The sequence below is a fragment of the Mauremys mutica genome, chromosome 11 (genome assembly GCF_020497125.1).
Source record: "Mauremys mutica isolate MM-2020 ecotype Southern chromosome 11, ASM2049712v1, whole genome shotgun sequence".
NCBI lineage: Eukaryota > Metazoa > Chordata > Testudines > Geoemydidae > Mauremys > Mauremys mutica.
The window spans coordinates 15,602,178-15,664,242 of record NC_059082.1 but is presented as its reverse complement, the minus strand read 5'-3'; the positions used below and the strand labels follow the sequence as shown (position 1 = coordinate 15,664,242).

At 44.3% G+C, this 62,065-nt stretch overlaps 2 protein-coding genes across 2 annotated transcripts; both read left to right on the top strand.

The window, feature by feature from the left end:
* Window positions 1-5,812: 5,812 nt before the first annotated feature.
* BCL2A1 (BCL2 related protein A1) lies at window positions 5,813-8,715 on the top strand. The gene is made up of 2 exons (XM_044980704.1): window positions 5,813-6,257; window positions 7,840-8,715. Exons 1-2 carry the CDS (start codon window positions 5,838-5,840, stop codon window positions 7,945-7,947), a joined length of 528 nt encoding a protein of 175 aa, XP_044836639.1. The 5' UTR covers window positions 5,813-5,837; the 3' UTR covers window positions 7,948-8,715.
* Window positions 8,716-20,267: 11,552 nt separating this feature from the next.
* Window positions 20,268-47,039, top strand: MTHFS (methenyltetrahydrofolate synthetase). Its single transcript, XM_044980094.1, has 3 exons — window positions 20,268-20,444; window positions 24,215-24,476; window positions 46,574-47,039. Exons 1-3 carry the CDS (start codon window positions 20,283-20,285, stop codon window positions 46,795-46,797), a joined length of 648 nt encoding a protein of 215 aa, XP_044836029.1. The 5' UTR covers window positions 20,268-20,282; the 3' UTR covers window positions 46,798-47,039.
* Window positions 47,040-62,065: the final 15,026 nt, after the last annotated feature.

Genomic DNA, 62,065 nt, shown 5'->3' with positions numbered 1-62,065 from the left:
TCAGATTCTTTCTTGGCCTGCCTTATACAGGATTTTATACTGGATTTGCCAGAGTTTACGCTCCTTTCTATTCTCCTCATTAGGATTTGGCTTCTAAGTTTTGAAGGGTGTCTTTTTGGACAAGTCAGAGGTAGAGGAAGGCATGGTTGTTGGCCCCTACCATTCAGAGACCCTGCTCTTCTCTCCTGCCTCCCAAGCACCCTGTTGACATGGGAGCACCGATATCTGGCACAGCAGCCAGCAGAGCTGTAAACAGGGGAGTTTCAGAGGGAGTTCTCTTGGAGGAGCAGGTTTTTGTATTTTGTGTATTGTAATTTGTAGTTTGTATGTGTGGAGGCTGCTAGGGGCAGTGTGCTGGGAGAGAAGCTGAGCCCGGTTTACGGGGCGGGGCTTGTCTGCTTAGGGGTCCTATAAAAGTAGCCAGCCAGTCAGGCAGCAGCATAGACAGCTGCAGCGGCACAGCAGCCAGCAAACAGAGCTGTAAACAGAGGAGTTTCAGAGGGAGCTTACAGGGGGAGGTTGCAGGGGACACTCAGGCCTGCTCTACACTATGCGTTTAAACTGAATTTAGCAGCATTATACCGATTTAACCCTGCACCTGTCCACACAATGAGGCCCTTTATAGCGATATAAAGAGCTCTTTAAACCGGTTTCTGTACTCCTCCCCGACGAGAGGAGTAGCACTGAAATCGGTATTGCCATGTTGGATTAGGGTTAGTGTGGCCGCAAATCGACAATATTGGCCTCCGGGAGCTATCCCACAGTGCACCATTGTGACCGCTCTGGAAAGCCATCTGAACTCGGATGCACTGGCCAGGTAGACAGGAAAAGCCCCGCAAACTTTTGAATTTCATTTCCTGTTTGCCCAGCGTGCAGCTCTGATCAGCACGGGTGGCGATGCAGTCCCAAATCCAAAAAGAGCTCCAGCATGGACCGTACGGGAGATACTGGAGCTGATCACTGTATGGGAAGAGAAATCTGTTGTATCAGAGCTCCATTATAGAAGACGAAATGACAAAGCATTTGAAAAAATCTCCAGGCTATGATAGACAGAGGCCACAGCAGGGACTCAGCACAGTGCTGCGTGAGAAGCGTAACAGAAAGCCAAAGAATCAAATGGATGCTCATGGAGGGAGGGAGGGAGGGGGGACTGAGGACTCCAGCTATCCCACAGTCCCCGCAGTCTCCGAAAAGCATTTGCATTCTTGGCTGGGCTCCAAATGCCTGAAGGGTCAAAAACATTTTCCCGGCTGTTTCAGGGTATATGTCGTCAATTTACACCCTTCCCCCCCCCCGAAAGAAAAGGGAAAAAAATCGTTTCTCGCCTTTTCTCAATGTCACCCTATGTCTACTGCATGCTGCTGGTAGACGGGGTGCTGGAGAGCTAAACAGCAGCATCCTCTCCCCTCCCCTCCCCGATGGCAGACGGTACAGTACAGAAGGACTGGTATCCGTCCTTGTCATCAGCCCGTGAGTGCTCCTGGCTGGCCTCGGTGAGGTCGGCCGGGGGCGCCTGGGTAAAAATAGGAATGACTCCTGGTCATTCCCAGCAGATGGTACAGAACAGCTGGTAACCATCCTCATCATAGTAACTGGGGGTTGAGCTCCATTAGCCCCCCCACCCCTCGTCATGTCTAAAGAAAAGATTCTGTACTGCCTGGACTATCATAACAGCGGAAGGCTGGTCTCCTCTCCTGCCTGGACTATCATAGCAGCTGGAGGCTTCCTCCCCCTCATTTTATCTCACTAAAAAGTCTGTGTTTCTTATTCCTGCATTCTTTATTACTTCATCACACAAATGGGGCGACACTGCTACGGTAGCCCAGGAGGGTTGGGGGAGGAGGGAAGCAACGGGTGGGGTTGTTGCAGGGGCACCCCCTAGAATGGCATGCAGCTCATCATTTCTGCGGGATCTCTAGGGCTCTGACATGGAGCGGCTGTGCTCTCTGGTTCTCTAATACACTTGCCCCATATTCTAGGCTGGACTGACTCTATTTTTAGACAAAACATAGGAAGGGAATGACCCAGGGAGTCATTCCCATTTTTGCCTATGCGCCCCCGGCCGACCTCAGCGAGGCCAGCCAGGAGCACCCATGATAGCAGCAGACGGTACAGAATGACTGATAACCATCATCTCATCGCCAATTTACAATGGCAGACGGTGCAATATGACTGGTAACCATCTCTGCTATCTTGCAAAGGCAAATGAATGCTGCTGTGTAGCAGTGCAGTACTGCGTCAGTCAGCAGCATCCAATACACATACGGTGACAGTGACAAAAGGCAAAACGGGCTCCATGATTGCCATGCTATGGCGTCTGCCAGGGCAATCCAGGGAAAAAGGGCGCGAAATGATTGTCTGCTGTTGCTTTCACAGAGGAAGGATTGAGTGATGACATTTACTCAGAATTACCCGTGACACTGTTTTTGCATTGGGATCTCAACCCAGAATTCCAATGGGCAGGGGAGACTGCGGGAACTATGGGATAGCTACGGGATAGCTACCCACAGTGCAACGCTCCGGAAATCGACGCTAGCCTCGGACCGTGGATGCACACCGCCAAATTAATGTGCTTAGTGTGGCCGCGTGCACTCGACTTTATACAATCTGTTTTACAAAACCGGTTTATGTAAAATCGGAATAATCCCATAGTGTAGACATACCCTAAGAGACCTAGGCAGAGGAACTGACTGGCTAGTGAAAGGAATGGGTGGTGGTCTGCCAGTGTTCTGGTGCCTGTTGGGGGTTTGTTTTGTTTTGTGTTTCTTGGACTAACAGGTTTTAGGTGGGAAGGCTATGACCGATACAGAGGCAGCAGTGAAAGACACAATGAGGATGACTGGATGTGGAAGCTGCGGCATGTACATGATCCTGGAGGGGGTACCTGAAAAGAGTTTTGTCTGCATGAAGTGCCGCCTGATAGAGCTGATGGAAGAAAAGATCCGAGGACTGGAGATGCAAGTGGAAACTCTGGTTGAGTTTAGAAGGGGGTTCGAGCAGATGATGGAGCAAAGACATGAGGAGGCTGAAGAGATAAGCTCAGACTTGCAGATGGCAGCAGGACCAAAGAATTCTGAGGAGAGACTGCTGGGTGAGGAAAGTGGACGGTGGAAGCATGTGACTAAGAGAACCAGGCAGAGGAAAAGACGGGCCAGTGAAGGAGAAATAGAACTCAGGAACAGGTTTGCAGAGTTGGAAAATGAAGAAGGGGCACAGCAGGTGGTCCCTGAAGGTGAGAGGGCAAGGAAAAAGAGAAGAGCTGCTAGTCCTACAGGAAGAGGGGAGGAGTCAATAGAGACAACACCAAATATGAGCCCCAGGAGGATACAGGAAGGGTTGCGGAGGATTGCAAGGGTGAATAGGAATCAAGAGGACTTGCAGCCAGTGGGTGAAGGGGATAGACTGGAGAATCACACTGTCACCAGGAAAAGGCAGGTCTACGTGATTGGGGACTCCTTACTGAGAAGAATAGACAGGCCTGTAACTAGAGCTGCTCCAGAGAACAGAAGGGTGTGCTGTCTGACAGGTGCTAAGATATGGGATGTGGACCTGAGGCTGAAAAGGATCCTAACGGGAGCGGGAAAGAATCCGTTGATTGTCCTTCATGTGGGAACGAATGATATGGCTAGATTCTCGCTAGAACATATCAAGGGAGACTATGCCAGACTAGGGAAGACGCTTAAGGAAATCGAGGCTCAGGTGATCTTCAGTGGGATTCTGCCGGTTCCTAGAGAAGGGCAACAAAGGTGTGACAAGATTATGGCGATCAACAGATGGCTCAGGCAGTGGTGCTATAAGGAGGGCTTTGGGATGTACGGCCACTGGGAAGCATTTATGGACAGAAGACTGTTCTCTCGGGATGGACTTCATCTGAGTAAGGAGGGAAATAGACTTCTAGGATGGAGGCTCGCCCAACTGATTAAGAGAGCTTTAAACTAGGAATTTGGGGGAGATGGATGGGAGATGTCCAGGTAATCTCCACGCTGGAATTTAACCTTGAGAGGGAAGAAAACAAAGTAAGAGAGGATACAGCCGTGGGCAGAAGAATTGACATAAGGAGGAAGGGTAGTGTAGATACCAGTCTAATAGGTGATGCTGGTGGTAGAATGTCTGTGCCTAACCAGGTAAAGAATGTCAGTGAAGCCAAATGGCAAAAATTAAGATGTCTGTACACTAATGCGAGGAGCCTAGTTAACAAAATGGAGAACTAGAGACATGGTTAAGAAGGATGAATTCAAACTGGAACAAGTTCAGAGAAGGGCTACTAGGATGATCAAAGGAATGGAAAACCTGTCATGAAAGGAGACAGAAAGAGCTTGGCTTGTTTAGCCTAACCAAAAGAAGGCTGAGGGGGGATATGCTTGCTCTTTATAAATATATCAGAGGGATTAATATTAGGGAGGGAGAGGAATTATTTAAGCTTAGTACCAATGTGGACACAAGAACAAATGGGTATAAACTGGACACTAGGAAGTTTAGACTTGAAATTAGATGAAGGTTTCTAACCATTAGAGGAGTGAAGTTCTGGAACAGCCTTCCAAGGGGAGTAGTGGGGGCAAAAGACATATCTGGCTTTAAGACTAAGCTTGATAAGTTTATGGAAGGGATGGTATGATGGGATAGCCTAATTTTGGCAATTAATTTTGGCAATTGATCTTTGATTATCAGCAGGTAAGTATGCCCAGTGGTCTGTGATGGGATGTTAGATGGGATGGGATCTGAGTTACTGCAGAGAATTCTTTCCTGGGTGCTGGCGGGTGAGTCTTGCCCACATGCTCAGGGTTTTACTGATCGCCATATTTGGGGTCGGGAAGGAATTTTCCTCCGGGGCAGATTGGCAGAGGCCCTGGAGGTTTTTCGCCTTCCTCTGCAGCATGGGGCATGGGTCACTTGCTGGAGGATTCTCTGCAGCTTGAGGTCTTCAAACCACAATTTGAAGACTTCAGTAACTCAGACATAGGTTAGGGATTTGTTATAGTAGTGGGTGGGTGAGATTCTGTGGCCTGCTTTGTGCAGGAGGTCAGACTAGATGATCATAATGGTCCCTTCTGACCTTAAAGTCTATGAGTCTATCTCGTTCTCAGCTGCTGCCCAGTCAAAACTCCTGTAATGTGTGTGTGTGTGTGTTCACAGTACAGTAGGCCATATCACTTAATGCTGACTGGATCAATATTCTCTTATACCTGGATTCTCTGAGAGATGGAGGAGTTGTGTAGGGGAAGAACTCTGTCACAGTCACATCATTCCAATTGTCAGAGCCTGATCTTCACTCACATGAAGGCTTTTGTGAGAATAAGGGCAGAGGTATAATCTTATAGAGCTGACACCCCCTTCTTCCATAGGCAAGAGGAAAGATATACCAGATTTGGGTTCCCTCTTTAGTCACCATCTCCATGCAGTCCAGAGTGAAGCATTGGCCACTGCCAGTGGCAGAGTATTTTTCAAGGGTCGCGTGTTCCAATAGTGTGCACTTTTCTTTTAAAAAGCAAAACGAGGCAGATCCTCAATGGGTGTAAATCAGCACAGGCCCGTTGGAGCTACATCAATTTACACCAGGTGAGGATGTGGCCCCTACTAATGTAGTCTTGTAAGGCCTCACTTCCTGAATGAATCGTTTAGAATAAAGGTGGGTTTTTTTTCCTACTCTTTGACCTCAGTCAGAATTTTTCTTTCATTTCTGAACTCATAGCCACCACCCACACATTCATTTAAGGAAAGTTTACAGGAACTTCTGTGATGCAAGTGCCTAGCTTGTAATTATTTAGTTCAGCTCTTACTTTCACGCTCTTAGTTTCACACTGGTCAAAGGCTGTGCTTTGCTCTGAGCCTGCTTCTAAATGGAAAGCTCTGAGTACTGCTATGTTTACTATTTAGTCCAAGATTATCTGAAATACATTCTTCAGGAACCACAGCTTGGACCAGCCCCAAGCAGAGTTGCTCATGTCTTAAGAAATGCTGCATCCTTTCTGCAAAAGGAAAATGAAGAGAGTCTGAAATCATGTTTGGACACACTTGATATTACCTCTGTAGATGCTGCCAAAAGAATTTTCACTCAAGTCATGGATAAAGAATTTGCTGATGGAAACACTAACTGGGGACGAATTTTGACAATATTTATGTTTGGAGGAATTCTTTCTAAGAGGCTTCAAGAACACAGAGTTCAGCTTACAGGAGATAATAAAAAGCAGATTTCTTATTTCATCACAGAGTACATTATAAACACCAAGGCTGAGTGGATAGAGGCAAATGGAGGTTGGGTAAGTTTCAGTGCTGTATTTTATAATCATTTTTCACTGCTGTCTAGATCAGAAGAATTTTCCTTAATAAATTTTTAAAAAAATGTTCTTTTAACTACTGTCAAAAAGAATTGTCAACTTAGCCAGGGCTTTATCATTTGCTTTATTTAAAACTTTTATATCTTGAATTCTTCCTTAAGACTTAAAGCAAATATCTTGCTTCAGATCTAAATTAGAGGAAAATACAAGACCTTTTTAAGGTGCTTGTGACAGTATAAACCACTAAAGTAAGCCCTGAATCATTTTTACAGTACACTTTCCAAACTGAAATTAAAGTGAAAGGACACAATAATAATGCTATGACCAACCTGATCCAAAGCCTTTTGAAGTCAATGGAAAGGCAAATCTTTATAGGTGAAATTCTGTCCACATTGAAGACAATGGGAGTTCTGCCACTGAGCTCCATACAGACAGGTTTTCATCCTCTGTCAATTTAGTTGTACAGTCTGATAATTAAATATAATTGGGGTTAAATCCTTCTTGCCTTATTCATGCACTGAGACTACTTGTGTGAGTAGAAATTGGCTGAGATATTCCTAGAATTTCCCCATGGTTATTTTTCAAATACGAGTAAAGTATTTGACAAACGATAGGTCTCTTTTTCCAGCTTCATATATATGACCATTTAATGAAAGTTCCTGTGCTGATGCAGAGGAAAGTTGTAGGAAATTCCGCTCTTCTGCTTTGCAGGGTTTCATTACGCAAGTTTGATTTTCTGTAGGAGTTTTGGGGAAGTTGATGGTAAATGCCATCAGAGCCTGAGATCCCCTGGTATTTTGTGGGTGTATATATATGCAAATGTCACTTTCTCTTCATATCGCCTCTTTGGGCCCGATTCTTCACCCAGTGCAATTACTCTTGATTTATACCATTGTAGATGAGCCCAGAATCAGACTTATTTTCTCTTTTCTCAGCTGTCCCCTTTTACTACTGTCTTTATCCTTTCCCACACTTTTCTCTAGCTTGCTCTTGCTCTATTTCTGTTGGGCAACAGTTGTAGTGAGTTAGTGGTGCTTCATACATCATGTTTATAGAAGCTCCTTTGCCTGCCTCTTTCAGTCAAACCTGTTTAAGGTCACCATCTATTCCTGACATTTTTTTCTCACAGTATCTGGAATTTTCAAGAAGTACCTCATAACACCAGAAAGAGAAGGTTTAAAGGGGGAATATTTATAAGCATATTAAAACTGAAACACGGACAGTTATGTTACTTGCAGAAATGAGCCCGAACCACAAACTTTAAATCCAACCTAAATAACGAACTTTCCCCAGAAGGGAGTAGGCAGGGAGGGAGCAAATTTGACCATGTTATGACCTGGAGATGAGACAGGCTTTGCATGATTTGCAAATAGTTTCAGCTATTGTTTTTAAAGCCCAGTTCATCTTTTTCCGAGGTAGTTGTCTGTAAACCTGCCTCTATGGGAATAAAGGCTCAACAGCTCTATTGAACTGAAAGCCTCCTGCGATCATGAAACAATGGTGTATTTTTCACAAGCTCATTATTTTAAAGCTATAACCAGACTGTACATATTCTTCTCCATAGGAAAATGGCTTCCTAACTATGTTTGAGGAAAAACGATCATGGCTGTCCTTATTCAACATTAAAGCAAAAATCATGGATGCTTTTTCCTTCTTCAGTCAGTACTATTGACCAGATGGAGATCAGCCTTCCCCATGTAAACTGGATGTTGCCACAAGACACATTGCAGTGGCTTTCTTCAAGCAAGAGGAAAATGAAAAAGCCTTCTAGAATTAAGGACATGTTTTCTTGCTTACATTATATTTTAATTTATATATTTACTAGTAAATGTTTAGGTGCTGGCTTATTTGACAACAGTAAAGACTGGAGTCCTCCTGCTATCGAAGAGGTACAGAACTGACTCCCAATATGCCTCAACCCTGACCTGGAGAGAACACCTCTAGGAGAGACAGAGAGCAGTTCAGTGTCTATCTTCTCTGATGCACCTTCAAAGATGTGCATTGTTTCACCTACAATAATCCAATGGGTTAGGAGCAGTATCAGTTTTAATTCTGAATTTTAAAAATTTTGTGAATTAAATTTCTTACTTTATTGCATTTTGTTGTTTACTTTATCAGCAGTAGACTTCTTAAATAAAGGGGCTAAAACACTCACTCATGAAAGTACATGCAAATTCATGAGATGGATCAAATGATCACTTGGGACCAGCCATTTAAAATGTGTGTATATATTTACTAATCAGTACAATGGCATCTGTGTAATAATTTCTGTTTTTAAAAAGGTTCTTCATATGCACGGTGTTCTTTCCACCTGCAATGACCACTTGATTTATTTGTTTAAAGAGATGCTTTTAAATGGCCAAGTGAAAAAAGTTTATTTGAAATCAATAAATTATTTATATCTTCTATAATTAAAATGTGACCAATAGGTTTTTGGAAAAATATATTAAAATGGAAACATATACTTAGGCTGAAAGTTTATTTTTACCAAGTTTCATCTCTGAAAAAACATTTTTTTCTATTCAGCTGAGTTAGATACACCTGGTAAAGTAAGAGTGGGCATAGGTGCAAATCTAGGCAGTATGGGCCTGATCCAAAGCCCACTGAAGTCAATAAAAAGACTTGTTTACAAGCTAGTCTGTAGTATTTTTGGTGCATTATCTGGCAGCTTGTATATGAGCAGCCTGTTAGATCTTGATGAAATAATATATATGGATCAGATTTGGATGGCAGTACAATACTAGATATTTAGGGGATACACTTAGTGAATGAAGTCCTCTGAAAAGTCACAGGAACACCCTCTAATGGATTTCTTGGCTTCCCTTGTCAAAGGTGGACACATTTGTACTGACTCAAGTCTTACACTTGCTCTCTGACTTCATATAGTGATTGTTAAAGATTTCAACTTATGCTAACTAAAAGACCTTTTCTTTAAGTACTAGGAGCCTAGGATTCGCCCGGAATAGCTAATGAGAGTTGGGACTTGCTGGTCTCCCTTACAGGAATGGAGGGAGTGAACCAGGGTAGGAAACACCAAGTACATGGGTGGGGAACAGTGGCTCTGTGCCATGCCACTTCTTCTCTGAGAGCCCTCTATATAAGCATGGTTCTGTGATGTTGGATGTGCCATAGCAGGAAGGCAAGCAGTTGCTCTTGGAGGGCATGTTCTCTATGTGACGTGGTGGCTTTTTGATAGAAAATACTCAAGTGTTTAAAAAAGGTTACAAGCAGTATTAGCTCCCTCCACAGTTTCTCTTCTCACTTGAAGATGGGATACTGCAGAGCTGCAAGGGAATGGTTACTGACAGTACAGCTCCTGGAGAATGTTAAGGAGGACTCTTTAGAGCACAAAGAGGTGGAAAGCCATCTTCAAAGATAGCCCAAGCTCTAGATAACGTGACATGCCTTCCACGTGGATCCTTGCCATCCCTGGGATGTGCAAATCCAGCTTCATGTGATGAACCTCATGGAGTTTCTGCAGTACATTGTCTCTTCCTACAGGAATCCTGGTCACTAAGTCACTGACCCTGGTCATTCAGTTCACCTTCAGACACAATTCTCAATGTTTATTTTAGTTGTCATTATTATTACTATTGTACAGGCAAACAACTTCAGTAATTCCTAGATCAGCAGCAGGGAATCAAAAATGACCTTACTGCTAATTGTGAACAAAGTGGTTGTAAATTAAGTGTTTAAAGATTTGTAGTTAGCGCTCCTTGTGAACTTCCTCTGTCAACTAAATGACACATTCATTGACATTCTTTGGGTATATTTTGCCCCAATGGAAAAATACAAGTTCATTTTTTGTCTAATAACTTAACTTGTATATTAAATATACAAAACCAGACTTAGCCTTTTATATAGACATAGAATTACAGATAGACCATGTAATGGTTTTAGCACTTGTCTTTCATCTCTAAAACATGGGTTTAAATAAGGGAAGCTAGGATTATCCGCTAAATGATCCATTGGGACTATGGACTATCTTCACCAATAACAAAATCTATAGCTGCTCTGGATTTATGAAAAAGAACAGCTAGTATATCTGGTACCTCTTTTTATTATTTTATTATTCATTCTTTGTACTATCATAGTTTCCAGGAACCTTAGGCCTGGAACAGGACTCCAGTGTGCTAGAAATGACAGACCCTGCCCCAAGGATCTTACAGTCATACAAGACAATAGACAGCAGCTGGATACAGACAGATGGGGAGTTCAGGGAAACAATGAGACAATATTGATCAGCATGAGAGGCAGTAGTTTCAGCACCCCAACAGCCTAACCATTGTCAAGTTTTTGTAGGCCTCATGGCAAGAGCTTTTAAGGAGGGTTTTGAATGAGGATAATGAGTTTGTTTTGCAGGTGTTTACAGGGAACTTTTTCCAAGGCTGAGGGGAAGCATAGGAGAAAGCACAAAGATGCTTGTTTGAAAATTTAACAAGTGGTCAATAGAGGCGGGCATTGTGGGCCAATTGGAGGCAGGAGTCAACCTTTTGATAGTGAATGAAAGCTAATAGGTAGGGTGGAGATAGGTTGTGAAGGGCTTTGAAAGTGAACCTAAGTAGCTAACATTTGATACAATAGAGAAGAAAGTCAGTGAAGGGATGCAGTTACACTGGCATATCTTGATTTCTATGTGGTATCTAAGTATACTTGTATATTTTAATGCTACTGCCTCAATTGTGTAGAACACTACTGACATTGTTTGGTTACTGACATCATGCTATGCACCACCACATCTGCAGTGTATCTATACCACAGCCATTGAAGACATCACTTCAACTGTCAGGCAAAATATTGGAGCAGCAGACAGTGCTCTGTTGCTGGAGGAAAGGGCAGTCAAACGGCAGTGGAACAGCACAGAAGATGAATACATCAGTATAGTGGTCAGGTAGTATAAGGATGTCACTGCAGCACATGATGGCATTGAGACCTACCAGATCACCTAATCCCATTTTCTTACCAATGGAGCATTAATCATTATCGTATTTACTAGTGTTTGGTCAGATATATTAAATGCCCCAAGTGATGAGGCTTATGCCCCTTTCCTTGGGAGACTGTTGCATGGGTTAATACATGTTCCTGACAGGCGTGATGCAAGACAGTGCAGGCTACAGAAACTGCTGAGACATACTGAAAGGGAGGAACCACACTGACAAAAAAAGCCATCGTCCATTTCTGTAACTCACAAAATTCCCCTAGCATTCCAGACACTGTCTCCTACTCTCCACCAGTTGCCATTTAGTCAGTATGAGGATGGGAATCACTTGGTCAATGGCTGTTAAATTATATTAAGTTGTACTCCCCTTTGGATAGCAAAACCATGATGGGGGCGATTTCTTTATGATGTTCTGTCTACACTAGGCAAAAATGATTTGCAATCAAGTGTTGGATGGGACGCCTTTCTACAAATACAACAGTCAACTTCAGACAGCTCTAAATTATGGTTGGGTGGTAACATTAAACCATCTTTGCCACCTGCCTCTGGTCTTGTGCTGAGCACAGCTAAGGCAGGCCAGTGAATCTGGAGCAGTATTTCTAACAGAGTAGCAAGCCCCCCAATACATTAAAAAGTACTTTTCAGGTCTCTTCATACATCAGACAGAAGCAACACATCTTCCAAAGTATTTTTGACAGTCACTTTCAATTGGTTGATTTTAGTAGTAGATGCTAAAGTCTGAATCATTAAAAAAACCCTCACAGTAGTGAATCTCCAGGCATTCTAAAATCAGAAGTCAAATAATGAGACTGGCTTACAAATCACAAGACTTTAATTAGTTGCCTGGCTTCTGATTCTTTAGGGTGCACTTAGATCACATTTTCGAACTGTTCTTTGGAACCATGAGGATTAGAAGTTTCTGAAAGCAGAGACTGTTAGTCAGCACTTGACTCCAAAAGCTACAGGTTTAAGAACATCAACCTCTGCACCACTGGTGATAAAACCAGAAGAGCTGCCAAGGCTGATTTCAAGCTTACAAGGATTTGCAGTCAGAATGAGTGGGTCAGGGTCTCATGGGTGGCCAGAATCGCAGAATCATAGGACTGGAAGGGACCTCGAGAGGTCATCTGGTCCAGTGGTTCTCAAACTTGGGCTGCCGCTTGTTCAGGGAAAGTCCCTGGCGGGCCAGGCCAGTTTGTTTACCTGCTGCATCTGCAGGTTTGGCCAATTGTGGCTGCCACTGGCCGCGGTTCGCCGCTCCAGGCCAATGGGGGCTGCAGGAAGGGCGGCCAACACGTCCCTCAGCCCACGCCGCTTCCTGCAGCCCCCATTGCCTGGAGTGGCAAACCGTGGCCAGTGGGAGCCACGATCAGCCAAACCTGCGGATGCGGCAGGTAAACAATCTGGCCCAGCCCGCCAGGGACTTTCCCTGAACTTTCTCCAAGTTTGAGAACCACTGATCTAGTCCAGTCCCCTGCACTCATGGCAGGACTAAGTATTATCTAGACCAGGGTGGGCAAACTTTTTGGCCTGAGGGCCACACTGGGGTTCCAAAACTGTATGGAGGGCTAGGTAGGGAAGGCTGTGCCTCCCCAAATAACCTGGCCCCTCCCCCTGACTGCCCCCCTCAGAACCCCCGACCCATCCAACCCCTCCTGCTTCTTGTCCCCTGACTGCCCACTCTTGGGACCCCCGCCCATAACCGACCCCCCGGGACCCCACCCCCTATCCAACCGACCCTGGTCCCTGTCCCCTGACTGCCCCAACCCCTATCCACATCCCCGCCCCCTGACAGGCCCACCAGGACTCCCATGCCTATCCAACTGCCCCCTGCTCCCTGTCCCGACTGCCCCCCGGGGACCCCCTGCCCCTTATCCCACCCCTCCGCTCCCCACCGGCTTACCATGCCACTCAAAGCACAGGACTGGCAGCTGTGCTGCCTGGCCAGAGCCAGCCACGCCACCGCGCAGTCTAAAGCACCAGAGCAGATTGGCAGCTCTCACAGCCTTGCTGCCCAGAGCGCTGGTGGCATGGCAAGCTGAGGCTGCGGGGGAGGAGGGACAGCAGGGGAGAGGCCAGGGGCTAGCCTCCCTGGCCAGGAGCTCAAGGGCCAGACAGGGCGGTCCCATGGCCCGGATGTGGCCTGCGGGCTGTAGTTTGCCCACCTCTGGTCTAGCTCCATCTATGAACTAAATAACACAATAGAAAACAGAACATATGACCTTACTACTTGAAACACTGGTCTCTACCATTTCAGCTACAGAAGAATCTCTGGTACAGTGAACTAATAGGACTTATAGAGCATCCTGTTTGTAGGCCTGTTTCTAGGGTCAGCCAGCTACAAAAACTTGGGCAAGTCTCAAATTCCAGCCACTCACTGAAATGTTAAATGGGGCATAAGCAGACCTGCCTGGAGGCATTACACAACATTTTTCATTTTTCTCCTCCCACATCTCAGGCAGACTCATTGAGCTAGTCAGGCACAAGACTTATAAGGATTCTGCAGAGAAACTATAATGCAGGTTCCCTTGTTCTATGTGTGGGGCTGCCTCAAGTGTAAATTGGGTGGTCTTGTGCCAGTGCCTGTGTGTACTTGTCACCACTGTCCTCTATGTTATGTTCATGACATACACTCAGAGAGGTTAGATAAAAACATAAAGTACTCTTGCTGGAAGGTTGCAACGTAACACAACTTTATTTCTTAGAATTCAGAAGAATAACACACACACACAAAAGAGACAAAGCAGGCTACTCCCTAAAAGAGAGGCACAACTCACCACACCTTACTCTGAGGTATCTTCAGACTGACTGCTGCTAGGCCCAGAGCCTAACCTGCAAGCAAGGTCAGGGGAAAAACCCCATTATGTAAAGGGACAGCCTACGATTGTAACACAGTTTTCAAAACACCACACACTACAGGATAGAATGTCAGGTGATTCAAGTTTCTGTGAAATATATAATCCTCTGTTGCCTTATCTGCAAATGTGCTAAAAGCCATATAATTACTGATGGCAAACAACGATTCTTCTTTAGTTCAATATTCCCATGCAGCACAGAACAGCATCAGAGATACACAGTGGAGATTGGAGTGAAGACTTTCACCCTAGCATGTATTTAGTTGTGGTTTCCCCATATAAAAGAGAAAACAAGGCTGACACTATCATTTGAGCAAATCCCTTTAAATGTCTGTGTCATTCAAACAATGGTATGCCGAACTCCCAAGTTACTTCAAGTCAAACAATTCCATATTCTGTAACAGTTCACAGATCTGCTGAGGAGTTAGCTAATTGTATGCAAAATGCTAGGAAGGACTGAAGGCTTTCCAAGGACTGTGGCAATTCTGTGACATTTTTTGTGCCCTTCAAAAGCCAATCCTTGCAAAATAAGCCCATTTCCCCTAAATTACCTCGCATACAATAGCAGATATTGTACAAAAGTAATGTCCCCACTACTTTCCCATCTGATGGGGGGAGGGATAGCTCAGTGGTTTGAGCATTGGCCCACTAAACCCAGGGTTTTGAATTCAATCCTTGAGGAGGCCACTTAGGGATCTGGGACAAAAAATTGGTCCTGCTAGTGAAGGCAGGGGGCTGGACTTGATGACCTTTCAAGGTCCCTTCCAGTTCTAGGAGAGTGGTATATCTCCAATTTTTTACCTTTAAGTAATATTTATTTGTTTTATTTTATTTTATTTTTGTGTGTGCTGAGATGAGTCAGAAAGAAGAGAAACCTTTCATCCCTTTAGGAAAGTGTCAGTATCAGCTTCTGCCATTCGTTCTGCAATCGATCAGCTCCTGGAAATTGGGGGGCAGGCGGGTTCAGGAGGGTTGACATTTTGCTGTTCAATAGTGACACCTGCTGACTGCTCAGGAACACCTTAATGGAGGTCTCAGAAAACACAGTTCAGCCCTAGTGGCTGGCAGACAGATATGGTGATGTGAGTTGTGTCTACAGAGGTGGGGTGGGGTGGGGTGGGGGAGTTGAATAATGAGCATACTAAGTGCTTGATAAGAGCACAGAGCTGACCTGAGCAAAGCCCCTGCAATCAGTGCTGTATCTGTTTGCAACTCTGCATGCGCTGCATGTGTAAACCATATTGCGTTGCTCCTCTAGACATTAGGGACCATAGCTGGAGGCTCTTACTCAGGCAAATCTCCCAGGACTGAGTAAGGACTTCAGGATTTGGCCCTGTGCAGAATGTACTATCACAAAGATAGCGGCTGGGAATTCAAACTTCTACAGAAAAACAAATGGTGAGACAGTGCACCTCAGCGTCCACTGTAAACTGCTCTCGGTTGTTCAGAACTCACCCAGAATCGTTCCTATTACTGCCAGAACTTCCTCTTCCTCTCGCCTACTGCTGCCACAACTTCTGTCACTGGGGCCAGAGGGGGATTGTTCAAATGTTCAGCAGCTCTCTACTCCTCCCACCCCCCTGCAGCTGCTTCTCTCACTGGAGCCAGGCTGCTGTTGAATGGCTCTCCAGTCTCTCAATCCACCTCAAGCCTGTCTTCCCTCTGGGGATGGGGAGATTTCCTGCAGCAGTTCTCTCTTGGGCAGTCTGTCCCTTCCCTTCAGACTCTTTTTGCCCAAAAGAGCATTAATGGCCTTCCTTTATCTGTTCCCTTGAGCACTAAAATGGAGCCCCAACAGGAAGGACAGCAGGTCATGACTCCCACTGAGGCCCCTCTTGCAGCCTGCCACAGAAAAGGCTGAGGAGGGAGGGGGAAAGGGAGGGGAGACAAAAGCTGGGAATTGCCGACAGAGGGTGGATCACATGATGATTACCTGTTCTGTTCATTCCCTCTGGGGCACCTGGCATTGGCCACTGTCGGAAGACAGGACTGGGCTAGATGGACCTTTGGTCAGTCCCAGTATGGCCGTTCTTATGAGACTATCACGGGTCAGAATGAGAGTTGGTGATGAAAGACTTCCTGGCAGCACATGTCTTACAGTGAATCTGGTGAATTTGCATCTCAGATTTACTTGTGTTTCAATGTGTCAAGCAATTGTCTTTTTATTATTAGTAATTGATGGTTTTCTGTTTCTTATTTGAGGAATCTCTAGTCACCAGGTTTTCAGTTATTTTGGGAGGAAAATATACACATTTTTTAGACTAAAAAACCCCCAAACCTACTTTTTTTTTGCACACGCTTTTTAAAGTAAAACTTGAGTTGATGGCAGTAGATTTACACAGTGAGCAGAATTTGGCCTAAAGTTCAAGCGTGGAGTCTAATTTTCCTTGATTTTAAGTATCTAAATGTCAATGTGGCTGTTTCCACAAGAGTCAGCAAAGCCTTGTTGAATCTTGATAGACAGTAATTTGCATGAGCATAAATGCACATTTATGTTTAATGAGTGGTAGCCGTGTTAGTCTGTATCGGCAAAAACGAGGAGTCCTTGTGGCACATTAGAGACTAACAAATTTATTTGGGCATAAGCTTTTGTGGGCTAGAACCCACTTCATCAGATACATGAAGTGAAAAATACAGGAGCAGGTATAAATACATGAAAGGATGGGGGTTGCTTTACCAAGTGTGAGGTCAGTCTAACGGGATAAATCAATTCACAGCAGGATACCAAGGAAGGAAAAATAACTTTTGAAGTAGTAAGAGAGTGGCCTATTACAGACAGTTGGCAAGAAGGTGTGAGTAACAGTAGGGAGAAATTAGCATAGAGGAAATTAAATTTGGGTTTTGTAATGACCCAATCACTCCCTGTCTTTATTCAGGCCTAATCTAATGGTATCCAGTTTGCAAATTAATTCCAGTTCTGCAGCTTCACATTGGAGTCTGTTTTTGAAGTTTTTGTTGTTGAAGAATTGCAACATTTAGATCTATTATTGAGTGACCAGAGAGACTGAAGTGTTCTCCTGCTGGTTTTTGAATGTTATGATTCCTGATGTCAGATTTGCATCCATTTATTCTTTTGCGTAGAGACTGTCCAGTTTGGCCAATGTACACTACAGAGGAGCATTGCTGGCACACGATGGCATACATCACATTGGTAGACGTGCAGGTGAAAGAGCCCCGGATGGTGTGGCTGATGCGGTTAGGTCCTATGATGGTGTTCCTTGAATAGATATGTGGACAGAGTTGGCACCGAGGTTTGTAGCAGGGTTTGGTTCCTGGGTTGGTGTTTTTGTTGTGCGGTGTGTAGTTGCTGGTGAGTATTTGCTTCAGGTTGGGGGGCTGTCTGTAGGTGAGGACTGGCCTGTCTCCCAAGGTCTGTGAGAGTGAAGGATCATTCTTCAGGATAGGTTGTAGATCCTTGATGATGCGCTGGAGAGGTTTTAGTTGGGGACTGTAGGTGACGGCTAGTGGTGTTCTGTTACTTTCTTTGTTGGGCCTGTCTTGTAGTAGGTGACTTCGCGGTACCCTTCTGTCTCTGTCACTCTGTTTCTTCACTTCACCAGGTAGTCTGCAATTTTAATAATGCTTGATAGAGATTCTGTAGGTGTTTGTCTCCGTCCGAGGGATCAGAGCAAATGCGGTTGTATCTTAGAGCTTGGCTGTAGACAATGGATCATGTGATGTGGTCTGGATGGAAGCTGGAGGCATGTAGGTAAGTATAGCAGTCAGTAGGTTTCAGTATAAGGTGATGTTTATGTGACCATCTCTTATTAGCACTGTAGTGTCTAGGAAGTGGACCTCTTGTGTGGACTGGTCCAGGCTGAGGTTGATGGTAGGGTGGAAATCATTGAAATCTTGGTGAAATTCCTCAAGGGCCTCCTTCCCATGGGTCCAGATGATGAAGATGCCATCAATGTAGCGCAAGTAGAGTATGGGCATAAGGGGACGAGAGCTGAGGAAGCGTTGTTCTAAGTCAAGCATAAAAATGTTGGCATACTGAGGGGCCATGTGGGTACCCATAGCAGTCCCGCTGACTTGAAGGTATAAATTGTCCCCAAATCTGAAACAGTTGAGGGTGAGGACAAAGTCACAAAGTTCAGCCACCAGGTTTGCCGTGATGGTATTGGGGATGCTATTCCCGATGGCTTGTAGTCCATCTTTGTGTAGCATGTTGGTGTAGAGCAGTGTTTCCCAAACTTGGGATGCCGCTTGTGTAGGGAAAGCCCCTAGTGGGCCTGGCCGGTTTGTTTACCTGCCGCGTCCGCAGGTTCGGCCGATTGTGGCTCCCAGTGGCCGCAGTTTGCTGCTCCAGGCTAATGGGAGCTGCTGGAAATGGCGCGGGCCAACCACTCCCCCAGGATCCCACACCTATCCAACCTCCCCTGTTTCCTGTCCCCTGACTGGCCCCGAGACCTCCTGCCCCTTATGCAACTCCCCTGCTCCCTGCCCCCTTACCATGCCACTCAGAGCACCAGGACTGGCAGCCATGCCGCCCGGCCGGAGCCAGCAACGCCACCACGCAGTCTAGAGCACCGGGGCAGGCCAGTGGCTCTCATAGCTGTGCTACCTGCTGCCCAGGCGAGCTGAGGGTGTGGGGGGACAGCAGGGGAGGGGCCGGGGCCTAGCCTCCCCAGCTGAGAGCTCAAGGGCTGGGCAGGATGGTCGCTGGCCCGTGGGCCACAGTTTGTCCACCTCTGATCTAGACCATCCCTGACAGGTGTTTGTCTAACCTGCTCTTAAAAATCTCCAGTGATGGAGATTCCACAACCTCCTGAGGCAATTTATTACAGTTCTTAACCACCCTGACAGTTAGGAAGTTTTTTCCTAATGTCCAACCTCAACTGCCCTTGCTGCAATTTCAGCCCATTGCTTCTTGTCCTATCCTCAGAGGTTAAGGAGAACAATTTTTCTCTTTTTTATTTGTAATAACCTTTCAAGTACTTTAAAACTGTTTTCATCACCCCTCCCTGTCTTCTCTTCTCCAGACTAAACAAACCAATTTTTTTCAATTTTCCCTCATAGGTCATGTTTTCTAGACCTTTAATCATTTTTGTTCCAGAAGAGTGCTGTGCAAGAGCTTCCGTGTTTTAAAGACGGTAATACACGTTAAAAACAGCTAGGAAGAGTTTACATTACAAAACCACATTGGACCCATGTATCGCCTTGCCATTAGGTCCCTGTCCTGCAAACACTTCCAGGGGCTTAACCCTCAGCATATGAGCAGCCTCAGAGCACTGTGGGCAGCGGGAACCTGGGTGCCGGGCCCCTGGAGTCAGAAACCCCCTGGGCAGCAGGAGTGTGGGCACTGGGGATCCCCCTGGCACAGGGAACCTACCGGAATCCCCCTGGGCAGCGGAGGCCTGGGCGCTGGGGATCCCCCTGGGCATGAGGAACCAGAAACCAATCGGGCAGTGGGGTCTGCGGACGCTGGGGATCTCCCTGGGCATGGGGAACCAGAAACCAATCGGGCAGCAGGGAGCTCGGCGCTGTGGATCCCCCTGGGCAGTGGGGGCCTGCGGACGCTGTGGACCCCCCTGGGCACAGGGAACCAGAACCAATCGGGCAGTGGGGGCCTGCGGACGCTGTGGACCCCCTTGGGCACGGGGAACCAGAAACCAATCGGGCAGCGGGGGGCTCGGCACTGTGGATCCCCCTGGGCAGTGGGGGTCTGCGGGCGCTGTGGACCCCCCTGGGCACAGGGAACCAGAACCAATCGGGCAGCGGGGGCCTGCGGACGCTGTGGATCCCCCTGAGCAGCGGGGGGCTCGGCGCTGTGGACCCCCCTGCGCACGGGGAACCAGAACCAATCGGGCAGCGGGGGGCTCGGCCCTGTGGATCCCCCTGGGCAGTGGGGGCCTGCGGGCGCTGTGGACCCCCCTGGGCACGGGGAACCAGAACCAATCGGGCAGCGGGGGGCTCGGCCCTGTGGATCCCCCTGGGCAGTGGGGGTCTGCGGGCGCTATGGACCCCCCTGGGCACGGGGAACCAGAACCAATCGGGCAGCGGGGGCCTGCGGACGCTGTGGATCCCCCTGGGCAGCGGGGGGCTCGGCGCTGGGGATCCCCCTGGGCACGGGGAACCAGAACCAATCGGGCAGCGGGGACCTGGGCCGCGGCGCTGGGGGTCCCTCTGAGATCTCTAGCGATCGGGGCCCGTGAGAAGCAGGCCTCGGGGGAGGGAGGCGGTGCGCAGAGCAGCCGAGGGCTCATTCTGCGCATGGAGAGCCGAGGGGAGGGACCCGGCCCGGCGGGCGAGTCCAGCGAGATGGCAGCGGCGCTGCGAGCCGCCAAACAAGCGCTGCGAGCGGAGCTGAAGCGGCGGCTGAGGGCGCTGAGCGAGGCGGAGAAGCAGCGCCAGTCCCGCCTGCTGAGCCGCAAGGTGGGTGCCCGGCGGCCGGGCTCAGGCGCGGCCCGGGGCTAGGACCCTGCCTGGCTGCCCTGTAGCTGGGCTTCCCCCGCCCTAGCAGAGGTCGGTGACTCACGGGCTTCCCGCGTTTGTGGGGCAGGGACGGAGGCCCCGCCTGCGCCCTTCTCCTCGCTCAGCCCCGATCGCCTTGGAGGCCCCGCGGGCTCCAGCGCGCCCCGAATACCAGCCCCACGCCCGACCCACTGCTCCTCCCCGAGCGGGCCCCGCGAGTCCTCCAGGGCCAGGCCCGCCCTGCCCTTAAGTTGGGGCTCTGGGCCAGCCGTGATTTGGGGGTGCTCCCCCCCGCCCCGGGTGCAGCTGAGCCTCAAACTGCCTGAATCTGCTGCAGAAAGAACTCTCCCTACCTCTGCTCGCCATTCCTGCCTCCAGGCCTATGCCCCACAGGTGGCCTGGTCTCGGGCTGTGTGCGCCAGACCCCCGTTCATATCCCACCCAAAATATATATTTCTTCCTCCATGCCTGCAAGTTCATAGTATTAAAATAATGTATAACCTTTAAATCAGATCCTCTGGATTTTCCAGTGCCGCCTGTTAACTAGGGGCCTGGCCACACTAGGATAATGAAGTATTTCTTTAAAAAAAAAAAAAGGAAAAAAAAAGGAAAAGGGGGGACGTAGCTAAGCTAGCACGTGTTCTAACACGTTTTTAAACACTAGTGTGGCTAGGATAGCTGAGCATAGAGTTCACCTCATCTAATTAACACATGTTAAAATACAACTTGCCCTGTCTCCCTTAGGGTTTAAAAACCTGTCATATTATAACCCTAGCATATTATAAATATACACCTTTTATTCCAGTGTGGACAAGCCCATAGCCTGTTTTCTACTGAGAGCTCTTTGGACTGACTGCTGTTTGTGTCTTGAACAGCACCAACTAAGCTGATGCTGCTAAACACATAATTTTAAAACTAATGAGAAGCTATAGGTAGGCTCAGAAGGTTCATAACATAAATGAATTTGGGCTGAATTGTGAGGCCCTGATCATGCAAACACTTGTGCATGTGCTCAACTTCTAGTCCTATTGGACTCAGTAGTAAAACTCCTGTTGGTATCAGTGGGGGCAGAGTTATGGCAATGCTGAAAGATTTTGAACATCCGACCCAGAAGTGATAAAGGTGGGTTCGCCTAAAGGGAAGATACTGGGCCACTGTCTAGTTTGCAGTAGAATATGTAAACTGACTAGGGCCTGATTCTGCAAACACACAAGTGTTTAACTTTACTGCCATGAGTAGCCCATGTGTAAGAGTTTGCAAGGCCAGGGACTTAAATATTTGCAAAATATACAGTGAAAATCTAAATCCAAAGCTCTTTTCAAACATTGTCAGTGGTAAATTGAGATAAAGGAATTACCTTCATTATCAGGAGACTAGTGTAGTGGGCATTGAGAAGTGTTTGAAAACGTTGAGAAAACATCTTGAGCAAAGGCTGAAAAATTATCTTCATAACAGATGATAGGAATTGCAGTTGAGAAGGATAAAAGAGACTTGACTACTTTACTTAGAATTTGAAGAATGCTTTTACATAAATTCCCGTCTTGGAAAGATCTTAAATTCAAATTGGAATAGCTGCATTAGGCTGACTTTCTTACTAGTATTTAATTAGCTACTGCGTGACTGTGCTTGCTTAATGTTTGTGTTCCTGATTAAAGTCATGCTGTTTGCATGCTCTGATTCTGCAATAATAGTCATCAGCTAATGTACAAAGGCCAAAGCGTTTTCTCTTTGGAAACTTCTGTTGTGTGACAGGAGCTACTGCCTGGGCCAGGGAGACATCTTCTGGCTGTTGGTACTAATGTGAATGACTGTCTGATTATATTTGTCTTCAAGGGCACAATGTAACTGCACCATGCATTGATCACACCAGGGCCGGCTCCAGACCCCAGTGCGCCAAGCGCGTGCTTGGGGTGGCGTGCCGCGGGAGGGCGGCAGACGGCTCCGGTGGATCTCCCGCAGGCATGCCTGCGGAGGGTCCGCTGGTCCCGCGGCTCCGGTGGACCTCCCGCAGACGTGCCTGCGGAGGGTCTGCTGGTCCCACGGCTTCGGTGGAGCATCCGTAGGCGTGCCTGCGGGAGGTCCACCGGAGCCGCGGGACCGGCGACCGCCAGAGCGCCCCCCGCAGCGTGCCGCCCTGCTTGGGGTGGCGCAATTCCTAGAGCTGCCCCTGGATCACACTATGAATTTTCCAAACTGTAGAAGGGAAGGCGTAGGTGGAAGAGGAAACCTGAAGAGAGAGAGAGAGGAGAAGAGTGGGAATGGAATAGTTATTTTTTAAAAAGGCAATAAAGAGGTACAATTGATGTAGTTTTTACATATCACACACACACAAAGTGGGGGATAGCCAAATAACTCTAGGCTTTTTAAATAAATGTAAGAGATTTAGTCAGAGGGGAGGGAGAAAAATTAAGTAAAGGTTAAAAACAAGTACAAGTAGAAAAAGGAATATAGGTGAGAATTAGAGAACTATTTAAAAAATAAAAAAAGGAAAGTGACAAGGGTCAAAGCATAGAAAGGCAGTTAGTCCAGGATTATACAGACACATAAAAGAGAATTCTAATTCTGGTCTGCATACTCCAGTCCCATTAAATAAGACTAAATTAATAAGCGTAGCCCCTATATTGCCTTGCACTTTGCATTTGCACCACTACAAAGTTGAGTGTAAATCACTTTCAAATCAGAATGGAAGCATATTACACTTGCTTTGTACTGTTGTAAGTGATGACACAAGGTGCAGAGCAATCAGGACCATGGCCTTAAAAACCCTTTAAAAAAATTTCAGTGTGGTTCAGGAGGGTGTTATGCAAGATCTGAAACTTTTTACATTTTATCACGCACACCACATATGCAATTTCTAATTCTTTTCCTAGGTTCAGCCCTTGTCCAGCTTTTTGGTCTAGAGGGCCTCTTTTAGATCAAACAAGTGCAAAGGCAATTTCTCCTACATTCCCTAGATCAGCTAGGAGAGTGGGCAGCAGTAAGACTGCCTATCAGCAGAAGCATTTAGGAAAACACTTTTGGGACTTCAAACTCCTGTACAAAGTTCAGTTTGAGCTAAAGAACTAAGGGCCTGATCTGGCAAGGCATTGAGCCTCAGCTTATTTTCCTAGGTAGGCAGGAGGAAACAACTCTTTGCCTGAGCTAAAGCTTTTTAGTTTGTTCTTTTGAGTTTTGGACATTGACACTGTCACTGACGTACTTCTCACCTGTCAAGACCCAAGTGTGGGACCAAATGTATGACTTAAAACATAAATGAGGAATACAAACACTTTCTCTGCTCTGTGGACTAACATCTCCCTGTCCCAGGCACTTTTTTCTGCAGTGATGTTGGTTGTCTGAACGTGCTTGCACTATACATTTTAAAATGCATAAAGTACAAATGCTTATAGGATCAGCAAAATATACTGAACACTGGTCCTGTGCTAGTGACAAGAGGGAAATGTTCCATCTATGAGTTCTCTCTCAAATGCTGTCCCAAAGCACTGTTACTATATCCTCAGTAATGCTAATACGGTTTATAAACTGAATACACAAAATCATCTATGTTAACTTCACTTTTAGTAAACACCGGGTGGGGGGCATAAGTTTTCCTGATGTGAAACATAAACTCTCTCTTTAATATTTTCAACCTTTTCACGGAGAATATTGCTTAAACCTGAGTTTTTAAGTAAAAATAATAAGTGGATCTTTTCATAAGCTTTTAAACCTCATTGCAATAATTTCCCATGTAGGTGATTGGGCATTCCAAGTACCAAGAGTCCCAAAGAATTGCAATCTTTCTGAGTATGCAAGATGAAATTGAGACAGAAGAAATCATTAAGGACATATTTCAGAGAGGGAAGGAGTGTTTCATTCCACAGTACAAGCCCCGGAGCAGTCACATGGATATGGTCAAGTTAACATCCGCTGAAGAAATTTCTTCACTTCCTTTGACATCTTGGAACATTCATCAGCCTTGTGATGATGATGTAAGGGAAGAAGCTTTGTCTGGGGGTAAGTGTTTCCTTCTTTCTGATGCTGAATCTCAGGCGATGCCTACACTAGAGAGCTTACTCCAGCCCTCTCAACTGACGGTAGCTTTCCCGCTGACGTAGCGCTGTCCCCGCTGGCGCTTCAATTGGCGTAAACTATGTTGCTCAAGGGGGTAGCTAATTCAATCCCTGAGTGACACAACTTAAGACGACTTAAGCTGTAGTGTAGCCCCATCCTCAGACTCAATGAGCAGGAGTTGCTTGGGATCAATAAGAAGCTGTTAGAAGGGAAGGACAGTCTGTTAGAATGCACTCTGGTTCCTGATATCCTAATTTCTGGAAGTTATAAGCTGGAATGTAGGAATTTTTATAGACTCCTGGATCCTAAATGTTGTTGTGTGTGGATGTATCCTAGTGTCTTCGCAGAGCCTGTAGAACAGCTTTTAGGATTGAGGTCTGAGACTGCAAAATAAAAGCACTTTCTACTAGAGCTGGGGGAATATTTCAATTTATTTTCTGTCATTATTCATTCACATTTTCATTTGTTTATTCATTTCAGCCTCAGGCTCTTGGCACTTTACAAGATCTAAAAGTTTGTCAGTTTTATAAGTCATATCAAAATTCTAGTCTGTAGAAAACTAATTTTACTGCCATTTGACCTCCAAATCAAACCCCACCACATCCAGCTCTTCAATAGAACCCTCTCCAACTGCCCACAAATTATAAACAAACTTGCTTTGCCTTTGTTCACATTCCTTCTTTGTTTGCTTTCAGCAAATATTTCAGTGAACATCTTCACTGGCAGAAATGTTTAAGAATATTAATGGAAAGCAAATGCTGAATTCATGTGGGAAACCTGATTCTGGGGGTACGTCTACGGTGGTGAGTTTCTGCGCAACAAGTTATACCACTTTTATTAAAGTGCTGGAATTAAACCACTGTGGCGTGTCCATACTGCTCCTTGTGACAGTGGAGCGCATCCACATTAGCAGCTCTTGCAATGGCAAAGAGAGCAGTGCATTGTCGTAGCTATCCCACTGTGCAACTGGCTGCAGGGTACTTTGGGAAGGGTTTGCAATGCCTCATGGGGCAGGCACAGCGTCACATGATCCAGGTTTCCCAATCACATTGTTCCAAGGGCATGCTACTACATTGCCAGCTGCTTTTCAAGGGCATTCAGAAACTGAGCTTTGAAAGGGGAGGGGCACATGCCTTCAGGGCAGCTGTCCGAATTCAAAACAATGAGCAGAGTGGCCACTTGCGGGATTATGGGACCCTTCTGGAGGCCAATTGATTGCTTTCTGCGCTGTAATGTGTTTACACTGCCAGTACAGTGCTGGAGCCTCTGCACTGTAAGGCTTCCGACTCTCGTCAAGATGGTTTTTTTGCAACACTGCAGCTGAGGAGTTTCTGACCACTAAGTGGTTTGGCAGTGTGTACATCTCAGGAGTTACACCGCAGAAAGCTGCTTTACTGTGCAGAAACTTGCCAGTGTAGACAAGGCCTGAGAGTTGCTCACCTGTACAGAGACTTACCAGATTGCACACATCGTGTGAAGTCACCAACAGCTCCTGTAAGCTGGATACTGCAGCAATTCAAACCAATTCAGTTTCACTGGATTTTTAAATGTTTCTTATTAGCATGTTCTTTTCCCAGAAGCATTAGTTTTTTTTCATGGGAATTCTCTTTGGTCATTTAGTGTTATCAGCATTAGCATCAGTACTAAGTCTCCATCTATCAGAATTTTCATTTTATTTTGTTTCAGTTGATTGACTTGTTAATTTCTTCTCTTTTGTCCATCTTTCTCACTTTAGAATTCTCTGTATTCACGTTAGATGGCAGGTGATTTCATTTACCTCCTATGGTCATTCTTTCTTTCCCCTGTATCCAGCATTTTTTGTTGTTACTTCCTTTCCTGTTGTCTGTCTTGCATGAAATTCTGTAAATCATTAATCAGCAGGTTTGAGGTCTTTGGAAGGTGGCTCTTAAAACATCTTAACATTTTATTTAGTTAAGCTTAGTTCAGCCATAAGAGACAACTTACTACATGTGATGAACTATAGTTAGTTGCATTTAACAAGCCTAAGGCCACGTCTATACTTACCCGCCGGGTCGACGCGGCGAGTTCGACTTCTCGGAGTTCGAACTATCGTGTCTGATCTAGACGCGATAGTTCGAACTCCGGAAGCGCCGCGGTCGACTCCGGTACTCCACCACGGCAGGAGGAGTTGCCGGAGTCGACCTTGGAGCCGCGGAGTTTGCTTCCGCGGCGTCTGGACGGTAAGTCATTCGAACTAGGGTAGTTCGAATTCAGCTACGTTATTCACATAGCTGAATTCGCGTACCCTAGTTCGAACCAGGGGCTGTGTGTAGACCAGGGCTAAGTTAGAGATCACAATGAGAAAACAGGAAAATCGTAGGATGAAAGTCACCTACAGTTGGGGGGAAGTGACTGGCAAGGAGGGGTAATGTAGGGACCACTGTAGCTCTTGTGCACTGTGGAAGAAGCCTGGCACAGAAGTCTGCAATAGGGCAGCCCGGGGAGGCATGTTTACATCGATCCTGTACCTCTCACTTCAAGTAGTGCCAGAGGGGCTGGAATAGCAGCTAAAGCTGGTCAGAGTTTTTCAAATTTCAATGTTTTGATTAAAGTTTGAATTAAAAAAAGAATTAGGAAAAAATGTTCCCCATTTTTCGGTTCTCTGTAATAATGACCGATGTGTGCGCATGCGCATGGCAACATATGTTTTGGTCCTGGGTTGAGGGGGTAGAGTTTTCCTCTTCAGTCTTCCTGTATGGAACCTTATTATTATCTATTTGTGATATCTTTAGATATGTTCAGGGGTTATCCTGTTCAGAGACTGGAAATGCAGACCTCCTTCCTCTTCCCCTGAATAGCTTTTGGAAGGTTAGAAAGTGCATTTAAACTCTTTGAGGCTATTGCATGATGAGACATGAAGTAGACAGACTGTTCCTAACAGAAAAACATACAGAACCTGTGCAAAATGTTGTTGCCATATTTATTAAACTTTGGTACATTTGCAGGAATGCCAAACTGCTTCGTTACCACCCTTATCATCCATTGTAATTATGAATGTCTGAATCCTTTATCTCCATGATGTTATCAAATACTGTAGTGATGAATGGTGTTTACATTGTTCTGAGTAGATGACATGGTGTTTTAATAGTAAAGTTCCTATTGCTTGCATATATTGCTATTAATTTCCATGAAATATCTTGCAGGTAAATAAATAAGTTATGTCACCACTGACTATATTCATTTATACATGACAAAACAGAAAGCTCAGATCCAGACTATCTGTAAAACTTTGCTTCTCACAGGTCTGACTCTTAAGGAGGATAGCTCATTATCTATTCTATGAATGGTGTTGTTAAACCTTGGCTATGCATTCCAGGTTCTAACAGATACTCCCTTTAATTGTAGTCCTTTCTCTGTTAGATCAGGATTGTCCCTTTTCATCTTGGTAGTGCACAACATTACACACATTATTGATGTAAAAATAGATCAAGACAATTTCTCTAAGAGGAAGTCTTTCATCCTCTCTACCACGTAAAAATGACACAGATCATTTGTTGTTTAAAATGTTGCTTTCCGTTGGCGTTTCTACATACTAAGCAATAAAACAAGCAAATGTGCAACAGTGGCAAAGTCAAAGTTCAGCCCCATTGGGAGTCTGCTTTTTGAGTCAGTCTTTAATTACATGATAACATACTATTTTTAACACAAAACTCCTGTCTAATTCAGTGCACAGGATGGACCTGCTCTGGGGATGCATTAGGGTTGAGTAGAGCTGCTTACACCAGTTAGCATGATCCCATTGAAAGGAAAATGGATACTTTCAATTTACAATTGCAGCAACCCATTGGTAAGTACTTTGAAATTGTTATCGAGGGAGCATTCGCCCCATTTCAAAGTTTGCCATTAGGAACTACCTTGCGGAAATATTTTTAGCTGGAAATACACTGTTTTAGCCACCTTTAAAGTCCTGCTATTTATTTTTGTTGCACTCACTGCACACAGGACTTTGGTAGTGATAGTCAGCTCAGAATTCTTAACAACTTAAAAATATATAGAGCCTTTAGTGTTGGGACATATGGATTGGCAATATATTATTGAGAGGATCACATGAAACCTAGCTACAAAAGAAAGATGGCATTGTAAAAAAGATAAGAGGCTGAATTTTAAAAACAGTGCACCAGGAATAAGAACTTGGAAATATGAGGCATATAAAGGAGTTTAGAAATAGAAAACAATGTAAGAGGAAAATAGTATAACTGAAAGCAGAGTAAATGTCTTGTGTGTCACTTCAGACACACTAGTTGTTCAATAGCTATACATGAAAATATGATGGTAACTTATAAAACTGTGTTAAGCATTTTGAAATAAGACACATTGCATACAATTTTCTGGGGGTTACTGAGACAGATTGAAAGAAAATATGTTCTGAATGTCGGATAAATGGATATGTTGGAAGCAATGATGTTAAATATTACTGCATAGTGGGAAAACAGAATGCTCCAAACAAGATTTTAAAGTGATTGAGGGTGTTAGTAGATTGTCTTCTCTTTGGGGAGACTTGATTAAAATTTACAGTACAATATATGCCAAGGGATAGATTATAATTTGAAATTTCTTTAGAATGGTCATAAAAAGAAAAGCTGAGACCATGGCATGAAACCAAATTGAAAATTGAGGCTTAGCTCTTAGTGTAATTTATTTTTTAATGAAATGATTTAAACTTTGGATTGAACTTCTGCTTGAAGACAATGAGCCATAGTATTTTGTTGCATAGGAAGAATCAGTTCAGTTCTAGTGGGTCGGTTGGTGAAGAGATGATTCTTCCTCTCTTGTAACATAGGAATTGTCATTCTAGATAAGGTCAGTGTTGCGTCTTGTTCAGTATCCTGTTTCTGACAGTGTCTAATGTCAGATACTTCAGTGAAAGGTGTGAGAAACCCCTGAGTGTGTAGCTATGTAATAATGTGTCCATATTTTCTCTCTTTCTCATCATCTCATCTCCATATAATCTAATCCTTTTTGGAACTGTGCTAAGCTTTTTGCTTTAATATTGCCTGGTGGCAATGAGTTCCACAGGTTAATTATGTATAACGTAAAAATATATTTCCTTGTATCCATTTTAAATTTGCTACCTTTCAATTTAATCAACTGGCCTATTGTCCTTGTATTATGAGAGGGTAACTATGACCACCTGATTTACCTTCTCTATAATATTAATTGTTCTTTTAAAGCTCTGTCATATCACCTTTGTGTTTTGTTTTTTTTTCCTCTCTAAACTAACAGTTTTTTCTGGACCTCTGATATTTCTTCCCACTGGTCTCTGAACCCCTTCTATTTCTGCTGTCTCCATTTAAAGAGAGGGTGACCAGAATGGAATCCAGTATCTGAGGCGAAGATATATGTAATATGATTTATGTAATGGCAGTATAATATTTTCAGTATTATTTCCTTTCTATTTCTTTATACACCCTAATGTTTGCTTTTTGACTGCTTCTGCCCATTGAGAAGTCCATATGGATGCCCAGACCTTTTTCCTGAGTTGTTACAAAAACTACCCTCCATATCCTCTAGGTCCATAAAATACATCACAGAGAACCATACATTATTTCTTATACGATATGTAACTGGGAGTGAGCCTCCCAGCCTGGGTAGACAGACTTGCACTAGCTTGGCGGGAGCTTTCCTAATAGGTAAGGCTGGAATAACACCTGTAGCCAAAACAGTACAGGTTTGAGACCCAGCCATGATAGCAGCCATGTCCCACTGGCCTTCTTTTATTTTCCATCCTTTGGCTGAGAGATGGGGGCTTCCACCAGCTTCTAATATGACATTTGACCAGCTGGCTCTTGGACTGAGGACAGGAGTCATACAGAATTGCCTGCTCTTGATCTTGGCTTCTACACTAGCTTCTAGCACAGGGGTGGGCAAGCTTTTTGACCCGAGGGCCACATCTGGGTATGGAAATTGTATGGCGGGCCATGGATGCTCACGAAATTGGGGATTGGGGTGTGTGGGGGGGGTCAGGACTCTGGCTGGGGATGCGGGTCCTGGGGTGGAGCTAGAAATGAGGAGTTCAGGGTGTGGAAGGAGGCTCTGGTCTGGAGCAGGAGGTTAGGGTGCGGGCTCTGGGGTGGGGCTGTTGATGAGGGGTTGGGGGTATAGGAGGGTGCTCCCTGGCTGGGACTGAGGAGTTTGGAGGGTGGGAGGAGGATCAGGGTAGGGGGCGGGAGTCGGAGTGCAGGAGGGGGTAGGGGTGCAGGTTCCAGGTGGCGCTTACCTCAAGCAGCTCTTCGAAGCAGCAGCATGTCCCTTCTCCGGCTCCTACGTGGAGGCGCGGCCAGGCAGCTCTGCACACTGCCCTGTCTGCAGGTGCCACCGCTTCACCTCCCGTTGACTGCAGTTCCTGGCCAATCAGAGCTGTGGAGGCAGCACTTGGGGCCCCCTGGCTGCCCTACGTGTAGGAGCTGGAGGGGGGACATACTGCTGCTTCCAGGAGCCTTGCGGAAAAGGGAAAGCCCCTGACCTCGCTCCCCAGCAGGGAAAGCCCTGGACTCGGCTCCACAGCAGGAGCTCAAGGCCAGATTAAAACATCGAAGGGCCAGATGCGTCCCCTGGGCCATAGTTTGCCCACCCCTGTTCTAGCAGCTACCTGAGCCTGTTTAGTAACAATCAGCACCCACTCCTCTGGACTTTTATATGCACTTTTAGTTGTGCCCTTAGCTGTTCTTGTGCTCAGAAACACATATGATACTGAAGTCCCATTTCCCTTACCACTGCTGCTCTCTCTTTCTTTGGAATTTAATAAATAAATGAACTGCTGTAGTACAAAAGCAGGTGGATTTCACTGGCATCACTTTGTAATGTTTTAAACTTCTTTACTCTGAACTCCTTTTGTGTAGGCTGTAGAACATGAACAAAAGATGGCTTAATTCTAACCGCACATCTAACCAATAGCATGTTGTTGAAGTTCTAAAAGCCTTGGGAATATTAAAGCTGTTCACTTTTGTAAAGTTCATTAACTCTTTAAAAGGTTGCTGTTCCTTTTAATCCCACTTTAAGTGTTGTATCACTATTCTCCTTGCATAAAATGTCCTTGTTAATCTCTCTCACTCAGGAAAACAACTGGAAAGATTACTTCTTCTGTAATTAATTGAAGTGTAAAGGAAAGTGGAAATGGCATACTAAAAGGTTGTAAATTCACTGCAAGTGGCTCTGAAGTGTTTTGTCTCAAAGAGGGCTAATTTTATTACAATGTGAACAATAACACTTATTTTCTTGGTACTGTCTCCTAGATACAGAAGTCTTTCAAAAGCAAATAACAGGTTGTTCTGGATTATGGCCTGAGACCTACATCAGAGTTTTAAGAGAAAAATTTGAACATGCGAGTATTACTTTCTACCTCCATGAGACTAATTTAAAGAGAGATTTTATCTTCATTGCTTTTATTCTTGCAGATGATTTTTGTTCATGACTTTTGGAGTAAATGTAGAGCTGGATTGGCAGCATTGGAGCCTGTACCCCTTTCTTTGTCCACAGAGTAGAGATAGTATGGGCAATAGGAGTGGCTATATGTCTCCATGCTGCCCAAGAGTGTGCTTCAGCCTGGTCTTGGATGGACCATCTCTAGGGAGAGAAGATCTCCCTCCTTGGCCCATTTAATCTTTGTCCTCATTGCTGAGATGACTAGCAATGGACCAGTTTGTAATACAGTTAACTCCTAGCACCTCCTCATCATGTACACTGGGAAGTACCTTGGAGCCTGGAGAAGGAGAACTCCTCAGCGCCAGAATGCGGGATGATTCTCCTACTGCTTCATAATGTGAGTAAGGCTATAACTCAGCGGGAGCATCACATTCTGGTTCAACAATTCCAGCTTGTGCTGACTGTAATTATTTTGAGTATTTGTGATGTGAGGACTAGACCCATCAAGCCAGCACTTTTGTGCTCTGAAGTGATGCAATGATTTCCCTTTACCAGCAGGTGTCAGGAATCTACAGATTTAGTAGCTTGAGCTAGTGTCATTTTTGCTGTCTCCTATAATTAAAATCTTGTTTAGGATTGCAGTCACACACAAGGGAGAGCAAATGTTCCAACCTAATGTCTAAAAAAATGAGCAATCGCAGAGTGGGTGCTGGGATTCCAGGTGTGGTCATTTTTATAAAGCCGATCGTCTGTACAAGGTTTGTGTGTAAGAAATATAGTGGTTGAAAGCAGCCATTCTGTCATTGTGATGATAAAACATGTCTGACACAGATGGCAGTGGTGCAGTTACCTGCTGACTACATGCACGATAAACCCTGCCAGATAAACATTCCTAACCTTTCTATCCTGTGGACTAACTCTTTATGGGAGTTATGTTTATGCATCAAAGAAGAAATTAATGGCTTACATCTTAATGGTTTATATTTCACAGGCAATTTAGTTGCTCCAGCAGTGGAGTAGAAATATTGATAGTAACACTGCATAATCTGTTTAAAAAAAAAATCCCCCAAATCCCCAAACTATAAACTATTTGTCATATTTCGATTTAGTCATTTTTATTGATTGTATCGTTATTATCTGTACACTTTAAAGAGAAGCAGAATAATAAGATTTGAAAATGTCATCTACACTGAGGGCTTGTCCCCACATACAGCACTGCAGAGGTGCAGCGGCAGTGCTTAATGAAGATGCTATCTATGCCGACAGGAGAGCTTCTCCCATAAGCGTAGGTACTCCACCTCCCCAACAGGCGGTAGCTATGTCAACAGGAGTAGACCTCCTATCTACATAGCACTGTCTATACCAGGAGTTCGGTCGGTATAACTGTGTCGCTCAGGGGGTGTGGATTTTTCACACCTCTGAGTGTGACGTAGTAGTACAGAAACAAGTTGGCAGTGTAGACCAAGCCTAAAATCCTCATATTTTTCTAATGTTTTACAAGTGTAAGATCCATTCGGGCATGAACACTTCAAATGTCAGTGCTGTTGCAAGTTTCTTTAAAGCAGAAGCTTTGTGACTAGCATTTGCTGATCCAACAAAAGGTATCAACATGTTGCAAAGTTGCTCTTACACAGATTTGTCCTCCTCCTTTTGGCTCCTTGGCAGGTGCTCTGTATTTTGCTGTCTTAACTTTGCATTTTGACCCAGGTGCAACCCCTTAGTGCCAGAAAGCTTTCCCAGTCAAGTTATTCTAGCCTCTTTGCTCAGAATTACAGGAGCAAATAACTCACCTATCAAAGAAGTAAATATTAAAGCAGATAACCAGAGCGTTTCTAAGCAATGATTTCCTTTATTTTGGACTCGCAAAACCAGAAAGTATTTTAAATGGCTTTAAGTGAGGAATGTAGCTTACGTGCTTTGCTTACATAATGTACTTTATGAAAATACTTCAAAGAACCATTCCAACTAAATGGCATTTCTCCTAGCAAATTCTGAAAAGGGAACGTACTAAACTTTTAAACCTGAGCTGACATATAGCTTAAACCACAAGTGAAAGGCAGCATGTGATGGTTTCAGTCTGATCCCTACTATAGTCTTTTTCATATTGTGAAACCAGGTACAGTTTTGGCTCAAGTCTTAAAATGATGCCACCAGAGGCCCTGATTGTAAATGAAAGGATATTTATTGGTGAAGCTAGTAGGAATGTCTGTGCAGTACGGACACGTACTCCATATCTGGCTCCAGCCAGTGCTGTAAGCCTTTCCCATTCTTGGGCACAAAATTTACAAGAATGTATTTTTTTAAAAAGGGAATATAAATAACCATTCTCATTCCATTTTTATCTCAGCATATTGGAATAGAAGCTGAGCAAAGGGCATTATTAGTGTATTTTTGCAACTTTACTAATGGAAGAATTACTACCACTCATCTGTTTTACACCTGTATGACTGATGGGGATCATGTAGTTTCTCAGAGAGAGGTGTAAATATTTTATTAAGCCGTAGTTCAGCAGAACAAGTGTGAATTGTGAAGACTAATGTTTCGTGCTGACACAAAACATTGACATGAATGAATAGATGGATAAATGCTGAGTTGCTCAATACCTGTTTGTAGAGTCCGCTGATGATTCTGTTTTCTGAAAAATATTTTATTGAAGTAATAACAAAAAATATTTAACTTACTCTAAGTGATTGTATTGGATGGATATACTTTTGGGGGATCTTAATGTATAAAGGGACAGTATTCCACTGGGATTTTTCTGAGTGAATGATATTGCATAGAGCAGTGTTTCTCAAACTGGGGCTGCTGCTTGTGTAGGGAAAGCCTGCCCGTGGTTTGCAGCTCCAGGCCAATGGGAGCCGCTGGAAGCGGCAGCCAGTACGTCCCTCGGCCCGCGTCGCTTCCAGCAGCTCCCATTGGCCAGTGGAAGCTGCGATCGGCTGGACCTGTGGACGGGGCAGGTAAACAAACTGGCGTGGCCCTCCAGGGGCTTTCCCTACACAAGTGGCATCCCAAGTTTGGGAAACGCTGGCATAGAGAATATGTCAACATAGGTCACCAGCACCTCTTGTGGACATGCACGAGGCCCTGCCTGCAGTGTAACCAGTGTGATTCCACTGCTGGGGGCAGGGGCTCCAAGGGAGCACCTCTTGTGAGCTACAGAGCTGGGCTCTGTCAGAACTCCCTGTGCAGTGGGGACTTGACAGTGAGGTGGGCCGAGGAAGCAGCTGTAGCAAGGACTGTGGACCTGCTGTGATGTGAATTCATTGGCCATCCCTTCTGCAGGAGGAGTGGTGCACAGGCACCACAGAGACTGTTCTGGCCTTGAGGTCTGGAGCAGTGTTTATGAAGTAGCAGAATCATCCTGCGCTGTGGTGGTAAGGAGTTCTTCTCCAGGCTCCAAAGAACTGCTCAGCATACAGTGCAGTGATGTGGGCTTTTGTGCTGGAGGAAGGGTCTGGGCTGGAGTGCTTAAGGAAGAATTATGGCTGTAGCCCTTTAAAACTCAGGATGCTGATTAACATTGTAAATAAATCCAAGTGCCAATAAACTGATCAAGAGAATACAGGCCTGAGCAGTGTGCCCAATTGCTGGGATTCACATGGAGAGTAGAGGGAGGAATAAGTTATCTAGTACTTTCTACTTTGATAGGCCCCAGTTCAGCAAAGCATTTGAGTATGTACTTAAGTCCTAATAAAGTCAATGGGACTTAAGCATGTGCTTTAGGGCCTGTTCCACAGCCCATTGACTTCAGTGGTCTTTGGAAGGAGGCCCTTACTCAATAGGGATGGTTTACTGAATTGGGGTGTCACTATCTAGCATAAGGTTGCCAACTGTCCTTTTATTATAAGGGACATCCCTCATTTAAATAAAAAGCTGTCCATACTAAAAACCAGTATGGCATGCCTTTTATCCCATATTTCAACCAGGGTTGTAGTACTGTCATACTGGTCCAGTGTGTTGCTCCAGCATCTGAAATCCAGCAAGGAGAAGCACTTCACTTTGCAAAGCGCTGCTGATTGGCAACTTGACCTGGTGCTTCTTTCAGCAGCAGGCAGAGACCAGCAACTGCAGCCTCCAACTCTGCTCCTGGTACTTGACTGAGGTCCTGGGTTCTCTGCAGCATCCAGCACTGGAGAGAGAGAACCCCTAGGAAGGACCGGGGAGGAGACGGGACACACCCCTAGAGGCTCAAGGGAAGACTGTAGTCTCTGCCATATTTTTGAAATACAGGGGTGGCAACCCTAATCTAGCAGTTCGTTTTGAATTGATACCCTTTACTGGCATGTGCTTGAATAAATGGTAGGTCTCTCTTGGAACCTCATTCCAAAGAAACAACCGGACATCGCTAATTAGAGTAATTAGTGTGATTATTAATAAACAAAATAAATGCTGCCAAGGTGCCTGGAATACTGCATTGTTAAACATTCACTGCAGATCGCACATCTGGAGGGAAAGGCAATTAAATAGTCACCATTTAAATTTAGCTGTGTTTTTTTTTTTTTCAAATAAAACCAGATCTGAAAGTTAGTCCCATAATACAAATGTGTTTGAGGTTGTAAGGGAACTATGGCAGTGAGAACTATAGAAATGTCTACATGAAGAGCGGCTTAACCCCCCACCCCAGCAAATACCTAAAATGGCAGAAAAAGAACCAATGATATTTCTCACGTAGGTAACTTGTTGTGTCTCACGTGTAGTTCATTAGGTCAGCACAGTGAAGTGGAGACAGTGTGGAGCTATGTGGATTTACCCCAGCTGAGGTTCTGGCCCTTTGTGCTTTAGCTTACTATTTCCAGGGAGGTGTGACTTTTTTGCTGAGCGACCGGTACTGATTTTCAAGGGCTTGATTGTGTGAGCTAATGTGAGTTATTCGATATGAATTTTCTTTCTGTTCAGGGGATTCTTCCTGCTTTTTAGCAGACTGGCTGGGGGAAAGTCGAGATACATAATTGCTGATGTTTGTGTAATCACTTGCAATATTGGTAAATGTCAGCATAATTGGTTCTGGATGAATAACTTTTTTTCAAATGGCTTATTAATTGCAGCAGAGGGCAATGTTTTTGTCTCCTTTCTCATTCGAGCAGGGCAGATTGATAAAAACAATACATCTCCCATTGTTAAATGTGTGTACTACAGAACATGGGTCCCAGACACAATGACTTGGGAAAGTGCAGCATAGCTATAGGTTTCTCACACTCAGGGTCCTTCAAGTTTGCTCTCAGTGCTGATTGCTTTAACTGTTTTTATTTCCTCCCTACCATTTAGCCAGAAGATCAGGCAGAGGGTTGTCTCTGAAACTGAGCCCTACAATTCTGGGACCATGTTCCCAGCTCAGGATTGTGGGCTTGTTCCTGTTGATCTCGACATGCTCAGGATTGGGCCCTGTCGTGAGCAGGTTTCTCATTTACACCCATCATCTCAGATAGTGCAACCTCTGCAATGACCCAAGACTCTGCTTTTGAATTCAAAGATTAGAGCTGAAGTATTAGCATTATTAACAACTGCAGCAGCTGTGCTGGCCCCATCCAGAGCATGCAGGGAAAAGGCCCCTCAGCCTAGCATCACTGCTACTTATCAAATGATTTATTTATTTAGATATAACATTATTCTTATCTATTTATTTATTATCTGTGTTGTGGTAGCACCTAACAGCCCCACTTGTGGACCTGGGCACCATTGTGCTAGCTGTTGTACAAACACAGAACAAAAAGACAGGCCCTGCTCTAAATACCTTACATTTTAAAAGGAATGCCCATACAAAAGCTCCAAGCACCCTGACCATAATTAAACTTGCACTAACCACCCAGAAGCAGTAATACTAATATATAAATAAATTAACTTCATTAATCAAAGGTAGCAATATACCTCAGTCAACAGAAGTACAAACACTCCAGAAAAGCCTCTCACCTTCCCCCTGTCATGCCCAAGAACATACCCTGGTCCTTCCCCCAGAACCCCACCAAACAAGTGGCAGAGCTAGGAAAATTTATACCAAAGATAGTCTGGGGCTAAGCTAGCATGGGAAAAGCACAGCACTGGAGATAAGTGAGTCTCGGAGCCAATGAAACTTCCAAATAAATGTCAGTCAACTTTGTGTGTGAATGAGGAATGATGTTAAATGATAACCACGAGTGTGCCCTAATTGGCTCAAAAGGAACTACCCCACTATTAAAAGGCACTCCTAGATTACTCTCATCATTAGTACCCATGGCTGGATCTTCCAATCCATAACAGGTCATCTAAACTTCATCCCCTGGATGTCAGTACAAATGATGTCTTGGGTCAGGTGTTCAAAAGAGCTCTGCTTCCATTTAGGCACCAAAATAAGCAGCCAGGTTTTAGAAGATAGATTTTAAGAGTTCAGCATCTTGTCTGTAAGAGCCATAATGACAGCTACTAAGTACTGCTGGAAATCTGGCTCCGAATCTAGTGACTCTGTAGCACTTTGTGTATTTCCCACCTCCATCCATTTGTCACAACTGGGGATGCTGTTGAATGGGTTTATCTTGGGTGAAATTTTGAACGGCACATTGGTGATTTAGGAGGCTGCATCTCATTTTCAAAAGTGATTTAGGCAGTTGGGAGCCAAAGTTTCATTGAAAGTTAATGGGCTCCTAAATGATTAGGTAATTTTTGAAAATGAGTCTTGGAATGGGATTTTCAAAAGTGCCTAAGCAAGGTAAGGTGCCTAACTCCAATGAATTTTCAATGGCACTTCTGAAAGTCCAGTCATAGTCCCCTAAATCACTTAGTCCCAGATCCTCAAAGATATTTTCTAACTCCCATTGAATATCTTTTAAATCTGGGCCTTACATGTTTTTGAAAAATTTGCCCATGTTTAAATGAATCTTGTGCTAAAATTTAGAGAGATTATTTTTAGAAGGAAATAAAGAATTTCAGTATGTGATGAGGTGCATAGATCCTTTGCAAGCACTTGGGAAAGTTATAACACTAAAGGCTAAGGTAAGCAAGCCCTGTCTCCAGCTGCTGGTACCCGTTTCTGTGCTTTGTATGCCACCAGGATGGATATCTTTAATGTTGAAGGCAATTGAGTGTGTTAACTTTTGTGTCTATGCAATCAGAATAGAACTGTAGGCAGCAAGCAGCTAGAGTTTTTCCCTGTTTGAAAAGTGACGCTTTACAAAAAAAAAATAAAATGTAGATATTTTTATTTCTGTGATCTGTCACCCAGCTGAGCTGCATAACTCTGAGATCAGAGAAACTTTTCATTCCTTGATGTTGGATACGTTTTGAAAAGCAGTCAGCATTGAGTGGTGTTGAAAAGGCAGGTGCATATACTAGTCTCCTGTTGCTTATGGTGTCCATTCTATGGAGAGAGAATATCTTTTTCAGGAGGATGGCTTAAACACAAAAGTAAATGATGCCCTCTGGGCTCGATTCTCCATTGATCTGCAATCATTCACAGCTATGAAAGTGGGTGGCAAACGCTACCAAATGAATGTGTGATCTCGGGATTGAAAGCACTGTATAACAAATAAATATTACACAAGCCGCAAAGCCCTCTGTGCGGTTACAAGAATTAGGGCTGTCAATTAATTGCAGTTAACTCAAAAAAATTAATCTCGATTTAAAAAAATTAATTGCAATTAATCACACCATTAAACAATAGAATACCAATTGAAATTTATTAAATACAGTGAAACCCCGCTATAACGAGACCTTTGGGGTCCAAAAAAATCCCATCACGCTAAATGCGGGGTCGCGGTATAGCGGGGTTTCAAATCAGTCAGGTGGTCCCCAAAGCGGTGCATTAAGGTGCACCGCCTAGTGCCCCTGGTGCCTAGTGCCCAGCAGGGGAGAGGAGCTGTGGCCCCCCCGCCTGCCAGGGACAGAGAACTCCGGGGCTGCGGGCGCCAGTGCTCTCTGTCCCCGGCAGGTGCGGGGCCGCGGCTTCCCTCCGGCTTCAAGAGGAACCGTAGCTCCCCACCTGCCGGGGACAGAGAGCACCGGCGCCCGCAGCCCCGAAGTTCTCTGTCCCCAGCAGGGGCAGGGCCACGGCTTCCCTCCAGCTACAAGAGGAGCCGCGGCTCCCCGCCTGCCGGGGACAGAGAACTCTGGGGCTGCGGGCGCTGGTGCTCTTTCTCCCCAGCAGGTGGGAGGCTGCAGCTTCTCTCCCCTGCCATGGTGTTGGGAACCATTGGTACAGTATTATATTGTACCTTAAAGGGAGCCAACCTGCGATCATGTTATGGCGGGACGCGTTATGGAGGGGTTTGACTGTATATTGGATGTTTTTCTACGTTTTCATATATATTGTATTCTGTGTTGTAATTGAAATCAAATTGTATATTATTTTTTATTATAAATATTTTCACTGTACAAATGATAAAAGAAATAGTATTTTTCAATTCACATCATAAATACTGTAGTGCAATCTCTTTGCCATGAAAGTGCAACTTACAAATGTAGATTTTTGTTGTTGTTACATAAATGCATGCAAAAACAAAACAGTGTAAAACTTCAGAGCCTACAAGTCCACTGAGTCCTACTTCTTGTTCAGCCAATTGCTAAGAGAAACAAGTTTGTTTATGTTTACAGGAGATAATGCTGCCCTCTTCTTATTTATGTCACGAGAAAGTGAGAACAAGCATTTGCATGGCACTTTTGTAGCTGGCATTGCAAGGTATTTACGTGCCAGATATGGTAAATATTCGTATGCCCCTTCGTGCTTCTGCCATCATTCCAGAGGACATGCTTTCATGCTGATGACACTCGTTTTAAAAAAAAATGTGTTAATTAAATTTATGACTGATCTCCTTGGGGGACAATTGTATGTCCCCTGGTCTCCACCCACATTCTGCTGTATATTTCATGTTATAGCAATCTCCAATGATGACCCAGTACATGTTGTTCATTTTAAGAACACTTTCACTGCAGATTTGACAAAACACAAAGAAGGTATCAATGTGAGATTTCTAAAGGTAGCTACAGCACTCAACCTAAGGTTTAAGACTCTGAAGTGCCTTCTAAAATCTGAGAGGGACGAGGTGTGGATTATGCTTTCAGAAGTCTTAAAAGAGCGACACCCCAGTGTGGAAACTACACAACCTGAACCACCAAAAAAGAAAATCAACCTTCTGCCGGTGGCATCTGTGAAGCTTATTTAATGTTTGTGAGGTATAAAGTCCTTGAAAGGAAGATGCTATATCAGTGCAATGTGTTATTGTATAAGTAGGCCATGAATACTGCAGATTATATATTTTATATATAATTTTATTATTAAATGTTCTCATGCCTTGTGACATATGAGGCAACCTAGTGTTTCCTCCTCCGTATGTCTAATGCCATGTTTCTTGCTTCCTCGTAGTCTGTTTCTATGACAGCAACATCTTTCTCAAGGGTGTTCTCATATGTCATCTGTTGTCCTCCTCTTTTCCCTCTTCCTCCAAGTGGTATCCAATCAATGTTTTGTCTAGGAATACAGTTTTTTCACATCAATACAACATGGCCAAACTGCTTTATCCTTCTTTCTCGGATCGTTGTGACTATAGTCTGTTGGCCAGTCCTTTGTAACACATCAGCATTACAGTAGAACTTCAGAGTTACAAACACCAGAGTTACGAACTGACCAATCAACTACACACCTCATTTGGAACTGGAAGTACACCATCAGGCAGCAGCAGAGACCCAAATAAATAAATCAAATACAGTACAGTACTTTGTTAAACATAAACTACTAAAAAAATAAAGGGAGAGCAGCATTGTTCTTCATAGTAAAGTTTCAAAGCTGTATTAAATCAATGTTCAGTTGTAAACATTTGAAAGAACAACTATAATGTTTTGTTCAGAGTCACGAACATTTTTAGAGTTATGAACAACCTCCATTCCCGCGCTGTTTGTAACTGAGGTTCTGCTGTAGTTACTTTATCCCACCAGCTGATACCAAGTATTCTCCACTAGCATCTCTTTGCCAAGTAACAATGTGAGGATCACAATAACACCGTATATCTTTATCTTGGTTCTTGTATGAATGTTCTTATTTTTCCAAATATTGGCCAGTTTTGAAAAACTCCACTTGCCTTTCCAGTTCTTGCTTTCACCTCCTTATGGAGATGGCCATCAGCACTGCTTGTGCTTCCAAGATATACAGACTTGTTAACTCTGCTGTATTCTTCACTCTCAATCACATATGCACCATAATTGCTGATTCCTCTTTCAAAGATCATGACTTTCATTTTCTTTTCACTGATTTTTAATCCTGCTTTGGCAGCCTCATATCTGACATTGATAATGGTCTTTTTTGTGGACATTGCAGAGAAGGAGGAAAAAGTCTATGTGGAAAGGCAAATGAATGGGGCATGCAGCTATTTTCTCCTTTCCAGTTTAAACTGCACTTAGGTTTTGAAAGATAATAAAAATAAATCATTGTTTACATAGTACAGCCCAAATCCCCACCCTGTCCCTCAGTGGACGTGGACCCATCTGTGTGTGGAGGAAAAGGGAAATAGGATGCAAGGGTCCATACTGGGTGGAGCATGGTTCTATGGGGGTAGGAGGTGCTAGCATGTCCATGAGTGGCAGCTACTTGGGTGGCAGGCCTGGAGGTGTCACTATTACCGCAAAGATCCTATGTATGGGGGCAAGCGTTATGGGGGTGAGAGGGACTTTCCCTCCCCAACCTTGTACTATCCTGTTGAAGCCCTGTTCAGTGCAGATGGTGGTCTTATGCATCTTCATTCCTGGTACCGCTGTGTGAATTAGTATATGGTTGCACCTCTGATCCTTCTCTGATGGAGCTCTCTAGCACTCAGCCAAATTACAGAGATTGGGATCTGGGGGCAGGATTTGGGGCTAATGCTACCTGAACTGACTTTAGTTTCCTTTCAGGGTAGCACCTATGGCATATCATCTTTCTACTGAAATCTTGTTTGGTATTTTACTTTAATCTTGTGCTGCGTGAGGAGTTTTGAAATCAGATAGTACATTGTGAGTCAGGGCAAAGAAATTCTACAGCACTCTGGCGTCTTGAAAAGTGTGAGGGTGCCTATTACAATATTTACAGCATCATTTTTCATATTGAAGATTTGCACAAGCTCGTTTGAGTTACTCAGCATAAAATCAATGATTGCAGAGGGGCACACTCGTTAGAACAGATTCTGGTTCTCTAGAGATCCCAGAAAAAAACCCAACAATTTCTTAAAGTAATACATCTAAATTCATTGAAGTGTGGCTTGTGCCATCAGTGAAGTGATACAGAAAATTTATTTCTTCCCAGCATTGTCCCTGCCGATTCCCTCTTTCCACAGCACTCCCACCCGCTTACCTTCTTCCTGCTTGCAATATACAGATAAAGTAAAATGAAAGTGGCTGTGTAAAATGCACCTTCTTACTCTGGAGATTTGCCCCTTGCATATATTAATATCTGCTGACTTTAGTGACTAAAAGAAGTTTTTACTGCTCTTTACCCTATGAGCTCAACACAGCTGAGAGAGAGTGTGCTCAAGGCTATTCCTTGTGCATCATCAGCAGAATTGTTTTTTAAGTTCCAGTCGCAGGGCCAGTCATTTATACTCACGCAGTCCCAATGAAAGGCAAGCGTTACCGGAGGCATAATTTGAAGGGAATGGGGCTGTACAGGGGTAACTCGGGGGAGAATTTGACCTTTATTACTGGTGACAATGCTAAAGGAGGAAAGAGATCACTTGAATCTTAGGGTCTGTATCCACTGCAGTTAGACACCTGCAGCTGGCTTGTGCCTGCTGACTCAAGCTCACAGGGCTCAGGCTCACGGGGCTGTTTAATTATGATGTAGACACTTGGTTTACAGCCCAAGCTCTGGGACCGTCCCAGCTCAGATCCTAGAGCCTGGGCTCCAGCCCGAACCCGAACATCTACACTACAATTAAACAGCTCCTTAGCCTGAGCCCTGCTAGCCCAAGTCCGCTGGCATGGTCCAGAGGCAGGTTTTTAATTGCCATGTAGATGTACCCCTAGATCCCAGACTGAGTTTGCAGGCTTGCCAGCAAATGTATCTTTTGACTTGTAAACTGAGCACATATGATCTCCAGTGGCTGAGACACCATAAACGTGGAACCTAATGATGCTGTTTTTACAGTGTCACTTTTTAAGGTACAACTGCATTTTAAGATCTCCTGTCCAGCTCTTCTGTTTTCCTATTTTACTCGTATTTGCCATTTGTCTCCCCTTTTCAATCAAAATGTTCAGACCTCTACTGTGTTCTCACTTCCCCTTTTATTTCAGGTAGGAGGGAACCAGTAAACATTTCACAGCCCTCCCATTGGCCAATTCCCTGCTGCTCTTCCTTGGGCTTTTTTTTGAAAGCAAGTTGACTAAACTGGCCCAAGCCATATTTGTGAGATACAGCTTCCACTATCTCACTTTGCATTTTTTATATTCTAATTAGTCAGAAGGGTAGAATGGATGGATATTCACACCGGTAATTCTTCTTTCAATAATGGTGAGCAGTGCAAGGAAATCTGGCAGCCTGCTCTGTATGTGCAAATGAGTTGGCCTGAGTGTATCAGGTGGATACCCTGGAAACATCCCTCCTCAGCTGTAGCACTTCCAGTGTAACCTTCCCTACACTGCGTTGTGTGTTGAGCCTCATCCCTGACTCGGTGCGTTATCTGTCCACTGGGTGTCCCGTTTTGATGTTGGTTTGTGATGAGAACAATGCAGTTCAAGATGGTGGCAGATGCTAGTTTGCAGTTAGGACGAGCTGTAAAAATACCTGGAACAAGTACAGTAACCAAGTAACTTTAATAAAACACCCCTGCTGAAACACCATGATTGGGATGCAAATAGGAAACAGTAAACAGGCTGTTAATGAATGCCCTAGCCAGATTCTTTCAGTTCAGCTGCGTTTTCTAGGCTTCACCATATATTTCTGTCTTCCTCATTTTAATCTTTTTTTCTGCCACAGCAGCATCGGACAGAACACTGTTTCCTTACACTGTGAAACAATAAGTGTGATGCTCATGGTTCCAAAGAGTGGCATTAGTTTAGCCAGGGTTATTTGTTCAGAAGATACCTTTGCAGCACTTTTCATACTCCCAGGACAAGCAGTGGTGCTCTACATGTTGTCTGCCTCTAAACTTGGCAGCAGTTCAGGATTGTCTGTTTCCTTTTTCTGCCTGGCAGACATGTGAATCATCTGCCAAAACAAGGTGGGCAGAAGACTCTAAATCCTAGTTACCCTACTGGTTTGACCCCAGACCACATCAGTCTCCAGAGTATTACTAATGCTGGAAAAAACGGTTAATCTGATCCTGAATGTACTGTGCTTTTTTTTCTAGGCTGGTTGGGTGGATCACCTGTAAAGGTTTTACCATTTATACATTAGAACACACATCTGTTTAGGAGAATGACTTCTTAGCCAACAGCAGTTTGGTTTATCTCCTATCCAAGCTAACTGCTAAGCCACTTGGGATTAGCAGCTCAGTCATGAAAGTATAAACTCTCCCCTCCCATGGGAAAAACATGTAGAGAAAAAAGCTCTTATAGAATTTCAAGAGGCTGAACTTCTGGGGTTTCAGAAGACTAATGCCCTCACTGGGGAGGAATGTGAGCATCACAGAGGGGCAAAGGCCTGGCCTTGAAACCCTCAGGCTCTGGGGAATTCAGTACCAAAGCTGACAGATCCTGATGCAACCACAAGGAGAGTCAACACCTTTGTGCTGCTGCCTGGAGCCCCTAGCAGCTGTTCATTGTTGCCTACCCAAATACCTCTCAGGAAGGGAGAGGCCAAAGAGAGGAATTAATACTGCTTACAGTAGCATTGCGTCCTATGTACATTTCTGCTTGCAAATCCTTTGAACTTCGGGGAACATGCCATACAGAGTGGCTGCTCCATGATGGTGCCCCCTTCCACACAAACTCAGATACCCTTGGGGAGGGTGGGGAAGCATGCATCCATTTCCACACCTCAGCCCCTCTTTGGCCTTTGCTCCCCACCACAGAACAGGGACCTATAGCATATAAGCCAAAGTTTATGAATCAAGGAGACTGGGAGTAAGAGGGACCTGGTTGTAGACTGAGCCATGGGAGCGACAGCGATGGCTCAAGCAAGATTATTACTAGTACCAGTGTTTTTCCCCCCAACCCAATAACTGAATAATCATTTAAAAAACCCTGACCTAGCTAACAAGAGCATACACTGTGTCCTAGATATAAGGTAGCAAGTTTGTCACAGTGGCCTATGTTTAGAACATACCACATCCCAGTTGCTTGGTTTATGGGAAGCCAGGGGGTGGTTCAATTACAGGAAATTCTACCGCTGTGTTAAGAAGTTTCCTCCCTCTATATCTTTTTTCTTTTAATTTCTTTTTCTTCATTTTGTGGCTGGTACTATGGGTTGCTTTTCTGCTTCTTCCCACACTTACTAGGGTTTGTTTGAAGATAGGTGTTTTTTTCCCTTCAGGCTTTTCATAGGCCTAATTATTTTGCTGCTGATCTAATAGTCACTGGATAAGGTGACTATGTAAAGTTACAGATTTAATATTCAAGGTATTTTTCATCTGTGCAAGAAAAAGGAGGCATTTGGCAAAATATAAAACCAGCATTTTAACTTAATGTTGGCAGATATGTGTAAATATTTAAGTCATAAGGAAATCCACAGCACTAGTTTGTTAATCCACTAATCTTTATTTCATTTGATGTATTTTTTCCAGCAGGAGGCCTTGACCTCATCCTCATGCCAGGCCTTGGGTTTGATAAAAGCGGCAACAGATTGGGAAGAGGGAAAGGATACTATGATACCTTCCTTGAACGATGCATGCATCATCCCAAAGGAAAACCTTACACGATTGCCTTGGCTTTCAAGGAACAGATCTGTGACTCAGTGCCAGTGGCAGAAAATGATATCCAAATAGATGAAATCCTTTATGAAGATAGCTAAAAGCATCTGGATACTGCCGACTACAAACTGATCAACCAAAGACTTCATATGAAGGCACAAACTTGAAATAGTCATACATTATTTTTGTAGCAATAAAATACACTATTTTTAACAAAAAAAGTCATGTTAATAAAGACTGTATTGATTTCATTCTAATTAGCAAATATCTATTGTGAAGTCTTATTCTAGAATCAATAGAAACAAGAATGGGTGACTATTAAAATAAAGATAATTTAATCTGATCATGTTTCTGTTTGTTGAATTACCCAATATTTAACATGACCGTTTTATTGCCCTGTTTTAAAATTGAGCTCAGTTACTGATGAGATTTCATGATCCAATCTGAAAGCAACTATTTATTGGAAGTAAAGTTTCAAATATGGCCATAGTACTTAACAATTATGCACAACCATCAACAAAACATTAGTACCCAAGAAATCACCACGTAAGCTGCACACTAACATGATCACAAAGGGGTGAATAGAAAAAGACTTTGATTGTAAAATCAATTTAGATTACATACTTGGTGGTTAAACCATTATCTAATTATAGAAGATCTGTATGCTAGCAATTGCATAGCTAGGGATCTGGCCATGTTTTTAATATATACCCAATCTCCATGTTTCAAATATAAACCCATAAAAATTTCCCTTGGGCAGAAACTTGGTAGATGGGTTCTCAAGCTGAACATTTTTTTAAACTATAACTCAGAAATGGTTTTGATTTAAGACCTATAATTTTCCAGGTCATTACTTCATAATGTATTGGAATAGTGCATGAAATTTGGGTACAATATGTTGAAGAAAGGCAAGAGAGAAGCCTAGAGGAATTGCAGGGAGAGCAACTACTATAGGATGATAGGGTTTAGAAGGGATGGAATCAGAAAAGGTTAAAGCAATTTAATAGGTACAAATTGGTGAAAGGGGTTATTGGAGATGGTGGAAGGGAATGTTTCTGGGATGCAGAATAACTGACATAAAGGGAGTGAGAACAGAATAAATTGTTCTAATTAATTATCATGGAAAAAGGACTAGGGGCCTGATCCAAAGCAAATGGAAGATAATGGAGTCTTTCCATTGATGATCTGGCTTCAGATAATCTATTCCTATGCATAACAATTCTTTGCTTCTTCAGGGCTGAATCACGACCCCGCTTGCAAAGCTCTGCAAGGGAGCGAGCGGGGAGAAGGAAGACTCTTACTCTTTTCTGTGGGCGATTTATGCTACAGGTGGCAGTGCAGGAAGGGAAGTGGGCAGTGCAGAGCTGCTCTGTGTAGGTGGGTGGGAAAGTGTGGAGATGTTCTTACTGGCAAAGCTACACTGGGTATAGACCTCGTATGGTTTACTCCTTCCCTGGAGCAGCGTGGAGAGTGGGAGGAACACTGCTCTCTCCTTAGCGGGCTGCTCCAGTGGCAGCACAATAGGATGTTGCCCCTGGCTCAGGACAGATCCGTTAGTCATGATTTAGCCCATCCTGTGGGTATTTAGATTTATAAATTGTCTGTGCACAATTCAGCACCTGGCTTTTTTGTAGCACTATGCCAGATAGCTATCTGTACATGTCCCAGGTAAGAAATAGAATTGGAGTGCACCAAAATATTCCCAGTCTTGGGCTCTATGCACCATCCAAAGTAATGTGTGAATACTGAAACATATCCATTGAAAGGATGTGGTGGTAGTTAGTGTTTTAATGTAATATTCAGATATGGGAATTAAAGATAAACAGAAGGTAATAATGAAAGGGAACACAATCTTCATTTTCTTTCAATCCTACCCTGGCCTCCTTCAATACATTTTTGTACATGTATAATTTCTCTTTCAACCAGCACATTATTTCATTCATTTTAACCAATTCACTCTGTTTGCACATTAAAAATTCTATGAATTCTCAAGCACTGACTACAGAACAGAAAGCCCTTAAGACTTCACAGATAATTTTTGTTAACTAAATCATGCCTACAATATACATGGGCTTTTTAATCTAGAACTGTTGTATTCAATTTCACTTCTATTTTTGATACCATAGTAACTCAATAACTACATGTTAAAAAATCCTATGTAATTGTAAATTCAATAGATTTGAGGATTTGCTTCAGGATGAAGTTAAATTCCTCCCAAATATAATGAAGGTATCCATGGAATGGAAGCAGCCACAAAGAGATCTGACAGAATTCTCTGTTTTGAAACAGCCCAGGAGGATATTTGCGTTTAAAAGGTCCCAATTCAGATGCATTGCTGACCAGCTTTTTGGAAAGATTTGTGGCTGCAAAAAATGATCAACCCATTGAGTTCAACCTCCAAAATAGATAGAGCTCCTCAAATAGTGGATGCATCAGCTGATAATGCATATAGGGCTTAATGATACAACCCAGCTGTCTTCAACCAAATTGTCTTGAAGAAGAAATGAGTAATAGTAATATACTGTCATCCAAAGAAGGACCTTTATGGGATTTTTAAGTGAAATTGAGTTGTACCTCTAGAAAATGGAATCTTCAGAGAGAGAGAGAACATGAGGGTGCTGGATAAATATGCACTAACATGAGTTTGGGGTGGTCACATTACCCACAAACGCTGACGCAACGAGTGAGTTATGCAGATCATTGCAAATGAGTGCTGATAAACTGACTGATAAGCATGAGTGCTATGTGGAGACCTATCAGAAATGAATTAGCAGTCTCAGGCTAGTTCTTAGTGAACTGATGCCCCTGCCATAAAGTCAGCCCTTTAATGGGTAGGAGCTGGTGATCTCACTGATAGTCTCAGCTAAGAAGGCAATAATGGACGAAATGTGGAGAATGAAGGACTTTGAGGCCACCTAGAGGCAGTCCTGACAGACCACGGTTGATAATATTGTTGGGCAGCACAGCAATATTGTTGTATTATCATTGCCTGTGTCCAAACAGAACTCCTCCTTCCAGCATTAGCAAGCTGACAAATTTCAGGAATAAAACTTGTGTATATAATATTAAGTTCTTGTGTCAATGCTCATTGTTTCATATAGGGTCTATTTAAAGGCTCTATCTTTGGGTAGGTAAATATATAGATTAATTCATACATCTTAAAGCCAGAAGGCCATTACATCTTCAAGTCTGGCCTCCTGTATAACACAGGCCAGGGAATTTCACCCAATTACTCCTGTACTGAGCCCATTTACTTGTATTTGACTATGGCATAACTTCTAGAATGGCATACAGTCTTGATGTGAAGATTTCAAAAGCTGGGGAATCCTTCACTGCTTTTGGTAGTTTGTTCCAATAGATAATCACGCTCACTTATAAATTTGCATTTAGCACTAATTTGAAGTTGTCTGGCTTTAAATTCCAGGCACTGGTTCTTGTTATGCCTTTCTCAGCTAGGTTAAAAGAGACTTTTAATACCTGGTATTTTCTCCCTGTGGATATACTTACACACCATAGAATGCAGTCAGAATGGGTGGGTCGGGGTCTCATGGGTAGCCAGAATCACAAAATCCTAAGACTGGAAGGGACCTCGTGAGGTCATCTAGTCCAGTCCCCGGCACTCATGGCAGGACTGAGTATTATGTAGACCATCCCTGACAGGTATTTGTCTAACTGTTCTTTAAAATGTCCAATGACGGAGATTCTTCAACTTCCCTAGGCAATTTATTCCAGTGCTCAACTACTCTGACAGGAAGCTTTTCCTAATGTCCAACCTAAACCTCCCTTGTTGCAATTTAAGCCCATTGCTTCTTGTCTTATCCTCATAGGTTGAAGAAAACAATTTTTCTCCCTCTTCCTTGTAACAACATTTTATGTACTTTAAAATTATCATGTCCACCCTTGGTCTTCTCTTTTCCAGACTAAATAAACCCATTTTTTTTCAATCTTCTCTCATAGGACATGTTTTCTAGACCTTTAATCTTTTTGTTACTCTTTTCTGGACTTTCTCCAATTTGTTCACATCTTTCCTGAAATGTGGCGCCCAGAACTGGCCATAATACTCCAGTTGAGGCCTAATCAGTACGGAGTAGAGCGGAAGGATTACTTCTTGTGTCTTGCTTAAAACACTCCTGCTAATACATCCCAGAGTGATGCCACCTCTCAAACTTCTTTTGTATAAGCTAAACAGTTTGAGCTCCTTAAGGTTCCTGTTTGTGGGTTGGTGGATGGATGGATAGATGGTGCAAGACCTAACAGAGTTAGTGGTAGCAATTTCTGATATGATATAATTAGTAAAATTATGGCTCCTGTGCATTAATATCTGTTTTTTATTGTTCAGTTTTGTAAACTGAGTGTATATAGATTTTATGAGAGAGGATTTGCGCTTTATGAAAGATGGATTATGCACCACTTTATCGTGTGCATTGAACTCCTTTGTTTGGCTTTTGATGTGCTGATGATCTTTTGGAAATGCATGATTTTAATGTAATGCGTAGCGTTTGATTAATGTCAGCCTTGTGCATTATTGGATGCAATTTAATAAAATGTAATTAATGGTGTTGTAATGAAATGGATATTTTGCCATTTCATATACAGTCACTTTAGAATATTGAGGATTTGGATTCAGTTAATATATTTTATATGCTCTAAGAAATGACTCAGGAAATGGAACTGAAACACTCAACTATGAACATAGTCTGTAAAAACAACCCAGTGAATGTCCATATTTCTTTGCCTTCAATCACTTTCATGCCAAATTGGCTCACTTTACCAGTGAAAAGATGATTTTTCTAACTTCTCATTCTGCTAACTCAGCCTGGGATCTGAAAGTCAAGCTGGGTCTTTCTGTTTCTTGCATCATAAAGACTGCAGCCAGAAGGTTAGCTGACAATTTTGGTGATGATGCCTGAAGGAGAATAGTCTCCAGCTTGCTGTTCCATACCTGTATTGACTTGCAGCTGTACAAACTTGGTTATGTCAGTAAGTCAGGCAGATACAGTTCAAGACACGGAGTAGACATGCTGAGTGAGAAGATGTTGATTTGGTACAGCTCCTGTTCTGTCTATTTTAATCCTTTCCCCATCACTGAACTTATGTTAATATATGAAAAAATGATTGCAGCATGTTTGTGAACATTAGTGTGCAGGAGTAGAATTCTAGCTTCCCTTTTCAGACTGATGCACACTGCTCATTAACTCCTTGTGAGCACTCAGCTGTTAGAAGTTTGGGAGCAAATTTTTCTCTGTTATATTGGTTTGGCTCCATTGTAGTCAATGCGTCCGCACTTGTTTGACTGAGACCGTAGTTCAGCTAAACACTTCAAGCAGAATCTATCCTTATTCAGCAAAGCACATGATAAATCCCATTAAAGTCAATGGGACTTCTGCAAATGCTTTAGTGCTTTGCTGACTAGGGATGGTTTGCTGAATCAGGATTTGAAAACAACAGTTTTGCCTTTTTTGTTAGAGACACCTCATTTTAACTGCATAGATTCTATTGCAGTTTCATATTATACATAAAATTAAGATATCACGCCAGCGAAACAGAACATTGTCAGAGGATAATGGTTTCCTGCTGCTTCATAAATGCTGAGGCAAAGCCATGGTGTTTGTTTTCAAACTAGGACATCATAATCTTTTGACCATGTTCTATTAGAATGACTTATTTCATTTAAACAGGATGACTGCTGTAGATTGAAACATTTTATCTGATGCCTGTTGGCCCAGTGTAATAATGGTTTCAGGGTGTACCATTGATGTCCTGCAGCATTCTCTATAGAAGAGATTGATTATTGTACCTAGCCAATTAGATATTTGTTTATTCACAAGATTACTATCACCTTTTTGAATAAACTCTTATCTGACTGGCTAGAGTTGATTTGTTAACTTTAATAAATGAATAATGGCCAGGCTGACTGGTACAGATTCCATTCAGATGATAATAGGTAAGCAACCATGTATAAAAAAAACTATTATATGATGAATGGGTTCTGGGGACAGCACAAACTACTTGGCACAAGAACAAAGTACTGAGATGGAGCTAAGGGCTCTGTTATAGATTTTACTTCGTGTTTTTGTTTTGTTTTTCATGTGGAAATTTGAGGGGGAAAATGCAAGAATTTGAACTAAAAATATAGGCCCCAATCCTGCAAAGACTCGTGCATACTCCTAACTTTACTTGCAAGAGCCAGCAGAAGTCAATGCAACCACCTAGTGTACATGGTTAAGCACATGTGTAAGTCTTGGAATGATTGGGGCCATAATTTATCAGGGGCTCTCAAACTTCTTCTGTTGCGGACCACACTTTAGTACTGAGATTCTCCCATAGACACTTTCCCTCCCAGTTGCAAACCATTCCATGGCTATTACAGCAGTTGCTTTCCTAATACTTTCCCATGTAATCATTCCATGTGTTTTTGCTTGGGAACAAGCAGGAGACGTTAGCACTGTGTGCTTAGCCAGCTCTCAGCGGATCACCTGGTGTTTTGTAGGCCAACAGTGCTCCATTGGCCATAGTTTGGGAACCACTGGACACTGGTTATTGTGGGTGACTCTTTCGATATGATGATAGAAAAACACAAACTTATATTATCTTGACAATTGTGGAGCTCAGAGCCATAACTAGGGCATTTTAGCACCCGGTGTGAGCAAGCATATTTTCCCTTCCCTACTGTATTTTCCCTTCATTTCTCTGGCCCATTTTTCCACCTCCGCAGCTTTGCGCCTTGGGTGACTGCCCCGCTCGTCCTGTCCTGGTTATGGCCCTGGTGCAGCTAAATAAATGCAACAGCTTTAATTTGACATCCAAGCCTTCCCGCTGTCACTCTTTTCCCCATATATCCTGATATCATTGTCAGCTATATAGCATATAACCATGTTTCCATGGGACAGGGTTAAGGAACTGGCATGCAGGTCAGAATGATTTAAGTTTACTCAGCATACAATATCACTTGGGGGAGCAGGGCACGCTGCCAAAACTGAATTGACTGGTTCTTCTACAGTATCCGTTAATGCTGGAATGTCCTGTTAGGAATTATAAAAATGTGTTCTAAATGGTTTAATTTTTCCCCAAATGGGTAAGCTATGGTCTGTTTCAGTCTTCAAATACAGTGAACATCATTATCGCTCTTCTCGTGACAGAGCACTCAAAAGCAGTAAAGTTCCACCTTGTTTATAAACAAGTTTGCCTGCCTTGCATAAGAAATGGATAGTTGAAGGAAAAATATCATTACCAAAGGAATAAGTTAATTATACTTCAGTATCCCAGCAGAGAATGCCATCGCGGAGTTTTCACTAAGATCTGACCAATGGAGGAGTTAAAATTAAAAACTGTCCCTGGGGAGAAACTTGTACATTTTTTTATTGCAAGGGGCTTTTCCAAGCTATTTTAGTTTAATTACCCTCTCCCCAAAAGAAAGGCCTAAGAGACAAATTAACTTAAAGGTTGGAAATGGCTCTTTTTAAAAGCACATTCCTGTCTATGCGAGGTGCAGATTCTGTGAGTGAGGTGCAAATGTAAGGCAAAATCACGGGAGGTTAAATTATTTATGATTTAAAAGTTGTTTGTATAGCACAATAATATACCTGGTGTTATACGCTCATGGGCCTGATCCAAAGGCCACTGAAGTCAATGCTCCTATTGACCTCAGTGGGTTTTGGCTGAGGTTCATAGGCCTTATCCTGCAGTGAGCTTCTTGCAAATGGACACTTGCATATACCTGGGACCCCATTGACTTCACTGGGGCTTTGCAATGGTGCAGATGTTGGCTTGTGAGGAGCTCGTTGCAGGATATGGGATCACAGATGGACATAAAGAGAGGTGGCTGGGTGCCAGTGGATGGACAGACACAATGTTAATGGCTGGTTCATCCTTCTGCCAAACAGATATGGTTGGGATACTTGCCATCCAAGCTTCTCAGGTGTTGAACACTTCTTGAAGGGAGGCAGAGAGATTTAGCACTTTGAGGAGGAGAACGGGAAGTCAGGAGACCTGAACTGTGTACCTGGCCCTGCCACCCTTCGGGAGAGGAGGGTGAAACATCTAAATCTCATATATTTTGCCAGAGGATGAGCCAGCCCTTACTACTGAGTCTGCTCGTCTGTTGGTGCATATAACGTGATTCCAGAGCTCGCCTGTAACGTCACTCCCCTGTCCTTCAAATTCCTCCATAAGACTCACTTCTGTCAGCTGGCAATTAAGGCAATTAAGTAGGGACGTCTGATTTTTATCTTATTTATGGACCTATGTAAATGCATGTTCTATTCCTCTCTTCCTTGTTCTCCTTCCCCCGGTCCTTCCAGTTGTTTGTTGCACTTACTTGTAGCTTCTTGTTTTAATTAGACTGTAAACTCTTTGGGGCAGGGTTCATCTTCTCCTCTTTGCCCTGGTCTACACTATGAGTTTAGATCGTATTTAGCAGCGTTAGATCAATTTAACCCTGCACCAGTCCACACGACAAAGCCATTTTTGTCGACTTAAAGGGCTCTTAAAATCAATTTCTGTACTCCTCCCCGACCAGGGGATTAGCACTGAAATTGACATCACCGGATCTAATTTGGGGTAGTTCAATGGTATTGGCCTCTGGGAGCTGTCCCAGAGTGCTCCATTGTGACCCCTCTGGACAGCACTTTCAACTCAGATGCACTAGCCAGGTACACAGCAAAAGCCCCGGGAACTTTTGAATTTCATTTCCTCTTTGGCCAGTGTGGCAAGCTCATCAGCACAGGTGACCATGCAATCCCAGTATCACAAAAGAGCTCAGCATAGACCGAACGGGAGGTACTGGATCTGATCACTGTTTGGGGAGATGAATCCATGCTATCAGAACTCTGTTCCAAAAGATGAAATGCCAAAATATTTAAAAAAATCTCCAAGGGCATGATGGACAGAGGCTACAACAGGGACCCGTAGCAGTGCTGTGTGAAAATTAAGGAGCTCAGGCAAGCCTACCAAAATCCCAAAGACGCAAACGGCCGCTCCGGGTCAGAGCCCCAGACATGCCGCTTCTATGATGAGTTGCATGCAATTCCACTACCCCACTCCCCCACCCCTGTCCGTGGATACCTGCAAGGGGGGAGTCTCATGCAACAGGGGTGAGGATTTTGGGGATTAGGAAGATGTTGAGGTGGAGGAGGATGAGGATAGCGCACAGCACGCAAGCAGATAAACTATTCTCCCCGACAGCCAGGAACAAGTTTCTCACCCTGGAGCCAATACCCTCCCAACCCTCCTAAGGTGGGCTCACAGACCATGAAGCCGGAGAAGGCACCTCTGGTGAGTGTACCTTTGTAAATATAATGCATGGTTTAAAAGCAAGCATATTTAATGATTAATTTTTCCCAGAAGACTTGGGATGCATTCGCAGCCAGTACAGCCCCTCCTTTTAAATGGCCTACTCAATGGGTGCTTGGTATGGGAAAGGAGGGCGCTGCTGTTTGAAACCATTCCCACATGTTATGAAGGTTGAAGAAGCTGAAAGACTGTGGCTTACTATGGCTGCCTGCAAGCCGAATTCTGTTGCCCAGCCCTGCATGTGTGATCTCTTACACCAAACCGGCAGGCCCTCAATATAAGAGGCAAAATGCGACCTGGTATTGAAAGCACATGTGCTATATAATGTTAACAGCTTGGTTCACCATGAAAGAGTCTACTCATTGTTCTCTAAAATGTATCTTTTTAAATACTACTCTCCCTTTTTCCCTCACGCAGCTGCAATTGTTTCAACGCTACCCCTATCATCTCCATCCCAGAGACTAGCGCAGAGAAGAAGGTGAAAAAACCTGCACTCGCGATGAAATGTTCTCTGACCTCATGCAATCCTTCCGCACTGAAAGAGCTCAGCAGAATGCATGGAGACAAACAATGTCAGAGTCCAGGAAAGCAGAAAATGAATGCGAGGACAGGAGGGATGAGCAAGATGAGAGGTGGCGGGAGCAAAATGAGAGGCGGCGGCAGCGCGATGAGAGGAGGCAGGATGCAATGCTGAGGCTACTGGGGGATCAAACTGATATGCTCCGGGGTCTGGTGGAGCTGCAGGAAAGGTAGCAGGAGCACAGACCGCAGCTGCTGCCCCTGTGTAACCGCCCACCCTCCTCCCCAAGTTCCACAGCCTCCTCATTCAGATGCCCAAGAATGCGGGGGAGAGGGGGGAGCCCTCCGGGCACCCAACCACTGCACCCCAGAGGACTGCCCAAGCAACAGAAGGCTGGCATTCAATACATTTTGAAGTGAAATGTGGCCTTGTTTTTCCCTCCTCCCCTCATCCACCACCCCACCCGGTGCTTCCCTCCTCCCCCCCCCCCCTCCCCCCGGGCTACCTTGGCAGTTATCCCCCTATTTGTGTGATGAATTAATAAAGAATGCATGAATGTGAAGCAATGATGACTTTATTGCCTCTGCAAGCGGTGATCGAAGTGGGGAGGGCGGTTGGCTTACAAGGAAGTAGAGTGAACCAAGGGGGCGGGTTTTCATCAAGGAGAAACAAACAGAACTGTCACACCGTAGCCTGGCCAGTCATGAAACTGGTTTTCAAAGCTTCTCTGATGCGCAGCGCACCCTGCTTTGCTCTTCTAACTGCCCTGGTGTCTGGCTGCGCATAATCAGAGGCCAGGTGATTTGCCTCCACCTCCCACCCCACCATAAACGTCTCCCCCTTACTCTCACAGATATTGTGGAGCACACAGCAAGAGGTAATAACAATGGGAACATTGGTTTCGCTGAGGTCTAACCAAGTCAGTAAACTGCGCCAGTGAGTTTTTAAACATCGAAATGCACATTCTACCACCATTCTGCACTTGCTCAGCCTATAGTTGAACAGCTCCTGACTACTGTCCAGGCTCCCTGTGTATGGCTTCATGAGCCATGGCATTAAGGGGTAGGCTGGTCCCCAAGTATAACTACAGGCATTTCAACATCCCCAATGGTTATTTTCTGGTCTGGGAAGAAAGTCCCTTCCTGCAGCTTTTGAAACAGACCAGAGTTCCTGAAGATGCGAGCGTCATGTACCTTTCCCGGCCATCCCACGTTGATGTCAGTGAAACGTCCCTTGTGATCCACCAGTGCTTGCAGCACCATTGAAAAATACCCCTTGCGGTTTATGTACTGGTTTCCAAGGTGGTCCGGTCCCAAGATAGTGATATGCGTTCCATCTATTGTCCCACCAAAGTTAGGGAATCCCATTGCAGCAAAGCCATCCACTATGACCTGCATATTTCCTAAAGTCACTACCCTTGATAGCAGCAGCTCAGTGATTGCTTTGGCTACTTGGATCACAGCAGCCCCCACAGTAGATTTGCCCACTCCAAATTGATTCCTGACTGACCGGTAGCTGTCTGGCATTGCAAGCTTCCAGAGGGCTATTGCCACTCGCTTCTCAACTGTGAGGGCTGCTCTCATCTTGGTATTCTTGTGCTTCAGGGCAGGGAAAAGCAAGTCACAAAGTTCCATGAAAGTGCCTTTATGCATGTGAAAGTTTCGCAGACACTGGGGATCATCCCAGACTATGTGGTCCCACCAATCTGTGCTTGTTTCCCGGGCCCAGAATCGGCATTCCACGGCATGAACCTGCCCCATTACCACCATGATGTCCAAATTTCCAGGGCCCATGCTTTGAGAGAAGTCTGTGTCCATGTCCTCATCACTATTATGATCGCGCTGTCATCGCCTCCTCGCCTGCTTTTGCAGGTTCTGGTTCTGCACATACTGCAGGATAATGTGCGAGGTGTTTACAATGCTCACAACAGCAAAGGTGAGCTGAGCAGGCTCCATGCTTGCCATGGTATGGCGTCTGCAGGCGAGCAGGAGAGCAGAGTTGCAGCGGAAGCGGTGGATGACAATGGATGCTACGAGAATAGATATTTATACTGAACAACGAGAGGACCTGCAAGGTGGATTCATGGCACCAGGAGAGCCGAGTTGCAGCGGAAGCAGTGGAGGGCGACGTTTAGCACTCCACACATTTCCCAAGTAAGAACACATGTTCCCGGGAGCCAATGACAGACAACATGGAGAAATTCGCTATCAAGACACGAGCAGGAGAGCAGAGTTGCAGCGGAAGCAGTGGATGACGACGGGTTGCCACGAGACTAGATATTTATAAAGAACAATGAGAGGATGTGCGAGGTGGATTCATGGCACCAGGAGAGCAGAGTTGCAGTGGAAGCGGTGGTTGAATGACGACAGTTAGCATTCCTACTGCACCGTCTGCTGAAAGCAGTATGACATCTGCACAGAAAAAAGTGCAAAACGATTGTCTGCCATTGTTTTCACGGAGGGAGGAGCGACTGATGACATGTACCCAAAACCATCCGCGACAATGTTTTTGCCCCATCAGGCATTGGGAGCTCAGCCCAGAATTGAGCAATGGGACTGCAGGAACTGTGGGATAGCTACCCACAGTGCAATGCTCCAAAAGTCGACACTAGCCAAGGTACTGTGGCCGCACTCTGCCGACTTATTGCGCTTAGTGGGGACACACACAATCGACTGTATAAAATCACTTCCTAAAAATCGACTTCTATAAATTTGACCTAATTTCGTAGTGTAGACATAACCTTTGTTTGCATAGCGCCCAGCACAATGCCAATTCTGATTGTGGCCTTTAGGGGCTGCTGTAATGCAAATAATAATTCTCCACCAAGCAAGTCAGACAGAAATTGACACACAAAAGCTGCTTAGTCATTCATCAGGTAGCTGAGATCTTAGTTTGTACTTTGTTATGGTGTAAATTTGCTGCTTAGTTTCTCAGCCTTTCTGAAAACTATTGAATCGTGAAAAGAAAAATGCTTGTAGCAAATGCCATCTTGTCTGTCACCAGGATAATGCATTAAATGGCTTATCAATTCCAGGAGAAGACTACAGTCCCTGTGAGACTGCTCTGATGCATATTTAGGGAACAAAATATGTTGACGACTTCAGAATAGCTTTGACTGCAAGATTATGGTGCATAAAATAAACACGTATTTTATTCTACCACATCCAATAGTACCTGAGGGAATAAGAAAGGCATGCCAACATTTCTATAATTTAGCTTATTCATGGGAAAGTGACAAATGAAAAGTGCATGCAACACACATTTGAAGAACAGTTATTTAATGGACAGCACTCTATGGCTTGAATGTTATCAGCTGAAAACAAAGAGATTTAATTATTTGGAATAGCAGATCTATATTAATACATATGGAAATGTCCTATAGAATGTAATAAAAATGAAAAGCCTTTCTACAGGTTTTTGTTACCACCTTATAGAATTGAATAGAGAATTATATACTTTCTATTGAAATAGTTAAAAATAAAACTGTTGAAGAGGATCATTTGCTATTAACTATCACAGGTTTATAGAGTAATTGCTATCGAGACCGATTAAATTGGATATTACTTTTTCATTCTGGATTTAGATAGAAATACAATCCATATTGGATTTATATAATTCCTTTTACAAATCTTCATGCTTTTGTCTGAATTTCTTTCTTGTTAGGACTTTGTCAGGATTTTAATCAAGATTGTTGTTTCCTTGCATATAATAGTTACCGTATTTATCGGCGTATAACACGCACTTTTTCCCCCTGAAAATAGGGGGCAAATGATGTGTGCGTGTTATACGCCGATATAACCTTAACAGGGCCGGCTCTAGGATTTCTGCCCCAGGCAGAAAAGAAAAGCGCCGCCCCCCCCCCAGCGGCGCGGAGCGGCGCCCTAGCCCCTGCCCCACTCCCGAGCAGCGCGGCCCTAGCCCCCCCCCAGCGGCCCGAGCCCCCGCCCTCTCCCCCCCCCCAGCGGCGGGGCCTGAGCCCCGAGCCCCGGCCTGCGCGAGCCCCCACCTCCCGAGCGGCGCGGCCCGGCCCTAGCCCCCTCCCGAGCGGCCCGGCCCGAGCTGCCTTAGCCCCCGCGCCCCTCCAGAGCGGCCCGAGACCCCGTCCTCCCTCCCTCCCCCGAGCGGCCCTGGCCCTAGCCCCCGCCCCCATCCCGAGCGGCCCGGCCAGAGCCGCCTTAGCCCCCGCCCCCCTCCCGAGCGGCCCGAGACCCCGTCCCCGTCCCCCCCCCCCGAGCGGCCCTAACCCGCGGAGCACCGCCCTAGCCCCCGCCCCCCTCCCGAGCGGCGCGGCCCGGCCCGGCCCGAGCCCCCGAGCGGCCTTAGTCCCCGACCCCCTCCCGAGCGGCCCGAGATCCCGTCCCCCCTCCCCCCCGAGCGGCCTTTTTTACTGTCCTTTTACATTATTTACCTTATAAGTGGTAATAATATTAATAAAACAAGTTCTGAGCTACCCTTATTTTGCTTCAAAGTCCTTTATTTGAAATTTAAGTTTTTTTCCTGAAATTTCCCCCTTAAAATGAAGGTGCGTGTTATACACCTGTGCGTGTTATACGCCGATAAATACGGTACTTTTTTTTTTTTTGGACCTTACATACCTCAAGATTTTTTCTATGCCTGAATGATGTCTCTTTTGTTTGTGCTGGGTGTTGTTATGTATACCTGAGTGTTATAGCCAGATGGTATGCTGTATATGTGCAGCTGTATGCTAGTAATATCCATACACACATGTAGAAGAAAATTATATGACTCTATTTGTCTACAGAACAATGGCAGCTTCCCCCAATTCCCTGCACATTATAGTCCTGATTCTCCAAAGCCTTACAAACAAACAATGTAGATATTTACACCTATGCAAAATGAGCACAAATCAGAATCCTCCATTCACACCAGTTGCTTTTAAACCTACTTTGTCCAAGGGCAAATAACTTGAGAAAGGTGCAAAATCTCAGGACAACCTCAGAGCTTCATCGCACACATGGCTTCCACCCTGAGGAATTACGAACGAGAAGTTCAGTTCCGCTCACACACCTAACGCCCAAATGAACAGAGCAGAAAAACATCAGTAACCGGTTAAACAAAACAGAGCCAAAGCTAAATAGTGCACCAAAACCAAATAGTGTTTCCTTATTCTATTAGAGCTCACCTATAATCATGCTATTCTTAACACATAACACCAACAGAACCAAACAAAGCAAACATAAACTAACAAGGGTAAAACAGATAGATGGTGTAAATTCTGCAGTGCCCCCCATTCTTAATTGCTCACCAAACTGTGACAAATTCCTGTTACTAATTTATCCCTCATGTCAGGTGATCAGACTGACAGAGCATACAATCAAATTTTAAAGCTTCATTAAAAATAATAAAACAACAATGGAGAGTATTGGGAATGCTCCCACCTCACACAGGAAAAACATGAATGCCCCAAGCCTTAAACCACTTTAATACTCACACATGTCTCACTGGGAAGTTAAGCTTTGCAAATATAATTCCAATTCTGTAACTTGTAGTGCCTTTGGTTTGCCTGTCTCTATTTTCCACAAGCAGCTGGGGCTGAA

Bases quoted from the DNA above. Each gene is read 5' to 3' on its own strand.
- BCL2A1 (XM_044980704.1), top strand. From the start codon at position 5,838: ATGGAAAGCTCTGAGTACTGCTATGTTTACTATTTAGTCCAAGATTAT. The intron at 6,258-7,839 runs GTAAGTTTCAGT...TCTTCTCCATAG, and splicing joins TAGAGGCAAATGGAGGTTGG to GAAAATGGCTTCCTAACTAT.
- MTHFS (XM_044980094.1), top strand. From the start codon at position 20,283: ATGGAGAGCCGAGGGGAGGGACCCGGCCCGGCGGGCGAGTCCAGCGAG. The intron at 20,445-24,214 runs GTGGGTGCCCGG...TTTCCCATGTAG, and splicing joins CCCGCCTGCTGAGCCGCAAG to GTGATTGGGCATTCCAAGTA. The intron at 24,477-46,573 runs GTAAGTGTTTCC...TTTTTCCAGCAG, and splicing joins GGAAGAAGCTTTGTCTGGGG to GAGGCCTTGACCTCATCCTC.